This window comes from Capra hircus, chromosome 15 (assembly GCF_001704415.2).
Source record: "Capra hircus breed San Clemente chromosome 15, ASM170441v1, whole genome shotgun sequence".
Lineage (NCBI taxonomy): Eukaryota > Metazoa > Chordata > Mammalia > Artiodactyla > Bovidae > Capra > Capra hircus.
This window is the reverse complement of record NC_030822.1, coordinates 33,231,007-33,303,095: the sequence shown is the minus strand read 5'-3', so window position 1 is coordinate 33,303,095 and position 72,089 is coordinate 33,231,007. Positions and strand designations below refer to the sequence as shown.

The 72,089-nt window shown below is 38.0% G+C and overlaps 5 protein-coding genes and 2 pseudogenes across 5 annotated transcripts; 6 read left to right on the top strand and 1 right to left on the bottom strand.

The window, feature by feature from the left end:
• Positions 1,660–2,619, top strand: LOC102169201 (olfactory receptor 51A4-like). The gene has a single exon (XM_005689930.2). It carries the CDS (start codon positions 1,678–1,680, stop codon positions 2,617–2,619), a length of 942 nt encoding a protein of 313 aa, XP_005689987.2. The 5' UTR covers positions 1,660–1,677.
• On the top strand, positions 12,204–13,225 carry LOC102169496 (annotated as a pseudogene).
• On the top strand, positions 22,994–23,940 carry LOC102179497 (olfactory receptor 51A4). Its single transcript, XM_005689824.2, is given in 2 exon segments — positions 22,994–23,647; positions 23,650–23,940. Coding segments are annotated over 2 exon segments (945 nt in total).
• LOC102169780 lies at positions 38,824–39,750 on the top strand (annotated as a pseudogene).
• LOC102179792 (olfactory receptor 51G1) lies at positions 49,942–50,934 on the top strand. The gene has a single exon (XM_005689825.2). It carries the CDS (start codon positions 49,942–49,944, stop codon positions 50,932–50,934), a length of 993 nt encoding a protein of 330 aa, XP_005689882.2.
• On the top strand, positions 62,933–63,933 carry LOC102180061 (olfactory receptor 51G2). The gene has a single exon (XM_005689826.2). The coding sequence runs from the start codon at positions 62,955–62,957 to the stop codon at positions 63,894–63,896; it is 942 nt and encodes a 313-aa protein (XP_005689883.1). The 5' UTR covers positions 62,933–62,954; the 3' UTR covers positions 63,897–63,933.
• LOC102180331 (olfactory receptor 51A7) lies at positions 67,985–68,957 on the bottom strand. Its single transcript, XM_005689827.2, has one exon. It carries the CDS (start codon positions 68,923–68,925, stop codon positions 67,987–67,989), a length of 939 nt encoding a protein of 312 aa, XP_005689884.2. The 5' UTR covers positions 68,926–68,957; the 3' UTR covers positions 67,985–67,986.

Here is a 72,089-nt window from a genome sequence, read left to right as displayed (position 1 = left end):
TTATAATTTATAAAATATATTATATTTTATGGAATAGAAAATATTTAAATTATTAACTATTTATTTAATATTATTATTACTACTATTATTATCACTAAGGATTATTAAAATAACTTTTATTTTAAAAGAAAAATAGAATAAATGAAATAAAACTCAATAGTTGTTAGAGACCAGACACAGATAAAGACAGAATTAATAAATTAGAAGGTAGTACTAAAGAATGTACCTAAATGCAACATAAATAAAGGAAGAGTTTGAAAATATGAAACAATCTAATTAGTAAGTTAGCTGGAAAATGTTGAACTTTTTCAATCTAACAAGAAGTTATTACTAAATAGACAATGTTGAAATTTATAATGTCAGAGGACATTCAAAACTGAAAAATCAAATTAGAAATATCAGTCTCCAAGTAGAAGATATTAACTGTAAATCTCTACCTATGTGCTTCAAATTGCACTGCAGAACATCAATGATAAAGAGAACATTGTAAGGACTAAAAAGAGGAAGAACACTTCAGCTAAAAGGAACAAAAGACTATGTGCCAGCAAGAAATAGATGTCCATAAAGAATCAATTCAGGAATGTTTTTTGAAGGATTTCTTTACAGAGGTGTATACAGTGTATGAGCTTCTTGAGTGGCGCTAGTGGTAAAGAACCCATCTGCCAATGTAGGAGGCTTAGGAGACAGTTTGATCCTTGGGTCAGGAAGATCCCCTGGAGGAGGGCATGGCAACCCACTCCAATATTCTTGCCGGGAAACTTCCATGACAGAGGAGCCTGGCAGGCTACGGTTCATAGGGCTGCAAAAAGTCAGACACGGCTGAAGTAACTTAGCCTGCACACTCACATAAAGGATCAAGGGGAAGAAAGATGATGAAGGAACATTCAGAACTGTGGTAGGAGGAGAATATGCAAAAATAAAATAAACAATATAGTCTGATCACAGGCTTCTATGACAACAATTTATGGTATTTTTCTATATGACTGGTGTGTGTGTTAGTTGTTTAGTCATGTCCAACTCTTTGCAACCCCATAGACCACAGCCCACCACGCCCCTTTGTCCATGGGATTCTCCAGGCAAGAACACTGGAGTGGGTTGCCATGTCCTTCTCCAATGCATGAAAGTGAAAAGCGAAGGTGAAGTCGCTCAGTCATGTCCGACTCTTTGCAACCCCATGGACTGCAGCCTACCAGGCTCCCCTGTCCATGGGAATTCCCAGGCAAGAGTACTGGAGTGGAGTGCCATCACCTTCTCTGCCTGAACAATGGAGTGTTATATTTACATAAGAAAAGCAAAAGTCTCAAATTCTTTATTTGGAAAATAGATAATTATATGTAACTATATTCATTTGTATAAGATATTGTCTGTATGACTATTTAGTTGAACCATCAGTCCTTGTGTTGAATGTATGTCTGTTATAAACTATATCTCTTGTAGGTTTCAATTTGTTTTCCTTTTCTTTCAGTTTTCATCTTTAGTTGGATGTTGACATCTAACTCTATATGTATCTATTTTTATCCATTTAGGTTTATACTTGAGAACTATATGAATAGCCGTTGGATTGACAGGACCTTAAATGATTGCAATAGGCTAGAGTCAGGCATTTGAGCCAATCTGTTTTCATCGCTGCAGAAAGTGTTTCCTGGGCCTCTCATCTTGATTTCCTCATATTCTGGCATGTCCATCTTCAACACCTCTGAAACTGATATCGCTACCTTCTTCCTCATTGGAATCCCAGGGCTGGAGTCTGCCAACATTTGGGTCTCCATTCCCATTTGTCTCATGTACATTGTTGCCATCATGGGGAACTGCACTATCCTCATTTTCATAAAAATGGAGCCTTCTCTGCATGAACCCATGTATTATTTTCTATCCATGTTGGCTGTCTCTGACCTGGGACTGTCCTTCTCCTCTCTCCCTACCATGCTAAGAATATGTTTGTTCAATGCTCCAAGAATTTCCCCCAATGCCTGTATTGCTCAAGAGTTTTTCATTCATGGATTTTCAGCTATGGAATCATCAGTACTTCTCATTATGTCTTTTGATCGCTTTATTGCCATCTGCAATCCTCTGAGATATGCTTCTATCCTAACCAGTACCAGAGTCATAAAAATAGGTCTTGTCTTTTCTCTCAAAAATGTTTTGTTGATCCTTCCTTTCCCTTTCACCCTGAAACATCTAAGATACTGTAAGAAGAACCTCCTTTCCCATTCTTTCTGCCTCCATCAGGATATCATGAAGCTGGCCTGCTCTGACAACAAGATTAATGTCATTTATGGCTTGTTTGTGGCTCTCACAGGCATCCTAGACATAACGTGTATTTTCATGTCCTACATTCTGATACTTAAAGCAGTGTTGAGCATAGCATCACAGAATGAAAGGCTCAAAATCCTCAATACATGTGTTTCCCACATCATTGCTGTGCTCATCTTCTATGTTCCCATTATCTCCCTAGCTGTCATCTACCGGTTTGCCAAATACAGCTCCCCAGTTGTTAAAATCCTCATGGCTGATGTATTCCTGCTGGTACCTCCATTGATGAACCCCACTATATACTGTGTGAAGAACCAGAAGATAAGAAATTTGATTTTAGTGAAACTGTGTCAAAAATACAGCTGACAGGGGTTCTTAACCAAAATGTAAATCCAGTTAGTACAAGACACGGAGCAGCAGAGTTAATCAATCACACCATATATTAACTGCTTTACAATATACAATATCTTCTCTCAATGTGTTTATTAAGGTTGAAAACTCAGCCTTCCTGGTTAAGGATTTAGGATTAGAGTTCTTATGTAAACATAAAATGTTCTAAGCTCTCTTTTCACTCAGCTTTCCTTACCAGCCTTTTGAACACAATAGATACTTTCCATTTTGATCATGTTTAATGTAATATTCTATATGTGCATACAACTGTCTAGTGATTAGAAGTGACAGGGGATTGATTGTTCATTTAGAATATCCCTTTTGAACACATAGTTTCTCACTTAATGATGTATACCTGTGCTCTCAGGAACTGAAATTGAGAAGGGCAATGACAGCACACACATGGAGCCAATCAGACAAGCAAGTATGCATGTACACAGAGTTTACAAAAATACAAGACTAATTTGGTTCATTTATTTTGTTGTACTATTTCTTCCATGAGCATTAAGATATCATTTTCTACGTTACATAAGGCAGAACATTTTCTGTATTCAAAAGGCAAAGCAAGAGAGTTCCAGAAAAACATCAATTTCTGCTTTATTGACTACGCTAAAGCCTTCGAATGTGTGGATCACAATAAACTGTGTAAAATTCTGAAAGACATGGGAATACCAGACCACCTGACCTGCCTCTTGAGAAACCTCCATGCAGGTCAGGAAGCAACAGTTAGAACTGGACATGGAACAACAGACTGGTTCCAAATAGGAAAAGAAGTACGTCAAGGCTGTATATTGTCACCCTGCTTATTTAACTTATATGCCGAGTATATCACGAGAAACGCTGGGCTGGAAGAAGCACAAGCTGGAATCAAGATTGCCGGGAGAAATATCAATAACCTCAGATATGCAGATGACACCACCCTTATGGCAGAAAGTGAAGAGGAACTAAAAAGTCTCTTGATGAAAGTGAAAGAGGAGAGTGAAAAAGTTGGCTTAAAGCTCATCTGGTCCCATCATTTCATGGCAAATAGATGGGCAAACAGTGGAAACAGTGTCAGACTTTATTGTTTTAGGCTCTAAAATCACTGCAGATGGTGACTGCAGCCATGAAATTAAAAGACGCTTACTCCTTGGAAGAAAAGTTAGGACCAACCTAGATAGCATATTCAAAAGCAGAGATATTACTTTGCTAACGAAGGTCCGTCTAGTCCAGGCAATGGTTTTTCCAGTAGTCATGTATGGATGTGAGAGTTGGACTGTGAAGAAAGCTGAGCACCAAAAAATTTATGCTTTTGAACTGTGGTGTTGGAGAAGTCTCCTGAGAGTCCCTTGGACTGCAAGGAGATCCAACCAGTCCATTCTGAAGGAGATCGTCCCTGAGATTTCTTTGGAAGGAATGATGCTAAAGCTGAAACTCCATTACTTTGGCCACCTCATGCGAAAAGTTGACTCATTGGAAAAGACTCTGATGCTGGGAGGGACTGGGGACAGGAGGAGACGGGGATGACAGAGGATGAGATGTCTGTATGCCACCACAGACATATGGACTCACAGACTCAATGGATGTGAGTCAATGGATGTGAGTTTGAGTGAACTCCAGGGATTGGTGATGGACAGGGAGGCCTGGAGTGCTGCAATTCATGGGGTCACAAAGAGTTGGACATGACTGAGCGACTGAACTGAACTGATAGCTCATTTTACATTATATAATTTGTTTTTTCTCTTATGCAAGAATATAAACCTTGGGAAGGATTAATTTTCATAAAATAACAGCTCTCACAAAGAAATAAAATAACATCCATTATATCACTTAACTCATTTTTAATGAAAGACCAGGCAAATGATACACTTAGTACAAAGGAGACCAAATATAAAAGATACATTTATGAAAAAAATTACATTAATTTGCAAATGAGTTGAAATATGACTTCTTCCATCATATAGGACACATGACAATTTACTCTCCGCCAGATAATTTATATGAATGTCTACCAACATGAATTATTTTGACTGCTATTAGTATCTACAACTTGCGGAGTTGGAAAATAGATTAAAGACAATGAAAACTCCATGTCCCCGCATGATGAGAAGTAAATGACCCATCGGAGTGGACTGTGAACAATGAAGAATTTCCATTGAAGAATACCTTTTTTCATATAGCCTTTTCCATTTTCATGAAATATTATTTCAAAGAAAATTCATTCTTGATCCAAGAAAAGGCTCTCCTCATTAGATTTGGATTCATTATTTATACAGATGAAGAAAGAATGTTAATTTATCAGATAGGATTTCCTAAGTCTTCAGTGCTGGAAATTTCCACATAGATTCTCAGATAGGATGTTTTAAAACTGCTATTGTATTCTATCAAAAGAGGAAAGAGAGGAAGCTATAATTTAAAAAAAAATCCTTGATCAGATTACTTCTCAGGTATCCAAACATATGGGTAGTATTTTACTTTCTTGCACTCTCTAACACATCCCACCATTCTGACCTGCCATTCTGATCTCTTTTACCATCTCTATGGCTACCTATAAGTCAAGTAACAGGCTAATTTACCTAGACGGGCTTTGTCAGCATAGACTTTGCAAAGTCAGCCTTTGTTCCCTAAAAATGACTGGTCAGACCTGATTAAATGAGTAACATTTTCAATGTTGCATAATCAACTTTTCAAATTATGTCATGTTTAAAAAGAGGACAGGTTCTTATTATTACCTATAAAAGTAATACATTGTATGGAAAAGTAAAGACCCTCAATAAAAGTTTCTTGAACTCAGAGGATTCAGTGAGAATCAGCTATGACTTCATAATGTTTCATTCAATTCATAAAAGCAGAGTCTATTAGATTATTATAACTTAAGAGAATGAGGTACAGCCTCATTATATATTCAGAAAATAGAACATAAATCACATCAACAGTATTCCAAACAAACACAATAAAATGTTACTCATCAGTTCATCCAGTTCTATGCTATTTATTATTGTTCCACTCGATCTTGTTTTAGCAGTCTCATGAACTTATTTGTCTATTGACTAAAAAGAGTTATGGAAATCGTGATTCAGCCCACTGGAGCAACCTGAAAGTTACCCAGGAGTTGAGTCATAAGAGTTTGAAGTCATTGATTCAGTCCTTTTTCATTTGTTCTGACAGGTTCCTTTTGTGTTGAAGACAAAACTCCAGCCCTATTGCTGAGTACAGAGCTTTCATGAATGCATATCAGAGTTAAACAAAAATTATCTATTATTTTGAGAGAGTTAAGCTAACTTAACATGGTTAAGTTTATCTTTAAGTGGTCATTGTTAATTTATTACTTATGCTTTCAAATGTAAAAAGTCAGATGAGAATTGAGAACACAAATAATGCAACTGACAAGTAGAACTGGGTGTTTCCATGGCATGCAAAACAAGATAATAAAGCTACTACCAAAAAAAAAAAAAAAAAAAAGATTTCAAGCAAAATGTCTCTAAGGGTAATTATATACGCTATCTAAGTGCAGTAATGTTATATATGATATACAAAAATAATTGGCATAGTTTTTACCATGGAAACAACATTGATACATGACATAATAATCATGGGAAATTATATACATAATATACAGAGAAAATACCAAATAAAGAGATTAAGTGAATCTAGAGTAAGCCTAGATAACTGCATTTTTATAAAACTCCATAAGGAATTCTTATGTACATCCCAGGTTGAAAACTGCCCTTGACGCTGGATGAAAATTAAAGTTTCAAGGCCTTCTGAATTTCTAGACGACATATAACTTCACGAGATTAAATTCTAGTGGAGGAGACAGAAACTTAAAGTCATGCATACACTTATATTTTCTTTTTTAAAATTTTTACTGAAGATAGTTGATAGACAATGTTGTGTTACTCTCTGCTGCACCACAAAGTGGTTCCATTATAAACATGTATATTCTTTTTCATATTCTTTTCCATTATGGTTTATCACAGGATAGTCAATGTAGTTCCCTGTGCTATACAGTAGGACTGTCTAGTTTATCCATTGGATATATATAATATGTTGCGTTTGCTAACCCCACACTCACAATCCTTCCTTCCCCGACCACCTCACCTCTCCCTCTTGGCAATCACAAGTCTGTTCTCTATGTCTGTGAGTCTATTTCAAGTTCATTTGTGTCATATTTTAGATTCTGCATACAAGTGATATGTTATTTGTCTTTCTCTTTCTGACTTACTTCACTTAGAAGGCATGGTTATCATATCCTTTGAAACTGCTCTAAGATTATTCACATGATGCTGTCAATCAAAGTAAAGAGGAATATTCATTCTGCCAGAGGGATCCGAGGAGGCTTAGGAGATGTTTTCCTCAATGAATTAATTCTTCCTACAGGAGGTTGGATGACTCTTCTTGGTTCCAGTCCCACTGAGACTCACCTACCAAGAGTTTTCTTTTTCTCTGAGTGTGGCCTGCTGATCTGCAATCCCCGAAGTATTCTTGGTCAATAAGAAAGCACCAGGGAGGCTGTCTTTCCACCTTGCTTATAGCTTCCTTTGTTGTGCAGAAGCTTTTAATTTTAATTAGATCCCATTTGTTTATTTTTGCTTTTATTTCCGGTATTCTGGGAGGTGGATCATAGAGGATCCTGCTATGATTTATGTCTTAGACTGTTTTGCCTATGTTGTCCTCTAGGAGTTTTATAGTTTCTGGTCTTACTTTTAGATCTTTAATCCATTTTGAGTTTATTTTTGTGTATGGTGTTAGAAAATGATCTAGTTTCATTCTTTTACAAGTGGTTGACCAGTTTTCCCAGCACCACTTGTTAAAGAGGTTGTCTTTAATCCATTGTATATTCTTGCCTCCTTTATCAAAGATAAGGTGTAAGAAGACATACGGATGGCTAACAAACACATGAAAAGATGCTCAACATCACTCATTATCAGAGAAATGCAAATAAAAACCACAATGAGGTACCGTTTGACACCAGTCAGAACAGCAGCAATCCAAAAGTCTACAAGCAATAAATGCTGGAGAGGGTTTGGAGAAAAGGGAACCCTCTTACACTGTTGGTGGGAATACAAACTAGGACAGCCACTATGGAGAACAGTGTGGAGATTTCTTTAAAAATTGCAAATAGAACTGCCTTATGACCCAGCAATCCCACTGCTGGAATCCCAAGGAAACCAGAATTAAAAGAGACACCTGTACCCCAAAGTTCATCGCAGCACTGTTTATAATAGCCAGAACATGGAAACAACCTAGATGTCCATCAACAGACGAATGGATAAGAAAGCTGTGGTACATATACACAATGGAGTATTACTCAGCCATTAAAAAGAATACATTTGAATCAGTTCTAATGAGGTGGATGAAACTGGAGCCTATTATACACAGTGAAGTAAGCTAGAAAGAAAAACACCAATACAGTATACTAACACATATATATGGAATTCAGAAAGATGGCAATGATGACCCTGTATGCAAGACAGCAAAAGAGACACAGATGTATAGAATGGACTTTTGGGCTCTGTGGGAAAGGGAGAGAGTAGGATGATTTGGGAGAATGGCATTGAAACATGTATACTATCATGTAAGAAATGAATCACCAGTCTATGTTCAATACAGGGTACAGGATGCTTGGGGTTGGTGCATGGGGATGATCCAGAGAGATGATATGGGGTGGGAGGGGGGAGGGGGGTTCAGGATTGGGAACTCATGTACACCCGTGGCTGATTCATGTCAATGTATGGCAAAACCAATACAGTATTGTAAAGCAAAATAAAGTAAAAATAAAAATTTAAAAAAAAAAAACAGAAAGCACCAGGGAGGCAGGACTAGATTCTGCAGCTCTGGATAAATGGTTCTGACTACAAAGCAGTGAAATTCTGGTGATTGCTTACCACCTCCATTTCACCTTTATGCGGACATGTGGGTCCAAAGACTTAACAACTTACTGTAAGTTCTCTGATGTTCATAGCTACCACATGCCTTTGTACTATCTCAAGCAAAATAATTTACATAGTATTTGACTGATTATAGTCACTAAGTGATTAGAAATGAATGGCATTACCCTGATCTTCTGAGAAGTCCAACAATTCTGTAAATGCACAGTAGAAGGCCAGAGTTAAACAAATCTAGGCCAGAACCACTGAGTGAACACAGAAAGAAATTCAAAGCCAGGTACTCAGACTTGACTCTTGGGTGACACATTTTTAAATGGTAGTTATCAACTTACACATTACTATGCATTGTTTCTGGATGCAGATATATGAGACCACTGAGTTTGCAGTGAACATCAGTGAGAAGGCAAGAGTGACTACTAGGAGATTTTTTTTTTTTTGCCCATTGTTATTGTTCAGTCACTAAGTCATCTCAGACTCTTTGCAACCCCATGAACTGCAGCATGCCAGGCTCCTCTGTCCATCACTATCTCCCGGAGTTTGCTAAGTTCATGTCCACTAAGTGGATGATGCTATCTAAACACCTCATTTTCTGCACCCCCTTCTCCTTTTGCCTTCAACCTTTCCCAGCATCAGGGTCTTTTCCAGTGAGTCAGCTCTTTGCATCAAGTTGCCAAAGAATTGGAGCTTCAGCTTCAGCATCAGTCTTTCCAATGAATATTCAGGGTTGATTTTTAGGATTGACTGATTTGATCTCCTTGCAGTCCAAGGGATTCTCAAGAGTCTTTTCCAGCACCACAATTTGAAAGCATCAGTTCTTTAGCACTCAGTCTTCTTTACGGTCCAACTCTCACATCCATACATGACTACTGGAAAACTCATAGCTTTAATTATATGAACCATTTCCTTCAAAGTGATGTCTCTGCTTTTATATGCTATCTAGATTTGTCATAGCTTTCCTTCCAAGGAGCAAGCATCTTTTAATTTTGTGGCTACAGTCACCATCTGCAGTGTTTTAGGAGCTCAAGAAAATAAAACCTGTCACTGCTTCCAGTTTATTTTGAATGGCAGGTATAAAGAAGTCTCAGAAAAGGATGGCAAAGGACATCATAACTAACCAAGCATTTGAACAAAGAAAAGTCAAGGCAAAGGAGAGCATTTTTACTGTTTGCAAAAGGAAGAGACTTGAAAAAGCATAGTATTGCAGAAATTAAAAGGTAGCTGGAACATAATCAGGGGAGTTGAACACAGAGAGGGAGGAGGATGGTAATTAATGTCCTTTTGTGGCCAGAATTACACTGTGATCACTATTATGAATGATTAATTTCATACTTTATCTGCTTATGTTCACCACATGATAAAAATATTCACATTATGTATTTTCCTACTGGAATTCAACAATTCATTTTAGGAAAAGTAACATTTCTCTTGATCTAGAATGGTAATGCCCTTTCCATATCATAAGGACTATTATATAGTTTGAATATGAATTTTAAGTTTCCATTTGTGACCCCCTTAACAATGGGCTTTCCTGGTGGCTCAGACGGTTAAGCGTCTGCCTGCAATGCAGGAGACCCGGGTTTGATTCCTGGGTCAGGAAGATCCCCTGGAGAAGGAAATGGCAATCCACTCCAGCACTCTTGCCTGGAAAATCCCATGGACGGAGGAGCCTGATAGGCTACAGACCATGGGGTCGCAAAGAGTCAGACACGACTGAGCGACTTCACTTTCACTTTCTCTTAACAATGATTATGGAACACATTGTATTTAGCACTTTGACAGTAAATACAATCAAACAAATATAAAATAACAACTGTGGTTCTGCTATAGCTTAAATTTTTTTTTTTGATCTAGCTGATTCATAAAATTAGTGGAGCCATGAAACTCTTTGACTAGTCTTGTCATAGAGTAGCTTCAGGCTTTTCAGGTTTTGTAGGTGTTTAAAGCTCCTTATTTCTCTTTAGGGTAGCTCTTCAGCCTTTGTTCATTTCCCTGCTGAGTGTTTTCAGTGCTGCCCTCCTGTGACCTGTGTTTCTCTTTCAGTCCTCCTCTCATATCCTCATTGCTTTGACAGGATCTCTTTCAAAATGACCCCAAGTTGGCACTCCTATATTTTACTCCACATTTGGTACCTAAATCCATGTGCCTTTTAGCCTAAAGAGGCTAGCTAGCCATTTCAGTTATCCTCAAAATTTCCTAGGTAGCAGTCAGACAAATGTACGCTGTATTCAGCTATTCAAAAGCTGCATCAAGTATTCCAAGTAGGTTTTCTTGGTAAGAGGAAAAAAAAAAAAAATGTCCACATTTTAGTATGTTATATGAGAGAAACATTAAGGTAAGTATTTGGGATGTAGTTTCATTTTATTATATTAACAGCTCCATTGAGATACTGTTGTTCTATCATAACATTCAAAAACTGTTAAAATGATTTCCAAAGTTGGTGAACCACTTTAAAATCCTTCTAGAAATGTAGGAGAGTTCAGCTTTCTGAGGGGAATCATGGCTTAGGCAGTGAAGAAACTGCTTGCAATGTGGGAGACCCGGGTTTGACCCCTGGGTTGGGAAGAGCTCCTGGAGAAGAGAATGGCAACCCACACCAGCATTCTTGCTTGGAGAACTCCATGGACAGAGGAGCCTGGCAGGCTATAGTCCACGGGGTTGCAAAGAGTCAGACATGACTAAACAGCCAGCAACACTTTTAACTTTCTCCACATTCTTGTCAACAGTTAAAATTGTCTTTTTTATTTTAGTTCATCTGTGTACATGAATCGCTATCTGATTTGATTTTGACTTGCATTTTCCTAATGACTAATGATATTAAAGGATCTTCTTATCTTCATTGTAGAGTTGTAATAGTCCTTCATATATTTTGTATACAAGTCCAGATATATTATTTGCAAACATTTTTATTCTGTGGGTTGTTTTTCTCACTTTCTTGTTGATGTCATTTGAATATTTCTTAATGTTGATGAATTGTTTTTTACATATGTGCATATTTATGTAATGAATTTCATATTTAGCTTTCTGTTTGTGCCTTTGATGTCATATACATTGTTTAATCCCAGGTCACAAAAATTCATTATCTATGTTTCCTTCTAATACCTTTAATGCTTTAGCTCTTGAACTTATGCCTATGATATATTTTAAGAGAATTTTTGTATAAGGTGTGAAATAGGGGTCTAATGTCATTATTTGGGGTGTGGATATCCAGTTGTCCTAGCCCTATTTTTTTTTAAAGAATACTGTTTCTTGAAGTTAAATATTCTTCAGCAACTACAAATGCAATGCAATTGTGGTAAGTCACGCCCTCTATGATCCTATATTTATCCATACATTGTTCCAGCTAAAGGCCATCACTATCTAAAAACCAACGGTATAGGAAATAGACCTTGTGAAATTTACTGCTTCTTTTATGTATGCTAAATCTAAGGGGGAAAAAGATTATAGCTAACTGTTGGTGGTTACTTGTTTATGTTTCTCTTGATATCCTACTTATACGTATGGGTCCTGATACTATTTCTATTTACATATTATGAAATATTATCTTCATACTGTGAATTACAGGAAAATAGCTGAAGTCCCAAGACTTGTACCAAACAGTTGACTGAAGCATGTACATTTGAACTAATCTATTTCTTCCACTGCAGGAAGGCCTTTGCAAGATCTGCATTGTGATTCCTTTATACTCCTGCAATGTCCATCTTTAACATTTCTGAAAGGGAAATCTCTGCCTTCTTCCTGATTGGAATCCCCAGGATGGAGCATGTGCACATTTGGGTCTCAGTCTCCATCTGCCTTATACACCTTGTTGCTATCTTGGGGAGCTGTACCATCCTCTTTCTAATAAAAACAGAGACCTCTCTGCATGAGCCCATGTATTATTTCCTCTCCTTGTTGGCCTTCTCTGATTTAGGATTATCCATCTGCCCTCCTCCTACCATGCTGAGAATCTTCTTGTTCAATGCCACTGGAACTTCCCCTGATGCCTGTTTTGCCCAAGAGTTTTTCATTCATAGATTCTCAGCTATGGAGTCATCAGTTCTTTTTATTATGTCCATAGATCACCTTATGGCCATCCACAACCCTCTGAGATACTTCTCAATTCTGACCAGTGCCAGAGTCATTAAAGTTGGCCTTGTATTCACAGCATTATGCTTCTGTTTGTCGTTGTTTCCCCCTTTATTGTAAAGAGGCTGAAATTCGTAAGAAAAGCCTTCTATCCCACTCCTACTGTGTCCACCAGGGTGTTATGAAACTGACCTGTACTGAGAACAGGGTCAATATCACCTCAGACTGTTTATGGCTCTTACTTCTTTATTATATTTGTTGTGCATTTCTACATCTTACATGCTAATCCTAAAAGATGTTCTGAGCATCACCTCACACAAAGGCAGTCTCAAGGTCCTCAACACTTGCATCTCCCACATCTGTGCTGTGCTCGTCTTCTAGGTGCCTACTGTCACCTTGGCTGCCCTTCACCACTTTGCCAAAAATGCTTCTCCAGTTATTAGGGTCACCATAGCTGGTATCTTCCTCTGGTTCCCCCTCTAATGAATCCCATCGTGTACTCTGTAAAAAGTCAGCAGATTAGAAATCGAATCCTGGTAAAATTATGTGAAACAAAGTTGATGGGCAATTACAGCTGCAGTGGAAGCTCCCCTACTTGGCAATTCCTGAGCAACTGTAGAAATCTGAAGATGGTAATGAAAGAATAGAAACTGAATACAAGGATACACGGTACATACTTAGTGGGCCCATCAAATATCAAGTTGTTTCTTTAACTAAGCATTAACAAACAATCTAGATTAGATGTTTTAGGAGTTAGGTTTGGAATTATAATCTTTTTATAGCTAAGTTTTCCACCTCTTCTCTGGTTTTTATCTCTACAGGCATCCAACTGTATATCAACCTTAACCACAGCAACATAGGCTCAATTAAGACTAAATAGGTTTTCAAAGTATTATTCTAAACAAAAAGACAAAAACAGTAAAATAATATGTTCCTTTGCAGAATAAAAAAGAAGCCAATTATGGCTCTAATGAACTCAAACATGGTTAGCAGTATCTGAAGTGTGCTATGAGATTAACTACATATCCCCACACAAACAAAACATCTCTTACTTGTATGTGTATGCATTCTAGTCATTAGCAATTCAAATAAACTATTAAAAATTCCCCTTTCCTAAAGTACTATGAAATGCGTTTGGAGATAAAAGGCTTATATACATAAAATAATTTAAATGAAATGCAAAAAATTAATAGATAAGCAAATATTTATTTATATTTTCAATTGTTTACAATAGGAGCCTGGTAGGCTGCAGTCCATGGGGTCACTAGGAGTCGGACACGACTGAACGACTTCACTTTCACTTTTCACTTTCATGCATTGGAGAGGGAAATGACAACCCACTCCAGTGTTCTTGCCTAGAGAATCCCAGGGATGGGGGCGCCTGGTGGGCTGCCATCTCTGGGGTCACACAGAGTTGGACACGACTGAAGCGACTTAGCAGCAGCAGCAGCATAAATTATCTCCTTTAAATGTACATTGGGTTATCTATTCTTTATCCAAGTATGTGCAATGCTATTTGTTATTTTTAAGCAGTATGATTTTTTAATTGTATCCTAAATCAGCTAAATCAATGTGCCAGTGACTTAAGAAGCAGATTTTAATCTTTGTCTTTGTCAGTACCCATTACATACCAGTTATTTGTTGGATTTAAAAACCTCATTATTTTAATCAGTTTTAAATACATGAATAAAATACATAATTGTAAAGCCAAAGAATCAAGTAAACTATGTCTGAGAAATCCCATTAATGTAGAGCTCGCTTGTTCTACAAATCAATTTCTTGGGGCAAAAAAGAAAATAAAAGCAAGTGAAAGTAGCACTTGGACATTATTTTAAAATGAAATAATACCATGTATATATAGGATCTAATCAGATCCTCACTGAAAGTTCCTAAATGAATTTAAATCTGCTTGTAATCAGAACTAATATCATTAATTCACACTCTGAAAAAAAAGCCTGCTTTAGTAAATAAGACATATACTCTATTGCAAGTGACAATAAATACTAAATATTATCTTAATAAAATTTTCTTTAGGTAAGATATTACAATGGCTCACAGATGTGAAATTTGTAGGAACCTGGGGAGCCTTAGCATAACTAAGTGCGGGAAAAGGTCATCAGCATCATTAAATTCTCATTCTCTTCCCCCTGTCTTCCTACTTCTATTAGTGTTCTGGATGGAGCTAACCCACATGGTGTGCTAAATAGACAAAAATTGGATAAATAGGCAGTAGGGACACTTTTTACTCCTTGTTTAACTGGGCTTTCCTGATAGCTGAGCTAGTAAAGAATCTGCCTATAATGCAGGAGACCCTGGCTAGATTCTGGGTTGGGAAGATCTGCTGGAGAAGGGATAGGCTACTCACTCCAGTATTCTTGGGCTTCCCTTGTGGCTCAGCTGGTAAAGAATCTGCCAGCAATGCGGGAGACCAGCGTTCAGTCCTTGGGTTGGGAAGATCCCCTGGTGAAGGGAAAGGCTACCCACTCCAGTATTCTGGCCTGGATAATTCCATGGACTTTATAGTCTATGGGGTCACAAAGAGTCAGACCCAACTGAGTGACTTTCACTTCACTTAACAGAGAAAAGAGAACTTTCACTATCAGCTCCATTTAGAGATCTAGGGAAAATATTGAATGTAACTTTGTTAATATCCTGAAGCAGAACTGATCACTATACCCATATAGTGAATATAAATTTAATGTGATTTGGAAAATTGGCCACGTACAAATCTCTATCCCCCATTTCAATCATTGTGATTTAGCATATAAAGTAAGTTTATATATAAGTAACATATAAAATGAAACAAGTGAGTGAGTCTCTCAGTCATGTCCAACTCAGACTGTATAGTCCATGGAATTCTCCAGGCCAGAATACTGGAGTGGGTAGCCTTTCCCTTCTCCAGGGGATCTTCCCATCCCAGGGAATGAACCCAGGTCTCCCATATTGCAGGCAGATTCTTTACCAGTGCTCAGAGGTTAAAGTGTCTGCCTCCAATGCAGGAGACCTGGGTTCGATCCCTGGATTGGGAAGATTGCCTGGAGAAGGAAATGGTAACCCACTCCAGTATTTTTGCCTGAAGAATCCCATGGACAGAGAAGCCTGGTAGGCTAACGTCCACGGGGTCGCAAAGAGTCGGACACGACTGAGCGACTTCACCTTCACCTTCAATATACAAAATAAGGAAATTCTATTTCCAGAAAAGTTGGTGAAATGTTGGATAGGAATAAACCAGACAAAAATAAATAAATTAAAATAGACCAAGAAAACCCAATAATTGTCTACTAAAACTGCCAAATATGGCAGACTGACACCAGTGAGAAATAATGTCAACACCCTTATTTAAGGAAAATGATTAGTAAAAGATACATAAGAAATTAACTCATGCAGTAGCCTATAGGGATTTTATTTTAGATCTTAGAAAATACAGCCATCATGAAGCCACTGATTACAAACCAATGTATTAGTAATAATTTTTGAATCATTATGGAAATAAAGTCATTTTCAGAAGGCTATGCTTAAGTATAGAGACAGGCACCCAAGTATATGTCATCTTAACTCACGGCGCATATACAGTAGCTACTGAAAGCCCTCTTCTCAATCTTGGCAAAGCATAAGAATCACATGGGAAGCTTTTAAAAGCTGGATCATAGTATAACATCACAGGCCAATTAAAACAGAATGCAAAATTGTTTTTAAGCAGTTCTCCTATTGATGAATATTAAAGTTATATCCAAATTGTGGTTATAAAGTTTTAATAAAGATCCTTTAATAATTTCTTTAGAAATGGGGTTTTTACACCACTGAGTTGTATATTTATTTAGCTATGGTAGATAATGCCAAACTCTTTGTTGCCAAATAATTTGTATCAAATTACACTGTCACCAGCAAAGTATGAGTGTCAGTTGTTTCATATTTTTACCAAAATTTGTGATTCTCAATTCTTTTAATGTTAGTTATTCTAGTATGTATATCATAGTGTCTCATTTAATATTAATTTGCATTTTTCTAAATGCAAATTGGAAGTGCCAGTTCAAGTACACTGCCTATTTTTAATGTTCTTTTCCTTATTCATCTGTAGGAATTCTTTATATATTCTTGTCAGATATATGTAATGAGAGTATTTATCCCAGTGGATGGTTTGCCTTTTCAGTCTCATAAAAATGTCTTTCAGTGAATAGTTCTTTATTTTAATTAAATGCAAATTATCAATTATTTTTGCTACAGGATTAATCTTTCTGTGTATTTGGTTTTATCAGGCTCATGAAAATATTATAATTTTTTCTTCTATAATCTTTTTCTTTTTGTATTTAGTACTTAGGTCTATTATCTAACTTAAATTAGTTTTTGATAAAGTTTAAGACTTTTTCTCACAATTTGTCTATACATTATTCGATTTCTTGAATTGAACCTTCCTTTCCCTTTTGAATTATGTCACTGTCATAAATCAAGTGACATTAAGTGCATGTGTCACTATCTGAAATGTTTTATTCCATTACTTTGTCTAATTCTCATATTAATACCCCACTGCTTAATAAATGCAGCTTAAGAGTTAGTCATGAAATGCAATGCTTAATTCATCCCACTTTTTTTTTATATCCTGGCTTATTTTACATATCCTGGCTCTTTGTGATCTCATATAAAATTTGCAATCAACTTGTCAGTCTTCCCAATAAAATCTACTGGAATTGGATTAGAATTTTACTAAATCAACATGTCATTTTGGGAAGAACTGTCATCTTAACATCACAAAGTTTTCCAAAAAATAAGATATATCTATTAATTAGATCTTCTAGAAATTATTTGCATTATTTTGGCTTTCAGTTTAAAATCTTGAAAGTATTTTATTACATTTATTTTTACATATTTGATATTTTGAAGTCTATTGTACATGACTTTTAAAATTTTAATTTCAGGTTTTTTCAATTATGCAGAATTTCAGCTTTGTATATGGTTTTTTTTAATTATTTTATTATTATTATTATTTTTTTTTTTAGTTTTTTATTTTTTAAATTTTAAAATTTTTAATTCTTACATGCGTTCCCAAACATGAATCCCCCTCCCATCTCCCTCCTCACAACATCTCTCTGGGTCATCCCCATGCACCAGCCCCAAGCATGCTGCACCCTGTGTCAGACATAGACTGGCGATTCAATTCTTACATGATAGTATACATGTTAGAATGCCATTCTCCCAAATCATCCCACCCTCTCCCTCTCCCTCTGAGTCCAAAAGTTCGTTATATGCATCTGTGTCTTTTTTCCTGTCTTGCATACAGGGTCGTCATTGCCATCTTCCTAAATTCCATACATATGTGTTAGTATATTGTATTGGTGTTTTTCTTTCTGGCTTACTTCACTCTGTATAATTGGCTCCAGTTTCATCCATTTCATCAGAACTGATTCAAATGAATTCTTTTTAACGGCTGAGTAATACTCCATTGTGTATATGTATATGGTTTTTATATCAGGCAATCTTTTCTAATTTCACTTATGTTTAATGTTTATATATGTTATGTTTACCATTTAACCATTTGCTAACACAGATATTTTTGCTTTATCCTTTAAAACTGTTATACTTTCATTTCTTTTTTGGACATTTCATATAATTTTGGACAAAAATACTGAGAAGCATCTTTGAGTTTTCCTTACATCCGTGGGTAAATGTTCAACATTTTTTTCATTAAAATAATGTCAGTTTTTTGTATTTTTAAATTGTTTAAATAATTTTATCTATGGATTTATTGACTGTACTGGGTCTTCACTACTGTGTGGTCTCTTCTCTAGTTGTGGAGAGTGTGGGCTCTCTCTAGTTGCAGTGCATGGGCTTCTCATTGCAGTGGCTTCTCTTGTTGCTGAGCACAGGCTCCAGGGGACATGGGCTTCAGTAGTTGTGATTCTTGGGCTCTAGATCACAGGTTCAATAGTTGTGGCATGCAGGCTTAGTTGCTCTGTGGCATGTGGGATCTTCTTGGACCAGGGATTGAACTTGTATCTCCTGCATTGGCGTGTGGATTCTTTATCACTGAGCTACCTGGGAAGCCCAGCTTTTCTGTTTTTATATATGTCTTTTTCAAATTAAAGTACTACTCTTCTACTTCTAATTTACTCAGAGTTTTGTAATTAAAAATATTTTAATTTTATTTAATGAGATAATCATTTGGTTTTTATCTCTTTGTCTATTAGAATAAGGCACATTCATAATTTCTTTGAAGTATAATTTCTTGGGATAACCTGTATTTTACCATGACATATTATCTTTTTTATGGGTCACTATATACTATTTACTGTTTGTTAAATGTATGGATCTATGTTCATAGCCATAGTAGCCATTAATTACTTTTTCTTATCTTTGTCTTGTTTAGATGTCACTCATGAAGCCAATTAGATATTGGTGTATTTTCTGAAAGAGCAGGTCCAATATTGATATTATTTCTTTCTTAAATGCATGCAGTGAATTCATATGAAACCCTCTTGACTTTAAGTTTTCTTTGAAACCTTTTTGTTAAAAAAAAGTATTAAAAATTTTTGACAGATATGAAACAATCCAGATTTTCTCTTTCTTGTTTGAGTTCTGGACACTAATGTTTTTCAAAGGCATTTTCCATTTAAATTAACTTATGTACAGTAAAAAGAGTTGTTTATTATATTCATCATATTTATTTTACTTTATATCTGTTAGATCTATGTATTATGTTCCTGTTTTCATTATTAATATGCACTTTGTTTTCTCTCTTGATCAATTTTCCTAAGTTTTTAAATGGATTTTCTTTATTAAACTTTTCAAACTACAAAATTTCTGTTTTGTTGACTTTTTGTATTTTATGATAGATTTCCATTTCATTGACTTCTGACCTTACCTTCTTTTCTCCTTCAGATTTAACATATATTTCTTTTAATATCTTCTTGAAATGGATGTTATATTTTTGTTTTCAACCTATTCTTCTTTCCTAATAAATGAACTTCATCTGTATTTTACCATAGAGGTACTGCTTAAGCTGCATCCCATCTATTTGATATGCATGTCTTTATTAACATTTAGTACATAGGACCAAGAAAAACTTCAACTAGAATGTAATGTTTTGTTTTATCACAAGAAAATAACATCAAAGTTGTATCACAAAACATTTATGATATACTTCATAATGCATATTTATTATAATATAGTTATGATTTAAATATACTTATATACAAGTAAAACTTTGTAATAGTATGTAAATTTAACATGCAAAAATAGGTGTCAGTTTATAAAATAAAAATTCATATGAATAGATGTTACATTTACCAAAGTCTGTGCTTTTACTCTATGACAGACATAGCTATTAATAAATGGAAACCATACTAAAGATAAAAAAGATAAAAATGGTATGTGTTACATGATGCCAGTTTAAAAAATGCAGTCCCCTCATTCATTCAAGAAACATTTACAAGCTACCACAAGCCATTCAATGTGCTATTGACTGGACATATCAAATAAAAAGGACAAACGCCCTAAGTGTCCCGTTGTAGGTTAATTGCATCATCATCAGGACTTCTCTGGTGGCTCAGATGGTAAAATGTCTGTCTACAATACAGGAGACCTGGGTTCGATCCCTGGGTTGGGAAGATTCCCTGGAGAAGGAAATGACAACCTACTCCAGTACTCTTGCCTAGAAAATCCCATGGACGGAGGAGCCTGGTGTCCATGGGGTCACAAAGAGTCACACATGACTGAGCGACTTCACTTGGGACAAATGGGATCAGTCTCCAAAGCTGGACAAAAAGTAAATAAATGCATACAACCATCATCACAATTATTATACACACACACACACACATACACACATACATATGCACACACTAATTACAAGGAACCAAAATTAATCCTTCTATCTCTTATATAAGAAGGACCCAGAGAACATTCAGAGATAAAGAAAGAGTGGAAGTTAGAAAATTCTTGACTATCTGGCCAAGAGGATTTCTTTTGAGGGGATGAAAACAATAGGACATTGGTAAAATAAAATTATTATGATAAAATTTAGAAAGAACTTATTCCAGAAAATTATGGTTATATTTTGTTGTGCTTCCTCTTTTTGGTCAATTCAATATTTGCTCTTATCCAAAAGCTATGTATTAATGGAAGCGAGTATAGATATAATTTCAGGAGCATTTTCCTTAAGATCCTCAAACTACCATTTTGTTTCCTTGCAAAAGTACAACAAAGATAACATCACATGTTCTATATTAGTCCCCAAAATTAACTAGTAGGCAATTTAGGATGCTGAAAATAGTATGAAATTCCAGACAACCATTCAATCCCTAACTTCTTACATATTGACCATTCCAATTGCTTAATATATGTTCAGTTGTCAAGAATCAGACCTCAGCTCCTACCTTACCTCTAATGTACAACCCTGATATGACCTTGGACAGACTACTTGAACTCCTTGAGAAATATTTTCTTGATCAATAAAATAAAGATAATACTTATCATTGTTCAAAAGATTCAAAATCATTATCCAACAATGAATGAAACTCAATAAATGGAACAATTTAGATTCTTAATTTAAATTTTGGCTAATACTAAGTGCAAAATGTGGGAGAGAAGAGTTTAAAGGGCTCAGATTTTGAACTTGTGACATATTAAGTATAAAAGATTAATATGCCCTACATAAAGGACAAATTTGGAAAGGGAGAGATTACATCTAATTTAAATAAGTTGATTTTAAGGGATATTTAGTTAACAGTGTTCAGGAACATTTAGAATCATGGATCTAGAGTTCAAGAGTAAAGGCTAGGCTAAAATATATGTCATAGGATGTTTGTTTCACATCACTTCCATGAATGCCAAGGTTCATCTCATAGCATCTCTGCTTTGACATTGTCCATGGCAGAGAAGCAATATCTGAGTCGAACACCCAACAGAAATATCAGGAGACTTTATTTAAGATTTACCATACCTCTATCATGCTCAGTTATAAAGGACCTACCAACTGAAATAAACCCTAGCTCAAAGTCTAGACCGAGAAGTCAATGGCAACCCACTCCAGTACTCTTGCCTGAAAAATCCCATGGATGGAGGAGCCTGGTAGGCTGCAGTCCATGGGGTCATTAAGAGTTGGACACGACTGAGCGACTTCACTTTCACTTTTCACTTTTATGCACTGGAGAAGGAAATGGCAACCCACTCCAGTGTTCTTGCCTGGAGAATCCCAGGGATGGGGGAGCCTGGTGGGCTGCCGTCTATGGGGTCACACAGAGTAGGACACGACTGAAGCGACTTCGCAGCAGCAGCAGCAGCAAAGTCTAGATCCTCATTTACTTGCTTTACTGTTAACCATCTCTGTGGATTTACCACGTCTGTACATGATTATTTTTAGTCTCAGAATAGATCCAGCTTAGCCGAAATCCCCAGAGAACTCAGTGCCTCTAGAGGAGGTGACTTGGAAAGAAGAGGCAAATCCTCATATATAAGAAGGAGGCTTTGGTAAGAGACAAATGGCTTCTGAGATTTTATGCTAGAATCCTTCAGCTGCTCTCAAGAGTCCTCTGCAAAATATCACATTCTCTGGTAAACTCTCAGATTATCTTTATCTACTTTGTGTTCACTTTACTTCTCTTCTTTGGAAATCAACCATTTAGAACTTTGTATAGAGCAGAATACATCTCCAAATGTCATATATCCAGGAAAATCATTCATTTCAGAAACTATGTAAATAGTTTTTAAGATATCAGTCTTCAACAGAATTCAAATTCTCCTAAATCATGATACTGAGCTCTTCAGATTGTTGTTCTCCTGTGAACATGATACAATTGATCACACATTCCGGGCCAGGAGAAAATGAGATGTAATTTGTCAGTAATCTGTAGTAACTGCTCTTTCAAATATATAAATGATTTGAAAACCATGGGGTTTTTTAAAAGGGTATTTAACAAAAAATCTTCAGATAGCAAGGGATGGAACTAAGGGTAGTTTTGTTTCGAGAAGACCATATTTCTTTGGGAGTTCCAAGAAGTACATAGAAATTAAGTTGTGAGACTCCTTTGCCTTCATGAAATCACATATTCTGCCCAACATCTCATCTAGAATGTGAAAGAAAGAAATTGTAGAGGCTTCTAGATTAATTGACTAAGGTTTACTAATATTTCACATGGAAAAAGAAACCAAGTTTTCATATGAATTCAAAATATATTTCTAGTTTCTCTATTTAGGAAAAACTTGCCCAGAAGTAATTTTGTTAATCTGTGATACAGGTAGATTCTATTCTAAAGTGGACACCACTTCTCACAATATGATAGTCACATAAATGCTTTGTTCTATCAAAAGATAGCTAAACAGTCAGAACTTAAGAGTTGCATTTTTTCAACTAAATTTCCAGATATTCATTTTTTTTTTTACTCAAGACTCTATGTATCATTGCAGAGCCCTCTAAATTTATCATGTCCATTATCAACATATCACATGCTGAAGTCACCACCTTCATCTTGGTTGGGATGCCGGGGCTGGAATATGCACACATCTGGATCTCTATTCCAATATCCAGCATGTATCTTATTGCTCTTCTGGGAAACTGCACCATCCTTTTCATCATTAAGACAGAACCATCCTTGCATGAGCCCATGTACTGTTTCCTTTCCATGTTGACTTTGTCTGACATGGGCCTATCCTTTTCCTCTCTTCCCACTATGTTGAGGATCTTCTTATTTAAAGCTTCTGAAATCTCTGCAAATGCCTGCTTTGCTCAGCAATTCTTCATCCATGGATTCACAGCGCTGGAATCCTCAGTGCTCCTGATCATGTCATTTGATCGCTTCCTAGCCATCCACAACCCTCTGAGATACAGCTCCATTCTTACAACTCTCAGAGTAGCCCAAATTGGAATTGTATGCTTTTTCAAGAGCTTCCTCCTGGTTCTTCCCTTTCCCTTCACTTTGAGAATGTTGAAATATTGTGAGAAACGCCAACTGTCACATTCCTACTGTCTCCACCAGGATGTCATGAAGCTGGCCTGCTCTGACAACCAGATTGATGTCATTTATGGTTTTTTTGGAGCACTCTGCCTTATGGTAGACTTTATGCTCATTGCTGTGTCTTAAACATCCTAATCCTCAAGACTGTGCTTGGAATTGCATCCCAAAAGGAACAGCTCAAGGCCCTCAACACTTGTGTTTCACACATCTGTGCAGTGATCATCTTCTATCTGCCCATCATCAACCTTGCCATTGTTCATCGTTTTGTCCAGCATGTCTCTCCCCTCTTCAATGTCCTTATGGCAAATATTCTTTTACTTGTGCCTCCACTGATGAATCCCATAGTGTACTGTGTGAAAACCAGGCAGATTAGAGTAAAAGTTGTAGCAAAATTATGTCAGAAACAAATATATTAATAACAGTCATAGATAATAGGCAATATATGGTGGAATGTTTTGCATAAAAGATTAAAGATGTGTTTGAGAAACCCTAATGTTTGTCTCAAATAATCATCAATATATTTTTGTTATTATCATCAGATTTCATTCAAACTGATTACTGTCCATGGGCATAAAATAGGAAATGGTGTGTATTTTGAGGGGGTTTCCATCCAAATTAACAAAAAAGAAAATGATGCCTGGTGATATTATCTTTTATAAAAGAGCCGAATTCCAATCAAGACAGACAAATGGTAGCTCCTATCCTTGTAACAAAAATGAATTCCTCATCTTCACATTCAGTTCATCTATACTATATTCTTTTGGTTCTAAACATAACCTATATTTTAATTACATCTCTTCACCATCTCTATTAATCATCTTAGTATGTCACCAGCACTTCTTTAGTGAAATACACCAGTAACCTGTTTAGTTTTTAAATATCTACTTTTTGCTACTTTCTAACTGATTCTCTATGCAAGATAATGGTAATCTTTTAAAAAAGACAAATTTAATGATGTATTTTTTATTTTAAATAAAAACTATTACTTCTTTGGGAATAGAATTAAAGAAATAAAGTACCTACTGTAAGTTGATACATGTTCTTTACCCTCTCTAACTCTCCAGTATTGTCAAATAATGAAATTCTAGTCACATTGGTCTTCTCACAATTTGTTGAATTTGCCAATTTTTCTGTTTTTTATAAATTTTCAGATCTTAACCCTTCCCTTAGGATGCTGTTGGCTTTAGTTTTACTATCTCTATTCAATTTTTAGAAGTTTCAGCTTAACTTTATTATAGATTACCTTAAACCCTCAGTTCAAATCATGGATTCCTCTTTTTAACCTCTTTTATTGCTTATTATTCTTTATTATTATATTATACTTGCTATTATGATTTGTAATTAAATATATTTTTGTTGTTAATTAGCTAAGTTGTGTGTGACCCTGTGCAACCCTATTGACTGCAGCACACCAGGTTCCTCGTTCCTCCACTTTCTTCTGGAGTTTGCTCAGAATCATGTTCATTGAGTTAGTGATACTATCTATCCATCTCATCCTCTGCTTCCCCTTCTCCTTTTTCCTTCACTCTTTCCTACCATCAGGGTCTTTTTCCAATGTGTCAACTCTTCACATCAGGTAATTAAATACATAGTTTATTTCTTTGATTTTTTTTTTTCTATTTAATAGGTTGGCTTAAAGCTCAACATTCAGAAAACGAAGATTATGGCATCTGGTCCCATCACTTCATGGCAAATAGATGGGGAAACAATGGCAACAGTGTCAGACATTTTTTTGGGGGGGGCTCCAACATCACTGCAAATGGTGACTGCAGCCATGAAATTAAAAGACACTGACTCCTTGGAAGGAAAGTTATGATCAACCTAGATAGCATATTCAAAAGCAGAGATATTACTTGCCAACAAAGGTCCATCTAGTCAATGCTATGGTTTTTCCAGTAGTCATGTGTGGATATGAGAGTTGGACTGTGAAGAAAGCTGAGTGCTGAAGAATTGATGCTTTTGAACTGTGGTGTTGGAGAAGACTCTTGAGAGTCCCTTGGACTGCAAGGAGATCCAACCAATCCATTCTAAAGGAGATCAGCCCTGGGTGTTCTTTGGAAGCGAAGTGAAGCTCGCTGTCGTGTCCGACTCTTTGTGACCCCATGGACTGTAGTCTACCATGTTCCTCCATCCGTGGGATTCTCCAGGAAAGAATACTGGAGTGGGTTGCCATTTCCTTCTCCAGGAGATCTTCCCCAACCAGGGATTGAACCCGGGTCTCCCGCATTGCAGGCAGATGCTTAACCATCTGAGCCACCAGGAAAGCTTGGGAAGGAATGATGCTAAAGCTGAAACTCCAGTACTTTGGCCACCTCATGCGAAGAGTTGACTCATTGGAAAAGACTCTGATGGTGGGAGGGATTGGGGGCAGGAGGAAAAGGGGACGACAGAGGATGACATGGCTGGATGGCATCACCGACTAGATGGCCATAAGTCTGAGTGAACTCCGGGAGTTGGTGATGGACAGGGAGGCCTGGCGTGCTGCGATTCATGGGGTTGCAAAGAGTCGGACACCACTGAGAGACAGAACAGAACTGAAAAAGAGTGTGCTATCATTGAAAGGAGAAAGCATGCCTATTTTTTTTTTGTCTGTTTGCCTAATATCTAGGATATTTCTGACACAGAGTAGATCTCCAGTAAATAATTATTAACAAATAATATTATTATTTTCACATAAGACTATGTTTTAGGTAAATGAAATTACAGAAGAGTTCTTCAATACTCCATTCAGATGGAATATAACTTCCTTAAGTCTGTATTTCAAAAATAAGCATATCACACATGCTCAAAGATTTTGAAAGTACAGAAAAATTATATGAGGCTAGGAAGGAATTTACTGTCTTACATTTTATGTGTGACAAATAGTTCAACTTCCCTTCCTAATATGATCTTTGTAGATTGTAGAATAAATTTCTAGCTTTTTTTAAAATTTCAATTCATTGACCTAAGTCCTCACCACAAACCACATCAATTTATTTATTTATTTATTTATGTTTAATTGGAGGACAATCAGTTTACAATATTGTGTTGGTTTCTGCCATACATCACCATGAATCACTCATAGGTATACATATGTCCTCTCCCACTTGAACTGCCTCCCACCTCACATCATCCCAACCCTCTAAGTTGTCACACAGCACAGGTTTGAGCTCCCTGCATCATACAATTAATTTCCACCTACTATCTATTCTACATGTGGTAATGTATGTTTCAATGCTCAATTCAGTTCAGTCGCTCAGTCATGTCTGACTCTTTGCAACCTCATGAATCACATTACACCAGGCCTTCCTGTCCATCATCAACTCCTGGAGTCCACTCAAACCCATGTCCATGCCATGGTCGTCATTTTCTGAATGTTGAGCTTTAAGCCAACTTTTTCGCTCCCCTCTTTCACTTTCATCAAAAGACTCATTAGTTATTCCTCACTTTCTGCCATAACGGTGGTGTCATCTGCATATCTGAGGTTATTGATATATCTCCCGGCAATCTTGATTCCAGCTTGTGCTTCTTCCAGCCCAGCATTTCTCATGATGTACTCTGCATATAAGATAAATAAACAGGGTGACAATATACAGCCTTGACGTACTCCTTTTCCTATTTGGAACCAGTCTGTTGTTCCATGTCCAGTTCTAACTGTTGCTTCTTGACCTGCATACAGGTTTCTCATGAGGCAGGTCAGGTGGTCTGGTATTCCCATCTCTTTCAGAATTTTCCACAGTTTATTGTGATCCACACAGTCAAAGTCTTTGACATAGTCAATAAAGCAGATAGATGTTTTTCTGGAACTCTCTTGCTTTTTTTACGATCCAGCAGATGTTGGCAATTTGGTCTCTGGTTCCTCTGCCTTTTCTAAAACCAGCTTGAACATCAGGAAGTTCATGGTTTATGTATTGCTGAAGCCTGGCTTGGAGAATTGTGAGCATTACTTTACTAGCATGTGAGATGAGTGCAATTGTGCAGTAGTTTGAGCATTCTCTGGCACTGATTTTCTTTGGGATTGGAATGAAAACTGACCTTTTCCAGTACTGTGGCCACTGCTGAGTGTAGGAGATTTCTGGAGATTATGAGTGAAATGACATAGAACAAGATATAAGACATACAAGAGACAGACACACTCTGGCCAGAGGAAAAATAATAACTGTGCAAGCAAGCAAGCTCACGGTTTATTTTTCTATAGCCCCCCTGGGCAGAATTCCAGACTGTATGACCAAACTTGTTCAGTACAGCACATGTGCATAAATGTTATCGTATAGCAAAAGGGAGTGAAATTCCGGCTTACTGCAGAGTCTGTCCAGAGCCCTTATCACAAGAAGGGGATGTTCCCTTATTTGCAAGAGACCTTTAATCTCAAGGCTGTGTCTGTCTCCTTGGCAGAACATCCTGTTTGCAAGCAGCACATCTCCACTTTCCCTATTGTGGCCGCATTAACCCTTCAGCTGAGTTTTCCAAATTTGCTGGCATATTGAGTGCAGCACTTTCACAGCATCATCTTTCAGGATTTGAAATAGCTCAAGTGGAATTCCATCACCTCCACTAGCTTTGTTCATAGTGATGCTTTCTAAGGCCCACTTGACTTCACATTCCAGGATGTCTGGCTCTAGCTGAGTGATCACACCATTGTGATTATCCAGGTCGTGAAGATCTTTTTTGTACAGTTCTTCCGTGTATTCTTGCCACCTCTTCTTAATATCTTCTGCTTCTGTTAGGTCCATACCATTTCTGTCCTTTATCGAGCCCATCTTTGCATGAAATGTTCCCTTGGTATCTCTCATTTTCTTGAAGAGATCTCTAGTCTTTCCCATTCTGTTCTTCTCCTCTATTTCTTTGCATTGATCGCTGAAGAAGGCTTTCTTATCTCTTCTTGCTATTCTTTGGAACTCTGCATTCAGATGCTTTTATCATTCCTTTTCTCCTTTGCTTTTCGCTTCTCTTCTTTACACAGCTATTTGTAAGGCCTCCCCAGACAGCCATTTTGCTTTTTTGCATTTCTTTTCCATGGGGATGGTCTTGATCCCTGTCTCCTGTACAATGTCACGAACCTCCATCCATAGTTCATCAGGCACTCTATCTATCAGATCTAGGCCCTTAAATCTATTTATCACTTCCACTGTATAATCATAAGGGATTTGATTTAGGTCATACTTGAATGGTCTAGCGGTTTTCCCTACTTTCTTCAATTTAAGTCTGAATTTGGTAATAAGGAGTTCATGATCTGAGCCACAGTCAGCTCCTGGTCTTGTTTTTGGTGTCTGTATAGAGCTTCTCCATCTTTGGCTACAAATAATATAATCAATCTGATTTCAGTGTTGACCATCTGGTGATCTCCATGTGTAGAGTAAAAATAAGTTTTACAGCAAAATATCAGTAATTCCAAGGACTGGAAATGCTAATCTGAATGTAGTAGTCAAACATGAATGATTAACCCCCATGGTTACTCACTGCCTGGAGAAAAAGACTGTCCATCACCCAGGAATAATCTACTATCCAGAAATCCCTCAGAAAAAGACCCAGTGGAAGACTGGTAGAACCCTTTGAAAAATCAAAATATTTCAGTTAAAATGTATTTTAAAAATAATTTTTATTGTAAGTGAAAAGCAACAAAATCATATTGGAATGCATATAATCCTTATTAGGAGACAATAATTTTTTAATTATTGTTTTCTTTTTCTGTTGCCATTGTTTTACTTTTAAACATTGCCATTTGTGGGAATTTTATGGAAACAATATCACAAAGGATGGTACACTGTGTAAAATTAAAGGGGCAAAAAATACCATTATTTCCTAGATGTAGAATGGTGAGAATTATAGGGCATATACCCTTATGGCATAGGAGTTACATGAATTCATCTCTTGAGCATAATTTTCAAAGTAGAAGGACATCTTAGTGTACTGGGGCCCTTTCTTTAGTATCATCCCATAGAAATGATCTCCTAAGCATAAGGCCTCAAGTAAGTTGGAAATCTGCTGATTTCTAAATTTCTATCCAATCCTAATGTGCAATATGTAAATGCCATGTTGCATCAAATCAAAGATCAAAGATAACATTGATTATAACCCGCATGCCATTTTCAGAGATATTGAAATGTGAAAAAAAAGTGCATCTTAGAACACATAAGACACAGTATTATTTATGTATGGAAGTCACTTCTGGTCATTTTGGCCAAGGACAGTTTCATAAATATGAGAGCCCTATGAATCTTGAGTTCATCAATGTCAAGAGACAGAAATAAATGCCTCCATTTTTTTAGCACACATTTACAAAACATTTTCTTTGCATTGTTCTTTCACCTTTTTCTATCTTTTGTGCCCCACACACATGCTATTTCTATTTATGTATGACTGTTGCTCAGTTTTTCCCTGATGTTCTTAATTTTCAGTTGGAAATATTTTCCTTCAGTTTCCAATTTACCTCTCAAGCTGTTTGGCAAATTGTTGAACCCAGAAACTGCAGAGATTCTCATAAGCACCTGTTAGAGTGCCCATTTAAAGCATGAGTATTTAATGCCACATATTTAATTTTGTGGCATTAGTTTCTTTAGATGCTCTTTGTTAAATGCCTACTTTACTCTAGCCACTTTACTACATGTTTATGAAAAAATGATTGACCCCATGAGAAGATCTTGTGTAACACATTTTAACTGAGTACAATCAACCCAGTTAATTTAACTGTAGAGTAAGCTCTGACAGTTGTTTTTTCTTTATGTAATGGCAGTGCCTGACTTTTATCTTTGATTGCCAAGAGACATTTTCAAAGAAGGATGTCCCTTCTTTGAAGGACACATTTGCCACATAACTAGAAAAAGAGCCAGGCCAAACCCCTACCATCTCCCTACCCCCCATCTGGCTCCTCTGTTTTAGAGATCTTGGTTGATTTCCATAATTATCCATTTTGAGTCCTTGTTTTGTTTTTTTTTTTTGCTTTTCCAGCAATTTAATTTCTGTGCTCTCTGTTTAAATTCACCAATAAAAAGTGAGTGTAAAAAGTTGTTGGCCAATCCCCAATCCCAATAAAAGCAGAACTCCAGATCTGTGTCTCTCTCTCCTCCCTCCTTCCCAGTGCCCTCAGTGTGTGGCTCCAGGTATACTATGCAATTCCAAGGGCTTGTAAATATTAAAACTTTTATTTTTTTCCAAAGTTTCCTATTGCTGAGTACATTTAGCAATCATAATAAGAACCACAAGAGCCAGTCCAGCCACAAACGTTGGTTACAGGTAGGCTGAGACAATCAAAACATAATAATTGAATGCATTATTATTTCTTAGTAATTTGAAATCCTACACATACCATATATCAAACGTGTAATGTATCTGTATATGTGCTTCTATGTGTCTGTGCATGAGCTTCCCCAGTGTGATTCTGAAACATACAGGCCTGAATTCTTCTCCTTTCAATTTTCTTAGATAATTATCAGAATTTAAAAATATATATACATGTAAATAATTTACAATATGAATAAACTAAAAAGATATTGTTGCAACAAAAGTTTTTTAAAAATCAATAAAATGCAATAGCGTGATTTTAGAAGATTCTTAAAAGGTAAGGAGTAGAAGATAGCTGATTCACTGTTAAAATTAATCACTTTCTCAAAATAAATAGTAAATCTAAAAATCAATGACAAAATGTTTAAGAATCCCTTCAAAACTGAATGACAGGACAAGATATCCCATATCATCGTCTATATTCAATTTGGATTCAGGTCTTAGAACACTAAGATTACTGAGAATATAATAAAAATGGAAGGTAGAACAGACATACAAAAATTCCTGAAAATAATCCAGGATTTTAAAAAAAGGATAGATAAATAGAAGAATGAATAAATATAGCATAACTCAAAAGGAAAATAATAATACATTTTAAAATGTAAGACTAGCCTATTGATTTTGATACAATAGAAATGCTAGTCAACCTAATTGAAGATAGACAATTTTCATCAATCACATTTACTTATTATCTTTAGACAAAATTAATCACTCAGAAGCAAATCCAACATGATGGACAGAGTTTCTTCCATCTACCAAAATCATGTGCTAGGAAAATTAAGTTGCATTTCTCAAAGTGTGGTCCTTGGACCACTAATGAAATCATCACCTAGGAGTTTATTAAATGTACAGGAACTTATGATCCACTCAAAATATATTGAATCAAAATATTCATTTTAACAAAATCTTCAGGTGATTGATCTTCACGTTAAAGTTTAAGAGGCACTTTAGTAAAGCACTTCTTTATTGACAAAAGTGTGAGAATTTAGTGTGTGTGTATTAGTGGGGTTTGAGGCTTGCAAGGATTTTAAACAAGAAGTGTAAAGCCACTGAGAATTCATTTCTCTCTAATTTCCACATTTCTAATTATGTCATAAGATTATGATATTTGAAAAAGTAGATATGATTTATGCAGCAAAGACAGGCTGGCTACATTTGATTGCTGACCTATATTTTACTCATATTTGTTCCAAAGAGTATCCCCTGTATCTGCCTACAAGTAAGTATACTATAAATCTACACGGCATAACATGACTAACTCCACCAACTGAATAAATAGGATTGAGTAAGAAACTAAAGAGGCAAGCAGTAAAGGGAGAAGATATATGCTATACATCACCAAAAAAGGGCTTAGACTATATTATTTAAACACTTTGGCAAATCAATTAGAGAAAGACAGGTAATCCAATAGAAAATGGACAAAAGGATTCAGTAGATGCTTCAAAAAGAGGAATTAAAAATGAGCAGTAAACATATTAATAGAGAAGTATACTTTCATGTTAAAAGAAAATTAATATATAAAATTGATAGTATGATCTTTTCCAGAACTTGATATTCTAAACACCTAGTTAATTTATCCTGAAATATCTTGGCAGATGAGTCAAGAGCCAGAGTTGATGAATGGCTATTGGGTTTTAATATGGTCTCCAAGATCTTGTTTTACTTAATTTCCTTAGTCTGAGCCTGTGTTATAAGGTGTTAGATTCATCTCCCTTCAGTCAACCCCTACGATTTCCCATGAAATATGGTGTTAGCGCTTGCTTATAGTCAACTCCAAGGGTCCTCTAGGCTTTATAAGACAGGGCTTACAAAGCAAAAAAGGGGAGTCTAAGGATGCTTCCCAGATTCTAATATCACATTGGTAAAAAAATAATCTCAAAGAAGGTAAGATATAATTCTATTCATTCAGGATATTTGACATAATTTTCATTCCATTTTCTATCTATTTGTATTCTCAATAGATATGCTTGATGTTAAAAGCAAATCAGGAGATGCCCATGGAGATAGAAAATCTTATAGAACAACCAAGGAGAAATGGAATGTATGTGTTGATAGGGGTATGTGTCCAGAGATGTCTTAGAAATGCCCAGTATGGATGATATGTGTGAGAAGGGTGAAAGAGAATATGTTAGTCGCTCAGTCATGTCCAACTCTTTGTAGCTCCATGAACTGTAACCTACCAGGCTCCTCTGTCCTTGGAATTTTCCAGGCAAGAATACTGAAATGGGTAGCCATTTCCTCCTCCAGAGGATCTTTCCTACCGGGAGATTGAACGCAGGTCTGCTACATTGCAGGCAGATTCTTTACAGTCTGAGTCCCTGGGGAAGCCTGTATGTCTCAAAAACCACAGGATTCATTTTCTCTATGTCTCATAGGTAGATTCATGGCCTTATCAATAACCTCAGATATGCAGATGACACCACCCTTATGGCAGAAAGTGAAGAGGAGCTAAAAAGCCTCTTGATGAAAGTGAAAGAGGAGAGCGAAAAAGTTGGCTTAAAGCTCAACATTCAGAAAACGAAGACCATGGCATCTGGTCCCATCACTTCATGGGAAATAGATGGGGAGACAGTGGAAACAGTGTCAGACTTTATTTTTGGGGGCTCCAAAATCACAGCAGATGGTGACTGCAGCCATGAAATTAAAAGACGCTTACTCCTTGGAAGAAAAGTTATGACCAACCTAGATAGTATATTCAAAAGCAGAGACATTACTTTGCCAACTAAGGTCTGTCTAGTCAAGGTTATGGTTTTTCCTGTGGTCATGTATGGATGTGAGAGTTGGACTGTGAAGAAGGCTGAGCGCCGAAGAATTGATGCTTTTGAACTGTGGTGTTGGAGAAGACTCTTGAGAGTCCCTTGGACTGCAAGAAGATCCAACCAGTCCATTCTGAAGGAGATCAACCCTGGGATTTCTTTGGAAGGAATGATGCTAAAGCTGAAACTCCAGTACTTTGGCCACCTCATGCGAAGAGTTGACTCATTGGAAAAGACTTAGATGCTAGGAGGGATTGGGGGCAGGAGGAGAAGGGGATGACAGAAGATGAGATGGCTGGATGGCATCACGGACTCGATGGACGTGAGTCTGAGTGAACTCCAGGAGATGGTGATGAACAGGGAGGCCTGGCGTGCTGCGATTCACGGGGTCACAAAGAGTCGGACACAACTGAGTGAATGAACTGAACTGAACTGAGACAAATTATTGTACCTCTCTAAGACCTGTTTATTAATTATAAGGTGGACAAAATAATCATATATAACATAAATTAGGAAAAATATATAAACCATTTAGCAGGGTGTCATATTACTATATAGGGGCTTCCTGGTGGCCCAGTGGTAAAGTATCCACCTTCTAGGCAGGAGTCACAGGAGACATGAGTTCAATCCAGAGTCAGGAAGTTTCCTTAGAGGAGGAAATAGCAACCCACTCCAGTATTCTTACCAGGAAAATTGAATGGATAGAGGAACCTGGCAGGCTAAAGTCCATGGGATCTTAAAGAGTTGGACATGACTGAACAGACACAAAATGCATGCATATTATTGTATAAAATTTAAAATAAGAATAAATAATAAAATAATTAAATCTATGTGTGCTTATTCTATGCATTTAAATTAAATCTAATAGTGACTATCTCTAAAAATAATGCAGTCTTCAGGCAGTAGTGATAAAAAAGCCAGAATGCAAATGGCTACAGTCTATTGACATAAGATAATTTTAGCCATGTCTAGTATATATGGGCTTCCCTTGTGGCTCAGCAGATAAAGAATCCACCTGCAATGCAGGAGACCTGGGTTTGACCCCTGGATTGGGAAGATCCCCTGGAGAAGAGAACCTACCTACTCTAGTCTTCTGGCCTGGAGAATTCCATGGGCTGTATAGTACAAGGGGTTGCAGACAGTCGGACAGGACTGAGCAGCTTTCACTTTCACTTTTACTTTTCACCTTCATAAAGAAGCTATTTTGTATAAATGAGACTAGATTCTGTACCTGCAGAGAAAAGGAATGAAAAATTTTAGAAAAATTTATCAGTTTAATTCAATGAAGGAAAACTGACTATTTAACTGTATGAAGCAGAAAGCTTTAGGCAGTTGTTAATATACTAATACTGGGAATAAGCTAGGACATGTTCATTGATGGTGACCTATGGTATGGACCTAACAGAAGCAGAAGTTATTAAGAAGAGGTGGCAAAAATACACAGAACTATACAAAAAAGATCTTCATGACTCAGACAACCACAATGGTGTGATCACTTGCCTAGAGCCAGACATCTTGGAATGTGAAGTCAAGTGGGCTTTAGAAAGCATCACTACAAACAAAGCTAGTGGAGGTGATGGAATTCCAGTTGAGCTATTTCAAATCCTGAAAGATGATGCTGTGAAAGCACTGCACTCAGTATGCCAGAAAATTTTGAAAACTCAGCAGTGGCCACAGGACTGGAAAAGGTCAGTTTCATTCCAATCCCAAAGACAGGCAATGCCAAAGAATGCTCAGACTACCACACAATTGCACTCATCTCACATGCTAGTAAAGTAATGCTCACAATTCTCCAAGCCAGGCTTCAGCAATACATGAACTATGAACTTCCAGATGTTCAAGCTGGTTTTAGAAAAGGCAGAGGAACCAGAGATCAAATTGCCAACATCCACTGGATCATGGAAAAAGCAAGAGAGTCCCAGAAAAACATCAATTTCTGCTTTATTGATTATGCCAAAGCCTTTGACTGTGTGGATCACAATAAACTGTGGAAAATTCTGAAAAAGATGGGACTACGAGACCACCTGACCTGCCTCTTGAGAAACCAATATGCAGCTCAGGAAGCAACAGTTAGAACTGGACATGGAACAACTGACTGGTTCCAAATAGGAAAAGGAGTACATTAAGGCTGTATATTGCCACCCTGCTTATTTAACTACTATGCAGTGTACATCAGGAGAAACGCTGGACTGGAAGAAGCCCAAGCTGGAATCAAGATTGCCGGGAGAAATATCAATAACCTCAGATATGCAGATGACACCACCTTTATGGAAGAAAGTGAAGAGGAACTAAAAAACCTCTTGATGAAAGTGAAAGAGGGGAGTGAAAAAGTTGGCTTAAAGCTCAACATTCAGAAAATGAAGATCATGGCACCTGGTCCCATCACTTCATGGGAAATAGATGGGGAAACAGTAGAAATAGTGTCAGACTTTATTTTGGGGGCTCCAAAATCACTGTGGATAGTGATTGCAGCCGTGAAATTAAAAGACGCTTACTCCTTGGAAGGAAAGTTATGACCAACCTAGATAACATATTAAAAAACAGAGACATCACTTTGCCAACAAAGGTCCGTCTAGTCAAGTTATGGTTTTTCCAGTGGTCATGTATGGATGTGAGATCTGGACTGTGAAGAAAGCTGAGCACTGAAGAATTGATGCTTTCGAACTGTGGTGTTGGAGAAGACTCTTGAGAGTGCCTTGGACTGCAAGGAGATCCAACCAGTCCATTCTAAAGGAGATCAGTCCTGGGTGTTCATTGGAAGGACTGATGCTGAACCTGAAACTCCAATACTTTGGCCACCTCATGTGAAGAGTTGACTCATTGGAAAAGACTCTGATGCTGGAAGGGATTGAGGGCAGGAGGAGAAGGGGATGACAGAGGATGAGGTGGCTGGATGGCATCACCTACTCGATGGACATGAGTTTGAGTGAACTCTGGGAGTTGATGATGGACAGGGAGGCCTGGCGTGCTGCGACTCATGGGGTCGCAAAGTGTTGGACATGACTGAGCAACTGAACTGAACTGACTAAATGTATCCTGTTGAGAACAGTTTCTGGAAAAAACCTTCTGGCTAATCCTGTTATCTTAAAATGTAAATTATGGGAGTGAATCTAGTAAAGTCTTTACAATCTCCAGACATTCTTTTGATTCATTGTAATAACATTAAAAAGCATATAACTCCATTGCTAACACTAGTGAGGGTACACTCTTTCTGCCCCCTTCTGATGTCCCTGTCAGAAGCTTTCTCTTCTTGTTTTATATCTTAATAAAACTTTAATACACAAAAACTCTGAGCAATCAAGCCTCATCTCTGGCCCCAGATTGAATTCTTCTCCTTTGGAGGCCAAGAATCCTGGCGTTTTTGTGGTTCAGCAACAACCTTTCAAAAGGAAATGCCAAAAAATGCTCAAATTACCACACAATTGCATTCATCTCATATGCTAGCAAAGTAATGTTCACAATTCTCCAAACCAGGCTCAACAATACATGAACTGTGAACTTCCAGATGTTCAAGATGGATTTAGAAAAGGCAGAGGAACCAGAGATCAAATTGCCAACACCCACTGGATCATCAAAAGAACAAGAGAGTTCCAGAAAAATATCTACTTCTGCTTTATTGACTATGCCAAAGCCTTTGACTGTGTGTATCACAACACACTGTGGAAAATTCTTCAAGAGATGGGAATACCAGACCATCTGACCTGTCTCCCGAGAAATCTTTATGAAGGTCAAGAAGCAACAGTTAGAACTTGACATGGAACAACAGACTGGTTCCAAATAGGGAAAGGACTATGTCAAGGCTGTATTTTTTTCACCCTGCTCATTTCACTTATATGCAGAGTACATCATGCAAAATGCCAGGCTGGATGAAGCACAGGCTGGAATCAAGATTGCTGTCAGAAATATCAGTAACCTCAGATATGCAGATGACACCACCCTTATGGCAGAAAGCAAAGAACTAAAGAGCCTCTTATGAAAGTGAAAGAGAGTGAAAAAGTTGGCTTAAACTCAACATTCAGAAAAGTAAATCATGGCATCAGGTCCCGTTACTTCATGGAAAGTGAGAGACTTTTATTTGGGGGGGCTCCAAAATCACTGCAGATGGTGAAATTGAAAGACGTTTGTTCCTTGGAAGAAAAGCTATGACCAACCTAGACAGCATATTATAAAGCAGAGATATTACTTTACTAACAAAGATCAATCTAGTCAAAGCTATGTTTTCTCCAGTAGTCATGTATGGATGTGAGAGTTGAGCTATAAAGAAAGCTGAATGCCAAAGAATTGATGCCCCTCAACTGTGGTGTTGGAGAAGACTCTTGAGAGTTCTTGGACAGCAAGGAGATCCAACCAGTGCATCCTAAAGGAAATCAATCCTGAATATTCATTGGAAGGACTGATGTTGAAGCAGAAACCCCAATACTTTGGCCACCTGATGCAAAGAACTGACTCATTTGAAAGACCTTGATGCTAGGAAAGACTGAAGGCAGGAGGAGAAGGGGATGACAGAGGATGAGATGGCTGGATGGCATCACTGACTCAATGGACATGAGTTTGATTATACTCCAGGAGTTGGTGATGAATAGGGAAGCCTAGCTTGCTGCAGTCCATGGGGTCACGAAGAGTTGGATCTGACTGAGTGACTATTGAACTGAACTAAACTGAACTGAACTGATGGTTAAAGCGGTCCGTATAGTCAGGAAAATACAACTATATATTTTCTAAAGGAAATTTTTAACTTTAAAACTATATAATTATGAATTTTCAGTTCTGCCATTACTTCAAGTCTATATCCTATCAGAGATATGCAGATTTGATTTTATATATATATGAGTTAATTTATGAATCCCCCTACTCATAGTAAAGTTTGCTTTTCCCTTCAAGATTTTGTTTTTATAAAACTAAGTTAGGAAAACCATAAAATTGGAGATCTGATTTTATGAAATTCAGCCATGAGTAGCTTCATGTGGTCAAAAGGTTGTTTGGAATTTTTAGTTATATAAAGTCCAAATTGACTGAGGCTTTCACAAAATGAAACAAATAGCTGGATGAAGAAGCAAGTCAGATTCTTCTCATTTTTTTTTTAGTTGTTGTTGTTGTTTGTTTGTTTGTTTGACTTTTCTTACAACCTGAACTGACAGTTTAAATAGACTATTTACCTTAAGAAGTTCCTGAGTTGTCTTAGTTCTATGACCTACATTTTATAAAAAAGAAATATCTTCTTTATTTAGGAAATTTCCATCTCCACTGAGGCAAGCACCTGGTTAAGTATCTTTTTTACGCGTCATGGCTCCTCTTAACGACACCAACATTGAAGTTGTTAGATTCTTCCTTACTGGGATCCCTGGACTGGAAAAGAGTCACTTCTGGATATCCATCTCTCCTGGGTAACTTCACCATCCTTTTCTTTATTAAGACAGAGCCAAGCCTCCATGAACCCATGTACTATTTCCTTTCCATGCTATCCATCTCTGACCTAGTGTTGTCCCTGTCGTCCTTACCCACCACTTTGGGACTGTTCCTGTTTGGTGTCCATGGAATTCATGCAGCTGCATGCTTTGCCCAGGAATTCTTTATCCATCTATTCACAGTCACTGAAGCCTCTGTGCTATTGGTAATGGCATTTGACCAGTATGTGGCTATCCACAACCCTCCTAGATACAGCACAATCTTAACCAGCTCCTGAATCATCAAAACAGGGGTCTTGGTGACTTCCAAGAATATTATATTGATTATTCCACTGCCCTTTCTGTTGCAAAGGCTGACATACTGTCATCAAAACCTGCTCTTACACTCCACTGTCTCCACCAGGGTGTCATGAAGGTGGCCTGCTCTGACAACAGAGTCAATGTTGTCTATGGACTCTGTGCTGCCCTTTCTACTATTTTGGATTTTCTGTTTATTACTTTCTCCTACATGATGATCTTAAAGACAATACTGGGCATTGCAACCTCCAGAGAGCAGCCTAAGGCCCTCAACACCCACATCTCTCATATCTGTGCTGTGCTTATCTTCTATGTGCCCATGCTGAGTGCAGCCATGCTCCACCAATTTGCCAGTGATGTGTCTCCTATGATCCACATTCTCATGGCTGATGTTTTCCTACTGGTGCCTTTCCTGATGAATCCCGCTGTGTCCTGTGTGAAGACCCATCAAATCTGTGAAAAGGTTAAGGGGAAATTTTGTTCAAAAAGAAGTTTATCAATGCAATAAGAAAGGGAGTAAACTTATAAGTGGTAAGTAAATAAACTGTATAGCCAGGGGAAAGCATGATCTAGAGGAATCATCTTGTGTTTTATGGTTAGAACTCATAGAGTAAATGGCTTTAATACTGAGTATACTTAGTACCCTCAGTGTCCCTGAGATCTTGAGAAAATTACTTCCATTCTTTTTCTCAGATTGAACATCTAAAAATTCAAGACTTCAATGATGACTAGAAGCCTCTACTTCTTGAATTTTAAAATGCATGCCAATAAAGTAGGAGAACTTACCTATAACAATGCCTATGTTAAAAGAAAAATATATAGTTTCCATACTTTCACTTTCCTAGCTAATAAAAGTATACTAGAGGAAAGACTGAGTGTTTCTTCCTTTTTTAATTCATAATAATGCAGTTTATATATCTAATTCCTGAACTCCAAAGCTCCGTATACATGTTCTCTGATTTAAGAATCTGTGTGCATGTATAGTTAAATGCATGCAACTTTTTTTTGTTTGTTTCTTAGCTCTTCTTTTCCTCTTCTCTTCTATCTATCAGACATGTGTAAATCACTCTAGTCCTTCAGGCAACTAGTATTAGTAGGTAAACGTATTTCTGTAAAGACTGTACTACCTACATTTGAGTCAGGAAAATGCCAAATGGGAATGCTGTGCTTACTGAAGGACATTTAAAAACTCAGGAACTAACTGCCAATAGTTCACTCAGACCTTTAGCAATGGTTGTGAATCCTTTCTTTCATACAACATAAACTGACATGTACGTTGATGGGATTACCACTATTAAACATGATTTGCATTTCTCAAATAACTATTTGCAATAGTCTATTTTTTTGGTATTTATGTAATATGTATGCATTTACCTTTCTGGGGCATATTTTTCTAAATAATATTAATCACCTTCAACTTTATCAGATAATTACCTCTAATTTTGTCTGCACATATTTTCTGTTAGTTTTTTAAACTTTCTTGAAACATATTTTGTTTAATAACTAAAACATTTAGAGTTAATGATCAGACACTTTTGAGAATAAACAAAAATGGAATTGTACGTAAAATGTCATATATACATATTTTGTATTGTTTATAATTTTATATACATATTTCATATGAATTCTCATACATAATACACATTGAAATATATTCATTAGCAAATATTTTTAAAATATTGGTTGGCCAATCAAATCATTTTAAACAAAAATGATTTCAAACATGAAATTTTCTCTGAAAGTAAATAAATTTCTATCCTTGTACAAGCTTTGTTTACAAGTTTTGAATTAGACAATGGTTTATGGTTGCTAAAGGAAACCAAAAATAAAATTTTGATACTCTAATTTTTCAATGCTTTGGTTAAAGATGTCTAACCGACTTTGAACAAAAATATAAAAATTGTTTAAAGGATGAGTTCTCTGGGAAGATCAACCTAGACAGCATATTAAAAAGCTGAGACATTATTTTGTCAACAAAGGCCTGTCTAGTCAAAGCTATGGTTTCTCCAGTAGTCATGTATGGGTGTGCAGCTGATCTATAAAGAAAGCTGAGTACTGACAAATTTAGGCTTTTGAACTGTGGTGTTGGAGAAGACTCTTAAGAGTTGCTTGGACTACAAGGAGATTAAACCAGTCCATCCTACAGGATTAGAAGGACTGATATTGAAGCTGAAACTCCAGTACTTTGGCCACCTGATGCGAACTGACTCATTTGAAAAGACCCTGATGCTGGAAAAGATTGAAGGCAGGAGGAGAAGGGGATGACAGAGGATGAGATGGTTCGATGGCATCACCGATGCATGAGTTTAGTAGGCTCTGGGAGTTGGTGATGGACAGGGAAGCCTGGTGTGCTGCAGTCCATGGGGTCACAAAGAGTTGGACACGACTGAGCAACTGAACTGAACTCAACACCAAATTATTCCGGTTTACCAGACACTCCTTCAGAGGCTCACCTAGCTTTAAAATCTGATTGAAAGTGATTAGTCAGTAAAAGAGAATCCTGATTATTCTTTCACTATAATGCTAAAGATTTTCTTTCTTTTTAAATTAAACATCAGATTTGCCTTAAAATTTTGTTACTTCAGTTATTCTAAACGTATACGTAAAAAGAAAATAGGCTGGAAGAATTGTCTGGATGTAGTCATGAATTATGTCTGCACCACAACTATCCCAAGAACATTGTGAACAGTTTCCTAATTTCTCAAGAGCATTGTTTTTTACCACACTATTGTCCTAACAAATATGAACTTATATCTAAATTTTTTTAATGTATATCTAATGTTGAGCTCCTTAATTGAATTCAAAATAGCATTTGCAATAGGACCACATGTTTTATAGAATAAAATGTGAACCCAAAACATGTTCAAAATCTTTGAATCATGACTTGGAATAACATTATTTAAACAACTTGTATACCTGATTGATTTTTAGAGTGACTTTAGCATCAACTTATATAACTGATTGATTTTTAGAGTGACTTTAAAATCATGGTGGGTAAGGCATCTCTTATTTGTCCTCCCTCCAGCAACAAAAACAAAAATTAACCACCCATCCATGAACAGCAAAGTGCTTCTGCGGAATCCAGTACCACATTTCAAGGAACCTAGATAGGTCACACACAGCCATGCATTCGTAATAGGCAGACAGACCTTGCTATATGGTGTGGTCTCCTAGAGAGCTATGAACTAGTTCCAGTCTCTCTGGGCCTAGGTCCTTTAGCACTTGGAAAATACTGATTGGGGTAGACACCCCATGAGTGAGAGAGCTTTGTGGAAGTCCAGATTTCCAGAAAAATTCCAGCATGCCATTGGAGCAAAAAATATATGAGTTTCAATGTCCTAGAGTGTATGAGAAGAACAGTTAGACTTTCTATGAATCACTCCTTCCTAAGACAGCTAAGTTTAGAGAGAAGTGAGACCTTCTCAGTCCCTTGATTTCCCCTGCAGGGGAAAGGGAGCATGGTTGACTTGACACCCAGCTTCCCCAGCTGTGCAGGAAACTACAAAAGTGACTTATTTCTCATGTAGCATCCAAAGCACCAAATCATAAGCTCCATAACTGAAAAGAGGAAAAATATCAGGAGAAGGGCAGATAAAATTCTCAGAGGTTATTAAAGGGCAGTGGTCCCTGATGACTATGTAGCGATGACTATGTAGCGAACTCCATTAGGAAGTCTGTCTATGAGCCAATGGGAAAGTATCACCTGAAGATCTTCCCAACTGGTAAAAAAAGAAAAATCAAGAGGTGGAAGGACAGGTTAAAACACTTTTGCACAGCAAAATAAACAATCAACAAAATGAAAAAGCAGCCTACATAGTGGGAGAATATATTTGCAAAACATTTATCTAATAAGTGATAATCTCCAAAATATATAAGGAACATACAACTCAATAATAATAATAAAACAATCAACCTGATTAAAAAATGAGCAGAGGAACTAAATAAATAATTCTCCGAGAAAATATGCAAATGGCCAGAGGATATAGGAAAGAATGTTCAACATCACTAATCATCAGGGAATCGCAAATCCAAATTGGTTGAGAAATAAAGATAATAACTATACAACAGGCCCATTTTTGGCAAACTAGAATCACTCTACCAGTTGTTTTAATAATGATGCTTACCGAGAATCCATTGTGTAAGCCATCCTGTTGAGGTCTTTCCTCCAATTGTTTAAATCAGTCTAAAAGAAGCTGTTCAATCATGATTAAGAAACCCATAGTTTAAGAGTGAAGACTGGGGACTTCACTGGTGGCTCAGTGGTAAAGAATCCACCGGCCAATGTAACGGACACAGACTCAATCCCTGATCTGGGAAGATCCCACGTGCCTGGAGCCACTAAGCCTGTGGGCCGCAACTGCTGAGGCTGTGCTTCACAGCCCGGGAGCCACAACTACTGAGAATACATGCTGCAGATACTCAAGTCCCAGTGCCTAGAGCTCATGCTCCACAACAAAAGAAGCCACTGCAATGAGAAGCCCCGCCCACCGCAACTAGAAAGTAGCCTCCGCTTGCTGTAACTAGAGAAAGCCCGCACAGCAACAAAGATCCAGCACAGCCAAAATTAAATAAATAGATAATTTTTAAAAAGAAGTGGATGTAGGCAGATCTTTAAAAAAACTGAAGAAAAAAAAGACTGAAAGCTGTTATTTAATATCATACAACAACCTAAATGGGAAAAGAATTTGAAAAGACTAGATACATGTATGTGTGTCTTAGTCGCAGTCGTGTCTGACTCTTTGTGACCCCATGGACTGTAGCCTGCCAGGTTCCTTGTCCGTGGGATTCACCAGGCAAGAACACTGGAGTGGGTTGCCATGCCCTTCTCCAGGGGATTTTCCCAACCCAGGGATTGAACCTAGGTCTCCTGCATTGCAGGTGGATTCTTTACCATCTGAGTCACCAGGGAAGCCCAGATACATATATATGTATAACTAAATCACTTTGCTATACACCTGAAACTAACAAAAAATTGTTAAATCTACTGTACTTCAATATAAATTTTTTTAAAAAATGTTAAAAAGACTGAAGGCTGATAAGGACTATCCTTTTCCCTAAATGCAAACCAAAGTACGTTAGCAGTTGACTCTAAAACATGTCAGAATACTTAATAGTATCAGGGTCTGTGTTTTAAAAAAAGAGAGAGAAGAGGTTCCTTTTCTTAGATATCAGTTCAATTCAGTTCATTTCAGTCGCTCAATCATGCCTGACTCTTTGCAACCCCATGAATTGCAGCACGCTGGGCCTCCCTGTCCATCACCAACTCCCGGAGTTCACTCAGACTCACATCCATCGAGTCAGTGATGCCATCCAGCCATCTCATCCTCTGTCATCCCTTTCTCCTCCTGCCCCCAATCCCTCCCAGCATCAGAGTCTTTTCCAATGAGTCAGCTCTTTGCATGAGGTGGCCAAAGTACTGGAGTTTCAGCTTTAGCATCATTCCTTCCAAAGAAATCCCAGGGTTGATCTCCTTCAGAATGGACTGATTGGATCTCCTTGCAGTCCAAGGCACTCTCAAAAGTCTTCTCCAACACCACAGTTCAAAAGCATCAATTCTTCAGCGCTCAGCCTTCTTCACAGTCCAACTCTCACATCCATACACGACCACAGGAAAAACCATAGCTTTGACTAGACGGACCTTATTCGGCAAAGTAATGTCTGCTTTTGAATATACTATCTAGGTTGGTCATAACTTTCCTTCCAAGGAGCAAGCGTCTTTTAATTTCATGGCTGCAGTCACCATCTGCAGTGATTCTGGAGCCCCCCAAAATAAAGCCTGACACTATTTCCACTGTTTCCCCATCTATTTCCCATGAAGTGATGGGACCAGATGCCATGATCTTTATTTTCTGAATGTTGAGCTTTAAGCCAACTTTTTCTCTCTCCACTTTCACTTTGATCAAGAGGCTTTTTAGTTCCTCTTCACTTTCTGCCATAAGCGTGGTGTCATCTGCATATCTGAGGTTATTGATATTTCTCCTGGCAATCTTGATTCCAGCTTGTGTTTCTTCCAGTCCAGCGTTTCTCATGATGTACTCTGCATAGAAGTTAAATAAGCAGGGTGACAGTATACAGCCTTGACGTAGTCCTTTTCCTATATGGAACCAGTCTGTTTTTCCATGTCCAGTTCTAACTGTTGCTTCCTAACCTAAGGACATAATTTCTCTGGACATTAAGTCATATGTCCTAGGTTGCTGGATATAAAGTATCAGAGATAAGGTTAGGATCAACTATATGTTTTATCTGAATCTGAATCAAAACATTTTCTTGTGTAATACTTCTCTTCAATCTGAGCTAGTGCTTTCTTACACAATTTCAGAAAATGAAATCTGTTAGTACAAACATCCTTTTGAATATATCCCTTGCCTACATACAAGATTAGGGTTTCTCAGCCTCTCACAGCCTCCTTCTCTAGCCAAGTGCTTTGAGAATTCTTCAGGGAATTTTCAACCTCAGCTGAGGCCCCAAGGGAGAAGCTGCTGGGCTCTTTAAAAGAACCCTGTGTTTCAAGCAGGAAATCTTATAGTTGAGCTATCATTTTTCCTGAGTTCTGACTGGAAGTAATGCACCCAACTCACTTTTCTCTCCAGCTGTTGCTGCTCAGGTATGTAATAAAAAAAAAAAAGAAAAAGAAAAATTACTGGGGCACATAGAATCAGACACTGAACTCTCAATCTTGGTTACTTCTGAATCTCCAAATCAAATCATAGAATTAGTCAAGGAAGTTTTGAGAAGCAGATGGCCTGGGGATAGTCAGTCCTCACTTTGTCATTGTCTGTGACCCTGTAAAAGTCATCTTCATCGTCCATTTTAATTCTTGCTGCCTTTCATCTCTTTCCTCCTCATTAGGAATATTATTAATAGTTCCTCTACCTTTAAAACTAAAATTGTGATCTCTACTTTGCTTACCTTAAAACTGTATTATGATAATGAAATATTAAAATGAATTTGATCATACTCTGTAACACCAATATTTAGTGTAACACTTTACACTAATATGAGGTCATAATTGTCCTTCAGAGTAACTTTGCAGACAGTCACCAACATAGATGTTGATCATTGTAAATACCATTGTGTGCAATTAACACATATATATGGAATTTAGAAAGATGGCAATGACGACCCTGTATGCAGGACAGCAAAGGAGACACAGATGTGTATAATGGACTTTTGGACTCAGAGGGAGAGGAAGAGGGTGGGATGATTTGGGAGAATGGCATTGTAACATGTATACTATCATGTAAGAATCGAATCACCAGTCTATGTCCGACGCAGGATACAGCATGCTTGGGGCTGGTGCATGGTGATGACCCAGAGAGATGTTATGGGGAGGGAGGTGGGAGGGGGGTTCAAGTTTGGGAACGCATGTACACCCGTGGTGGATTCATGTCAATGTATGGCAAAACCAATACAGTATTGTAAAGTAAAATAAAGTAAAAATAAAAATTAAAAGAAAAAAAAAGAATAAGAGACAGAGGGAGTCAGATGTCATTGAAATCTGTTTAGCCCATCTCTTCTCTATTTCTGCTGCAGACTCTAGGACAACATCCCTTTACACCAATAAAGTAGAGCTTAAGGGTAGTTCAAGGGTGTATGATGTTGTCTAGTGTCAGCTGACACTTCTCTGATCCATTAATCTGGAGGAAGTGGAGATAATAATTGGTGTGGGATACTATGGATGCAACTTTTCATTAAGCAGGCAGAGTGAAGCTTCTCTGTCTGGAGATATATGATGAAATAGATGGTTTCTACCTCTTCTATTTCTCAAACTCTCTGAAATCTCTCCATGTGGAATGGATGGAAACCAGCTTGACTGAGTCTGCTGGCTGAAAAGTCACATGTTTAAACTCTTATTTGTATCTCCACTTAACATACGGAAAATTTTTCCTTCTTTATTATCATTCATTTTTAAGGTTTTGTTGAAACTATTTTTCTTCCATCAATGTTCACAGTGTTGGACTCAGATTGCATTGTTGTCTGTGCCACCAACAGCATGCTATTCAAATCTTATGATATTCCCTTCTTCCTTCACAGCCCGTCTTCTCTCCAAGTCTCCACTTTTCTCCTGCTTTTCTCTTGTTTGCTAGAAGTGCCTCTTTATATTTGTTTGTTTGTTTGTTTCTCCTTTGGGATCATAAAACAACATTAATTTCAGTATTATATTAATTATTGCATTATTATCTGTTTTACTACTTGTTTTGATTTGTAGTTTGAATGGCAAAATCTTGGCATGGACATTTTGTCTTTCTTTATTCTCAGCCATTCAATGCTTCTTCACTTTATTGATTAATAAAAGAAGCTTTTTTGAAAGAGTACCCTCAACTTTCCATCTCTCTTCCTTAAAATATCCCATTTTCACCTATCATGTAGATTTTTTCCTGGAGGAAAATTACAAGTAACATACACTTCTTACATATTTCTGCCCATTCACTGATAGTGTAAGCCTCTATGGTCTTTCTCCAATCTATGGAAATATTCTCTGAAAAATCAATAATGAACTCACCATCATAAGTGCAATGCCTTTTAAAAAACCCACATCTTACACCATCTCTTTTTCTTAGTCAACAGTAGTGATTTGACTTCAGTAACATTATACACTACTATTTTTATCCTATTTCTTTTCTCCAATCTCTGTCTCTTTTCTAGTTCTAATTTTATGTTCTACTCTCCTGTAAAATAGTTTCCAGTATTATGAACAGAGCCTTGTCTTTTCTTCCACACTGCATCTCCTAGCAATTTTCTGCATATTCTTGGGAGATATCCTATAACTCAAGCCTCCACTCAACGCAAAAATCACTACCTATAATACCCTCTAGACAATCTCCCCCAAAATTTCTTTTTAAGTTAACATTCAGCATGTCCCAACTGAGCTTAGTCCCCAGAACACATCTCCTCTCATCTGTCATGTACATAGTTGAAATGGTTGTAGATACATATATCTTGGTATAGTTTTGTTTTGTTTTTTGATGTTTTTAAAAATTATCTGACTTTTGTAAGACCTAAAGTGCCATGTAGTAGTAGGCTACAGTACTAGCAGAACAGTAATAGGAAATATAATGTAAGACAATAATGTAGACTCTGGAATACCCTATCAGAGTTTGAATTCCATACTCAACCCTTACTTGCTCCGTAAATTTACCCAGGTCATTTCATCTTTCTGGGCTATGGTTTTCTCACCTGTAATATGCTGCTTAAAATAGAATCTATCTATTGATAATGTGATCATTGTGAGAGTTGAATGGCATAATAAACTCTAAGCACTTAGGAAGGTGACAGAAAGATAACATATTAAACATTAGCTATTTTAAGCTTTTTATGCATGTGATGGAGAAGGCAATGGCACCCCACTCCAGTACTCTTGCCTGGAAAATCCCACGGACAAAGGAGCCTGGTAGGCTGCAGTCCATGGGGTTGCTACTAGTTGGACACAACTGAGCGACTTCACTTTCACTTTTCACTTTCATGCATTGGAGAAGGACATGGCAACCCACTCCAGTGTTCTTGCCTGGAGAATCCCAGGGATAGGGGAGCCTGGTGGGCTGCCGTCCATGGGGTCGCACAGAGTCGGACACGACTGAAGCGACTTAGCAGCAGCAGCAGCATACATGTGATAAATAATATACTAGTCACACTACATTAATATACATAGAACCCATTAGAGTGTGGCTTACAATAAACAGAACTGAATAAAAGTTCAGAAGGCAGAGGTAAGGGAGAGCCTGGTTTCAGATATTATAGGACAGACATATACCTCTGTGTCATATTATCCAAACCCCAGAGGCACAGCTTACTCTGAGAGCCTTAAGATAGACTTTCCTTAGGCTAGAGATTAGAGGCTTTTCCTGACTATTTCAGGTTTGTCTTTGGTATCACTGTTTTAGAGTTAATGTTTCCCACCTCCTTATCTCCATTTCTACATCTAGCCTCAGCTTAACCACCGTGATGACAGAAACACACATCTCTCCTAATGTCTCTCAGAACTAAGCCCTGAAGCACCCTGTCCTAGAAGTTTTTTTTTTTTTTTTTTTTGAAAACTGCCTTTTCAGACATTTCTCAGTTCCAGACTTCAAATTTGCACATCGACATTTGCCTCCTCAGCCATCAAAGGTTTTATGTAAATTCAGGAAAGTGATCACTCTGGTCACGAGTTACAAGCTTAAGTAGTCCAACAAATATTTACTCAATGCTTCCCCTGCATTCCCCTGAGGGCCAGGCACTGTGGAATGAAAGACAGTCCCCAGCCAGGTTACAAATACGTTTGAAGGCTCTTGATATGCAGCTGATTCTAGAAGACAGTTATGCAGAATGGTGTGTATAGTACCAGTTCCACATATAGATGGTGCCGCTTTAAGCGCTTTGCTGATTGAATTGGAGATTTTTTTTTTTTCAGGGAGGAACATATGGAAAAGGTGACATCTGAGGTGACCTCATTAAACTACTGAGAGTCCAATACAGAGGGACATATCACCATAAGCCTAAATCACACAGCATCCATGAGCTATAGAAATCACCTATGACAATCACCTTCCTAGACCTTCCAGAAAAGGCTAATAGATAGGTGCCCCAATTCTTTGCCAATTCATCTGTAGATCCTTCCTGGATCACTGACCCCCAAGATAGGTGAGTGAGCATTCAGCCCTGTCATTCTTCAGAAATCCCATTCTATATTGCAGGTTGGTGAATTCAAGGTTATGAAGTCATGAGAATCCTATATAATAGCAGCCTCCAGAAAGCTACTTTCTTCCTGACGGGCTTCCAAGGTCTGGAAGATCTCCACAGCTGGATCTCTATTCCCTTCTGCTTCATCTATTTGACAGTTATCATAGGCAACCTTACCATCATCCATGTCATCCGTACTGATGTCACCATCCATGTCATCCGTACTGATGTCACCCTCCATGAACCCATGTACTATTTCTTGGCCATGCTTGCCCTCACAGACCTGGGCCTTTGCCTTTCTACACTGCCCACTGTGATGGGCATCTTCTGGTTTGATGCCAGAGAAATTGGTATCCCTGCCTGCTTCACTCAGCTCTTCTTCATCCATACTTTGTCCCTGGTGGAGTCTTCAGTCCTGTTATCCATGTCCATTGACCGCTGTGTAGCCATCTGCAACCCACTGCATTATTCCACAGTCTTGACACCTGCACGTGTCATCAGGATGGGGCTGAGCTCAGTGTTCAGAAGTGCGCTGCTCATCCTTCCCCTGCCATTCCTCCTGAAGCGCTTCCAGTACTGCCACTCCCATGTGCTGGCCCACGCCTACTGTCTACACCTAGAGATCGTGAAGCTGGCCTGCTCTAGCATTATCGTCAATCACATCTATGGGCTCTTTGTCGTGGCCTGCACTGTTGGTGTGGACTCACTGCTCATCTTCCTCTCTTATGCCCTTATCCTCCGTACTGTGTTAAGCATTGCCTCCCACCATGAGCGACTTCGGGCCCTTAACACCTGTGTCTCGCATATCTGTGCTGTGCTCCCCTTCTACATCCCCATGATTGGCTTGTCTCTTGTGCACCGCTTCGGCGAACATCTGCCCCGCACTGTACACCTCCTCATGTCATATGTGTATCTGCTGGTCCCACCGCTCATGAACCCCATTGTCTACAGCATCAAGACCAAGCAAATCCGCCAACGCATTGTTAAGAAGTTTGAGTTTATAAAATCACTCAGGGGTTTTCAGCGGGATTAGTTTAGAGAAAGAGAAGTTTGGGGCATAAAACCCATAGATATTTTTTATTTTAGCTGTCCCTATTGCTCAGACAGTAAAGGATCTGCCTGCAACGCAGGAGACCTGAGTTTGATACCTGAGTCAGGAAGATCCCCTGGAGAAGGGAATGACAATCCACTCTAGTATTCTTGCCTGGAGAATCCCATGGACTGAGGATCCTGGCAGGCTACAGTCCATGGGGTCGCAAAGGGTTGGACACGACTGAGTGGCTAACACTACTACTACTAGGGAAAAGTAGCAATCTCCCAATTATCAATAAAAAGGAAATATGCAATATACAGCATGCGTGACCTTGGGAAAATTACTCAATTTCTCTCTATTTTAGTTTCCTCAATTGCAGAATGAAAATGTAAATTATTATATTACCTTCCTTATAGAAATATTGTAAAGATTAAATGAGATCATTCACGTAACTCTGTAACACAGTGCCTGAAGTGTTATCAAGTCTCAACAAATATTGCCTATTATTACTTGGAAAAAATCCAAAAGAGTACACAAATTTCATCTTTTACTCCTCTAGTCAGTGGAATTTGATCAGAGATTTATATATTTAAATTTGCATTTTGGTTAATTGCTTTATCATAAGTATCACTTTTATTCGTTTGCAACAGACTTGCAGATACACATACCTATGCCTCAGTTAATAACTTTTCATGAGGCTTCTTGCTAAGTTAAGAAAAAGAAGACACTCTAGGAGCTTGAGGTAAGTTCTCCAGTTAGAACAACAGCAAAGCAATAATCATAGTTGAGCCTTTTAGAAGGTAGTTAAGGTTTAGGGTAATCATCCATCATCTGAATAACTAGTCAAGGGATTTAATTTCTTTCTTCCATTATCCTGTTATTACAGGGGTGAAAAGTGAGAGAAACACATGCATATTTTGTTTTTTGCAAGATGTTTTTCTCATGTCGATGTCTAGCCTTAATAAACAACACACACACACACACATACACACAATATACACAGAACTGCAAAAAAGGTTTAATATATATGGATTGAATAAATCAACACATGAAGGAACCAATGAGTGAATTAATCAAAACAGCTTCATCTTTCTAGATAAGACTATTTCTTAAAGAGATTGTTTTTCTTCATTTTGTATGCTTCAGTTCAATTTTTATCTGTCTCCTGCAATATCAGGAAAGATGTAAGACAATCAACTGTCAGAAAACAGAAGAAAATTCAGGTTGATGTATGGCAGAAACCTACACAATATTGTAAAGCAATTATCCTCCAACTAAAAAGAAATAATTCAAAAAAAGTCTGTGCTGTGAACTTAATATTTGTGCTCCCATGCGTGCATGCTAAGTCACACTTTTTGCAACCCATGGACTGTAGCTCTCCAGGCTCCTCTGTCCATGGGATTCTCTAGACAAGAATACTGGAGTGGGTTGCCATGCCCTCCCTCAGATGATCTTCCCAACCCAGGAACTGAACCCGTGTCTCTTATGTCTCCTGCATTGGCAAGCAGGTTCTTTACCACTAGTGCTACCTTGGAGGCCCCTTTTGTGATCCCACCCCCCACCCTCAAAATACATATTTTGAAGGTTAATCTCCAATGTGATGGTATTTTGAGATGGGGTCTTTGGAAGGAAGTTTGCTCATGAGAGTGGAGCTCTCATGAATAAGATCAGCGCCCTTATAAGAAGAGACATAAGAGAGATGATCTCTCTCCACCATGTGAGGACACAGAGGGAAGAAAGCTGTCTGCACACCCAGAACAAGGACCCTTAGCAAGAACCCAGTCAGCCCACACCTTGGTCTTGGACTTCTCAGCCTCCTGAATTTTGAAAAATAAATGTTTTTCAAACCCAGTCTGTTACAACAGCCCAAATAGACTGAGTCCAAATTCTAGGACTACAAAGGAGATAATAATCACATAGTAATACACACCAAGAAATAATGAGAAAAACAAACATCAGAGTAATTAGGGTGGTCAGAATTGGGCAGAAAATGTGTTCTGAAGGAGCATCTAATAATGTTCATGATAGTAATGACAGAATATTGCATATGTATATAAGCTAATGGATCTGAGATTTCTCTCTAGAGCCAAAACCATGGAGTCCTCCATGACTGGCAGCACATACCCATAGCCTCTATTTTAATGGTCATTCCACAGAAATTATATGCCTGGACATGAACTTGAGCAAACTCCAGGAGATAGTGAAGGACAGAGGAACCCAGCATGCTGCAGTCCATGCAGTGTCAGAGGCAGACTTGACTTAGTAACTGAATAACACCAGCAACTTGTCATCCCCATCTTTTCTTTTCCCTAAGCAATTCAATGATGCTATGCATTTTTAAGTACGACTATCACTTTTGTGAACCCATGTATAAATTATTGACTCTCTTGGCATTCCCGGAATTTGGTTTGGCCTTTTCTACCCTCCTTAGTGCCCTGGCTATTATGGTTTAATCTCTGTTATGTTGTTATAGATGCCCACTTCACTCAGCAATTCTTGATTTATAGTTTCTCCTTCTGGGAGTCTTCAGTTCTTACCACAACCTTAGCTACCAGATGTCATTTCTCATTCACTGAGATAGACCTCTTTGTTTACTGTTTCCAGAGTCCAATAGGTAGACTCTGGGGCCAGGAACCTGACTCTCATCCTTTCCCTGCCCTTCTTCCTAAGATGCTGTATCCACCAGGATAACACAAACCTGACCTGTTCTGGTATAACTGTCACCTACATTTATGGTCTAAAGGCATTGGATTCAGGTTTGAGCATGGATATTGTCCGCTTCTCACCTCCTACACCCTCATCTTGCATATGGTGGTCATCATGATGGTACCTCAGTGATCACTCTTGGTGTTGCACATTCTGTGCTTTAGACAAGTGTATAATGACATGTATCCATTATTATTGTATCATACAAAGTATTTTCACTGTTCAAAAATTCCCTTGTACTCTGCCTATTCATCCGTCTCCCCAACCCATCCTCTGGAAACCACTGACCTTTTTACTGTCTCTAGGTTTGCCTTACCCAGAACATTATATATTTGGAATCATATAGCATGTAGCCTTTCCAGATTGACTTCTTTCACATAATATTTTGCATTTAAATATTCTACATGTTTTCATGATTTGACAGGTCTTTTCCTGTTTGTTTTTTTTTTTTGGAGTTATACTTTTTATTTTTTTAATTAGAGTATAGTTACTTTACAATGCTGTGTTGGTTTCTGCTGTACAATAGAGAATCAGCTATATGTATACATATATCCCCTCCTTCTTGGACCTCCTTCCTCCCCCATCCCCTCCATCTTGGTCACCACAGAGCCCAGAGCTGAGTCCCCTGTGTTATGCTCAGGTTCCTGCTCACTGTCTATTTTACCCATAGTAGTGTATATATGCCAATCTCCCAATTCACCTCACTCCCCTCCCCCACCCCTGCTGTATTCGCGTGTCTGTTCTCTGTATCTGCATAACTATTCCTACATTGTCTGCATGTACCACAGTTTATCCATTTACCTCCTCAGCAACATTTTTATTGCTTTCAAGTTTTGGATCTTATGCTAAGAGCAGTTTAGTCAAACTATATTCTGAAGTCACTGTACCATTTTTGCATTCCCACCAATGATATATGAAAGTTCTTGTTGCTCTGCATCCTTACCAGCATTTAGTGTTGTCACTGTTTCTGATCTGGCCATTGAAATAGGTACCCAGTGGTGTATCATCGTTTTAATTTGAATTTCCCTGATAACATATGATATGGAGAACCTTATCATATGCTAATTTGCTTTCTAAATGTTTTCTTTAGTGAAGTGCCTATTAAGATCTTTGACCCATTTTTTAATCTCATTGTTTATTTTCTCATTGTTCAATAACAACTAAAAAAATTATTTTAAAAAGCACTCATTTAGCATGAGTTTGTCTCAGTCCGATAATATTCCCTTTGCTGTTGCTGCTGCTCCTGTCGCTTCAGTCATGTCCGATTCTGTGCGACCCCATAGATGGCAGCCAACCAGGCTCTGCCATCCCTGGGATTCTCCAGGCAAGAACACTGGAATGGGTTGCCATTTCCTTCTCCAGTGCATGAAAGTGAAAGTGAAGTCACTCAGTCGTGTCCAGCTCTCTGCGACCCTACCAGGCTCCTCCGTCCATGGGATTTTCCAGGCAAGAGTACTGGAGTGGGGTGCCATTGCCTTCTTTAGGTACCCTGAAATCTCTCTAAGTTCTGTCTCTCCTCAAGATAGATCTTTGGATAAAAAATGTTCACCTGACTCTTCTCTTTTCTCTCTACCTCCCCCAAATCCACACACTTTTCTGGGCTAGAAAATATGAGCTTTTGTCTCTCAACACATCATGTCCTGTGTTTCCTTTGCAGAAGCTGAATAACTGAGATTTTACAGCAGACAGTATTGTCTTCCCTATACTATAATCAAACTCTATGTTCCTTCTAATCAAAGCTATTGAAAGATTAATCTAGTCCTTCTCTCTCCCTATCTTTCCCTTTATCTCTGTCTTTCTTTCTCTCCATAACTCCTGAGATGCAGACCAATTTTATGCCAATATACATCCATTAATAATACTATCTCTCTCTTCTCAGTGCTTGGACTCAGAGGCTATAAACAAATATTACTTGTGTATAGGGGAGCATTATCTCTGTTCTAAAATATTTATTAACTAGATGAAAAAAATGAGTGGTGGGATGTATGCCCAAACAAGTACTATGGAATTAATTGTATCCTCTACCCATAACTTACATATGGAAGTCCCAATCCCCGGTACCTCAAAATGTAATTGTGTTCAAGGGCAAGGTCTTTAAAGAAGTAATTAAGTTAAAATGAGACCTTCATGGTCATCCTTAACCCAATACACCTGGTGCCCTTACAAGAAAAGGAAGAGACACAAAGGATTTTCATGTCCACAGGAGAAGTCAAGTGAGGACACAGAGAGAAATGTCACTTGCCAATGGAAAGAATTAGAAGAAACCAGATCTGCTGCCACCTTGATCTTGGATTTTTAACCTCCAGAATTGTGACAATATGAATTGCTGATTTTAAAACCACTCAGTCTGGTCTTTTCATAAGGCAGTTTGTAAAACTAAAACAAGAGGTATAACTGTGTTTTGGAATAAATTCAATGTTAAAAGTGAAGATGGATTTTGAACTACAGAAAGAATAGAAAAATTTGGAATCAGTATTGAAATCAAATCATTAAGACAAGGATATATGAAATTCCTAAACCTCTCTGGTTATCATAAATGTCCGTTTCTAACTGTAAAACAGAGAGGAGGCCCAGAAATCTGAATTTTAGCAAGCATCACATGTAATTAAGATTCTGATTATCTGGAGATTATAATTTGAAAAACACTGCTTCATGACACTCAAAATGTGTCAACAATGTAGTTGATGAAAAGTTAATGGAATGTGGCCACAAGAAAAATCTCATCATATTCCAAGAGGACCTGACAGGCCAATGAATTGGAATAATGTGCTATGATTGGTTTGGGGATTCTGGGGCAATCCTTAATGTTTATGCCTTTGTAGTCCCCAAAGAGATACAATGTGGTGGATGCTAATTAGGTGGGTAATAAAAACACTGAAATGACCTCCATTCTTCTCTCTAAATGTCTTCTCTATCAGCTTTTAAGAGTCCCAAATAGATGATTAACTCTTTACAATCCTACGCTAACACATAAAACTCCTCTTTAAGCTTAACCACCCTTTGCAGAAACTCATGTTCCCACAAAGGTACCAGAATGGACTAGTTTCTCCAGTTAGCTCCTTGAAGTCTAGGAACAAGAGAGAACTGAGGATGATTCAGAGGCAGGAAGAGGAAATGGAGTCCCTGAGTGTGGGCAGGAGTCAGGAGCATATGCGGTTACCTGGGACCGCAAGAATAAGCATCAACACAAAATATTTCCAAGAACTTGCTTTCCCAGACTTCTTTCTTCCCCTTTGGTGATAGGAAAATCATCAATTGAAAGATACATGCACCCACATATCCACTGCAGCACTATTTACAATATCAGCACATGGAAGCAACATAATGTCCATCAACAGAAGAATGGATAAAATACATGTGATACATATATACAATGGAATATTACTGAACAATAAAAGGGATGAAATAGTGTTATTTGCATAGACATGGATGACCTAGGGACTGACACAGAGTAGAGTAAAGTCAGTCAGAAGGAGAAAAACAGATATTGTATATTATCACTTATATGAGGAATCTAGAAAAATGATACAGATGAACTTATTTGCAAAGAAGAAATAGAGACGCAGACATAGAAAAAAAGCATATGGATACCAATGAGGGGAAGGAGAAGGTGGGATGAAATGGGAAATTGGAATTGATAACTCTACACTGCTCTGTATAAAATAGATACCTAGTGAAAAACCACTGTTTAGCACAGGGGACTCTACTCAATGCTCTGTGGTGACTTAAATAGGAACAAAATTTAAAAAAAAATAGTGGGATGTGTGTGTGTGTGTGTGCAGCTGATTCACTGTGCTGTACATCAGAAACTAACACAATACTCCAATAAAAATTAACTAAAAAATAGAATAAATAAAAATAAAAAGCCCCATTTAATGTTACATATGGTTTTACATTTACCCACATGCACACACATATACAAAAAAATTTTCATGACCCAGATAACCACGATATGTGTGATCACTCACCTAGAGCCAGACATCCTGAAATGCAAAGTCAAGTGGGCCTTAGGAAGCATCACTAGGAACAAAGCTAGCAGAGGTGATGGAACTCTACTTGAACTATTTCAAGAGTTGGTGATGGACAGGGAAGCCTGGTGTGCTGCCCTTGGGGTTACAAAGAGTCGGACACAACTGAGTGACTGAACTGAATTATCTCAGGGCAATAGAAACAAATTCTATCATGAATATAATTCACAGTTCAATAGTATTCTTAAAAAATGTTTTCATAAGATGTTTAAAAATAAAAGAACTGGATATTCATATTAAGGGTGATTATATGTATATTATATGCATATTTAATTTGGGGAAGTTTTGAATCTTAAGATCAGTGTTATCTTTCTATATAACACACAATTCAGGGGAATATAGATATATTTCATTTAAATTGGATGACATGGAACTTCCCTGGGTAAATGTAGAACTGTTACCATAGGTTAGTGTTGTGACTCTAACCTTGCTCCACTATGTTCATCAGTCCTTTTTCTGTAACTTTCTCTATATTATTTACATGTAGTTGTAAAATACATCGAACTGTATAATACATAATCACTGTATAATTAACCTGATGTTCACATTCACACACCAAGTCCACCAATAAATTATGAGATGATGAAATAAAAAAGAAAAGAAAAGAAAAGATGATGCTGTGAAAGTACTACACTCAATATGCCAGTAAATTTGGAAAACTCAGCAGTGGCCACAGGACTGGAAAAGGTCGGTTTTCATTCCAACCCCAAAGAATGGCAATGCCAAAGAATGCTCAAACTACTGCATAATTGCAATACTCCCATGCTAGCAAAGTAATGCTCAAAATCCTCTAAGCCAGGCTTCAACAGTATGTGAACTGTAAACTTCCAGATATTCAAGCTGAATTTAGAAAATGCAGAGGAACCAGAGATCAAATTGCCAACATCTGTTGGATCATCGAAAAAACAAGAGAGTTCCAGAAAAACATCTACTTCTGATTTATTGACTATGCCAAAGCCTTTGACTGCGTGGATCACAACATACTGTGGAAAATTCTGAAAGAGATGAGAATACAAGATCACCTCACCTGCCTCTTGAGAAATCTGTAGGCAGATCAGGAAGCAATAGTTTAGAACTGAACATGGAACAATAGACTGGTTCCAAATAGGGAAAGGAGTATTTCAAGGCTGTATATAGTCACCCTGCTTATTTAACTTGTATGCAGAGTACACCATGCAAAACGCCAGGCTGGATGAAACACAAGCTGGAATCAAGATTGCTGGGAGAAATAGCAATAACCTCAGATATGCAGATGACACCACCCTTATAGCATAAATTTAAGAACTAAAGATCCTCTTGATGAAAGTGAAAGAGGAGAGTGAAAAAGTTGGCTTAAAGCTCAACATTCAGAAAACGAAGATCATGGCATCTGGTCCCATCACTTCATGGCATATAGATGGGTAAACAATGGAAACAGTGAGAGACTTTATTTTCTTGAGCTCCAAAATCACTGCAGATGGTGATTGCAGCCATGAAATTAAAAGACTCTTGCTCATTGAAAGAAAAGCTATGACCAACCTAGACAGCATATTAAAAAGCAGAGCCATTACTTTCCCAACAAAGGTCCATCTAGTCAAAGCTATGGTTTTTCCAGTAGTCATGTATGGATGTGAGAGTTGAACTATAAAGAAAGCTGAGTGCTGAAGAATTGATGCTTTTGAACTGTGGTGTTGGAGAAGACTCTTGAGAGTCCCTTTGACTGCAAGGAAATCCAACCAGTCCATCCTAAAGGAAACCTACTCTGAATATTCATTGGAAGGACTGATGCTGAAGCTCCAACACTTTGGCCACCTGATGCGAAGAACTGACTCATTGGAAAAGACCCAGATCTGGGAAAGATTGAAAGCAGGAGGAGAAGGGGATGACAGAGGATGAGACAGTTGGATGGAATCACCAACTGGATGGACATGAGTTTGAGTAAGCTCTGGGAGTTGGTGATGGACAGGGAGGTCTGGTGTGCTGCAGTCCATGACATGACTGAGTGACTGAGATAAACTAAAGATGCACCCTTCACATTTGTTGTGCATAAACTATAGTTAGGATATGTCATTAACAAGGCACCATCACCTACACACACTGTGCTTCTGTGAAGTTGTGAGGGTTGTTCGAAATTTTCACCAGGTCTTTAAAATTAGTTACAGTGCATTAGATCCTCTGGGCTTCCCATCCAGATAGCTCAAGGGGACATACTCTTCTCTCTTTCTCTATCTCCAGGGTATGTGATAATGAGGGCTAGGGAACCAGTCCTAGTAGGAAATAGATTAAATATCCTTAAAAAGTTTGCAACGAGTCTCTCAGGCAGTTTCATAAAAATCAGGAAGTTAAGCATCCACCTTCCAGTGTCACCATGTCCTCAGAGCTTTGTGCTCTTTTGTAAGACCTGGAGTTTCTGGTATGTAAGGAGTCGTCACAATGAGCAGGTGTTTGGTGCCGAACTGTAGAACCAAGAAGAGGCCACCAAAGTCTCAGCCTGAGCTTTGGAGATAGAGAGGAGAGAAGGGACTGAAAGTGACAGGAATGGCTGTCAAGGGTGCCTGCCCAAGGGGGGTGACTGCTGCCATCAGATCTTGCTGATTTAGTAGGCAACATCAGGTCTGTGTTTAAGTTACTATAGATTCCATATCTACCTCTTAGCCTCAACACAAGGTTACAAGAGTCAGAGGTTATTTCCAAGAAGCAAAGAGTGGTAGGAAGTAATGTGATCCTCTGGAGAAAAGCTAGACTGTGATATAAAAGGACATTTCCTGGAATGACCACAGTGTATGACTAATGGAATTAGAAGCAATCACTGCAATTGTTTAAGTCCCTCTAGGAGTGATCTCCAAGCAGAGCAACTGGGGCAGAAAGGCCATCTGCTGAATCTGCCACCCACCTCTACCCTGGACAAATGACTTTTGTCCTGTCAGGAACAATGAAATTCTCAGCAAACCTGAGGATGAATACTCTAAAGATACTTTAAGAAGAACTTAGCATAGTCATCTTATTGAAATCTCTTCAGCCAATCTTTTCCAAGCAGAGATCTCCCGGCTTCACTATTCTGAATTTTGTTTTATGTCCAAGTTCCCTGCTCCCTTTTTTCCTCGTAAATCCTCTTTCTGATTCCTGTTCTGCTCTGCTTCCTTAAATTCTGAAGTACAAGCATTGATTCCAGAGTCGGTCTTGACTAAATGGAGGTAGGCACCCAGACCTTTGATATTTGTCTTTCTCATTTTTAATTTAATCTCTACCCGTTCCAAGCTGTCTCAGGCTGGATTTGTTAACCTAAACACTTCTGAATTTTCAGACTGTGCCTTGGAGTTCCAGAGATTTAAGCTTGAATCCCATTTCTGCTGCTGATTGGCTGTAAGACTTGAGACACATTACAAATTCTCTAAGCTTCTCTTGCCTTATTTGCCAATTGAGGTGACAATATTAACTTGCAAAGCTTTTTTAAGGTCTAAATGCTATTTCACTTGCCATGTTCTTTGTGCAGTGGCTGGCATATAGCAGATGTCCAAAAAAAGTGTTCTTTCTTCTTCACCATCCTACCTCATTTTCATGTTAAAATATTTTCTGCATTAGCTTTTATGAATTTCATTGTTAGCCACCATGTAAGTTACCTGTTACCACATAGCTTACTTGATATGTAAGTTTACCACAGCTCTTCTGAATTTACTTTGATAAATAATGTGCTGGGCACTGATCATAGCCAAAGAAGAAACTGAGGAACACTGAAAGTCAACCTGATCTTCAAGTGAACAGTGAGTTCATGGCACTGACTATTCATTTCATTGGTATTTGAAGCAAGAAAGAAAATGTCTGTGTATACAATTGTGTGTATTTCTCCAGGAAGTTTATTTATTAATTCAACTAAAGAGTCAGAACTTTTTTTTGAAGGTCCATTAAGCCTTGATTTCATGCTAGTTGCTGATAGTTGACAGTGTTGTATATAGCCATCATTTAGAGCTTGAAATCTAGAGAAAAATCAGATCTTGATTCAAATCCCATTTTGGCCATTTTACTTTTAGTTTGATCTTAGAAATGTCAGATTTTTCTAAGCCTCTGTTTCTTCATCCATAACATGGTACTGTTAATAGAACTTTATTCACAGATTTTTTTAAGGAGATAAAACATGCATGAAGTTAGTAACAGCTAGCTAAATAAAATTAAACTCTTATTCTTTCATAAAAAAAATTGCTGGGCACTTTCTGTGTACTAAGGTACCTTCTAAGCACTGTCTTGACGGAAGTCAACAAAGCAAAACCCTCACCCATTTTGAGTTCACATTGTAGTGGGATTAGTAGTGGAAAGATCAATGCCCTGGAAGTCGGGAGGCTAAAATTAACACACGGTTTCCACCCAGTAATATCCTCTTCTAAGTCTTCATCTTCTCATCGACAGAATAAGCCCTAGCATTGTTGCCTCTTGTTCTCTGGATGCACTTGGACTCTGCTTTGTGATTGGGGTCATGACCATGGTTGATGGTGTGCCAGGGTCTCCTCCCACCTAGGTTCACAGTAGTTGAATTCATAGACTTAGAAGGAATGGCAGTTTCTGACTATTTTGAGCATCAGAGCTTTGATTTCTTATCCCAGCAGCCAAGAGTAACTTTACAGACAGCCATTCCTGTACCCTCCAGTTCTCTCTGGAATTCTGTGAGCTGAGTATCATTTATGTGTTTTCTGGATCAAGCTAGGCTTCCAAAGTAGGAAGATCAAAGGAGAAAGTGAGAAGGTATCTAAGTTTACCAATTATACACAACTGGAAATAAAACAGAAAGAAGGCAGGAAAAAAGAGGGAAGGAAGGGAAGAGAAAAGGAAGGAAGGAGGAAGGGAGGGAAGAAAGGAAGAAAAAAGATAATGCAATAGGAAAGGAACTAAGAAGGAAAAGAAGAGAAGCTGGAAGAAAGGTTGAAATATTAGCGAGAGCCCCAGCAGGAAAGAGGCATATGAGGAAGTGTTTCTTTAAAGACCTACTCATAAGATGTAAATGAAATTAAGTGTAACAAATTTAGATATCTGCTACGGTGAATTATATGCACTGTAGTGAAGGTGTTTCACAACTCTTAGCCTGAAGAAGCAAGGCAAAACAATTTCAAAGAAAAGATTTTCTCTTCAAAACAAAAAAAAAAATGTTGAGAGGAAACCAGGGACCAGAAGGAAATGACCTCTGGAGGAGTTAAATCTATTTGATTCTAACCTTTCTCTTTAAAAAAAAAATATCTTCCCAGGTGCAGTCACTAGCTTTTCCTCAGTTCATTTCAGCAATTTGAAGGAACCCCAACCTTCCCCTTCCCTCCACACACAATGCCATTGAGGTCCCTGGAGAACAGCAGCAGCATGTCCTCTACCTTCCTGCTGAGTGGCATTCCTGGCCTGGAGCACATGCACACCTGGATCTCCATCCCACTGTGCTTCGTATACACAGTCTCCATCCTGGGAAACTGCACTATCATCTTTATCATTAAAACAGAGCCCTCGCTCCATGAGCCCATGTACCTCTTCCTGTCCATGCTGGCTCTGACTGACCTGGGGCTGTCTCTTTGCACCCTCCCTACAGTGCTGGGCATCTTTTGGGTTGGGGCACGAGACATTGGCCATGATGCCTGTTTTGCCCAGCTCTTTTTCATTCACTGCTTGTCCTTCCTGGAGTCCTCTGTACTCCTGTCTATGGCCTTTGACCGCTTTGTGGCCATTTGCCGCCCCTTGCACTATGCTTCTATTCTCACCAACACAGTCATTGGCAGGATCGGCCTGGCTTCTTTGGGTCGCAGTGTAGCACTCATTATTCCTTTACCTTTTATGCTCAAAAGATTCCCATATTGCGGCTCCCCAGTCCTCTCACATTCCTACTGCCTCCACCAGGAAGTGATGAAGTTGGCCTGTGCAGACATCAGAGCCAACAGCATTTACGGCATGTTTGTCATCGTTTCTACAGTGGGTATAGACTCACTGCTCATTCTCTTCTCCTATGCCCTGATCCTGCGCACTGTGCTGTCCATTGCATCCAGGGCCGAGAGGCTCAAAGCTCTTAACACCTGTGTTTCCCACATCTGTGCTGTGCTCCTTTTCTACACTCCCATGATTGGCCTGTCAGTCATCCACCGCTTTGGGAAGCAGGCACCTCATCTGGTCCAGGTGATTCTGGGCTTTGTGTATCTTCTCTTCCCTCCTCTGATGAATCCCATCGTCTACAGTGTGAAGACCAAACAGATCCGCGATCGTGTGACCCACGCCTTTTGTTTCTAGCTGGGTCTAATCTTGGAGGCACTGTTTTTGTAAATGTACCCTTACTCTTCTATTCTTTATAATATCTAATGTGCATGAAGTGGAATAGATTGTTATTTATTTACTGAACAAATAAGAAGTCACAGCTGTCATGGAACCCTCACTGTGTCATCAAGGAAATACATGGCAATATGACATGGTGGCTTGTACTTTCCAAAGAAGGCCACAGGGTTACATCTATCCCCAATTCTCTTCCAGAAATGCCTGAGTCCTCCATCAGGGGATGGAGTATGTAGCTTCTCCCCTTGTAACTAGGTCAAACTCAGCAGCTCAATGGATTGGCTGTTGAGGTAGCAATGCTATAAGACTTCTGAGGCTGAGTCATAAGAGGTGACATGTTACTCATTGATATTCACTCTCTTTCTCTCTCCCTCTTTTTCTGTCTCTCTTTCAATATGTATCTATAGCTCTCACTCAGTGCTTGCTTTTGAAACCTGGCCATCATACTGAGCAGAAGCTCAAACCACATGGAGAGGTCACATTTAGGTGTTTTAGCCAATAGACCCAGCTGAGGCCTCAGACTTGGTTGGATCATTATCAACTACTAGTGTCAATGAATCTTCAAATTATTCTAACACCAAACCTTCCTGTCTTTCCCACTTGCACCTGGTAAAACAACCAATGTTTTACCCAGCCCAAGTTGCAGATTTGTAAGTCAAATGAATATCTGTTTTTTTTTGTTTGTTGGTTTGTTTGTATGTATGTTTTTAAGACACTACCTTTTGGGATTCTTTGTTAACGATACGTTAACTGTGTTCCATATGTTAACTGTGTTAAAGTGAAAAATGTTTATATAGAAGCTAAAAGAAAGATATCTTCCTCCAGCTAGGGAAACAAGTGGAATGAAAGGTTTCCTTGAGTTGGCATAGGAGGCAGCCTTCGGGGATGTATTGAAGTTAGACAGGCAAACTGAAAAGTGATGGTCCAGCCTGAGAGAACAGCATTTGCTAACCTGACACAGAGATGAGAGAGAGGACACTGTCTTCAGGAAAATATCTGAAGTTGTTCTTATTGCCATTGTTCTTCCCTAGCAAGTCAGAGAAGAGTAGATAATGTGGGGGTGGGTGGTGGTAAGTGGACTGAGGTGGAGGCACTGACCCTATCGTGATGACCCAATGAACTAAAAGGAGAGAATTAGTTACACCCTCCTATTTGTGCACTGCAGCGCTACTACATTGCTCCATATTTTTTTTAATTGATCTTTTAAATAATACTTGTCAGAACAGTATTTGTAATTTTGACTTGGAGATATTTGCAAGGAAAGCAGGCCTGGATAAGATACAACCAAGGGTAGTTTTGAACATCTAGAGGGAAGCATGAGGATGTTGTGTTCCTGCATAGTTTTAGTTCAGAGTCTAGAAAGAGAGTGACAGAGGGCCAAGGACAGAATTCTCTACTAGGACCTCACGTGGAGCCTGTTCTCTCTCACTGGAAGTTAGTCTCATTCAAGGCTACCTATCCCATTTGGCATTTAACATTGGATGCATCATGTCCCACTGCCAACCAGTGCTTCATCCAGTCTGGCTTAAGAAAACTGTTTTCAGTGACAGCTATGTGGGAACCTTAGATGATATCACTTGAAAGATCCAAGATTTCTTATAGACAGCAAATAGAATATGTCCTTGAGTATCATGAGTGGTTTATGGATTGAACCCATTGCTCATGTGTTTCTCTCATTGTCAGGCAGGTTCTTTATCACTAGTTTCACTTAGGAAGCCCCCACAAAACTTCAAAACAACCACAAAGCCACTGCAAATACTGAAGCATACGTTACAACTCCACATCTGGAAACAATATGTATGTCATCTACAGGCAATTTCAGTCCTTCAGTGGGAGTCATGTTCTCTTCTATCTTATAATGAATTAAAGAGTTACTGTGATATACTAGTCAGTAAACTTGGAGTCAGTTTTGAGAAAGTTCTGGATTCTAACTGTGAACTTAGGAACTATTTCTATTAAAATGGATCTAACAATGTCTATCCCACAAGGCTTTTTACATAGTCCAAGTATTATATATATATATATATATATATATATATACACACACACATATATGTATATATATATATATATATGAAAGTTTCAAAACAAATCTTAGCATGTTTTTTAGCTTCAAATAAATTTTAGTTACTTTCATTCCTAAAACAAAGCCTAATGACACAGAATAAAACATACCATGGAGAATGTGTAATCAGTCAGAGAAGAAGCTCTGAAACAGCCCTGAGGTGAAGGAGAACCACTTCCTTCCAAAAAAACTGGAAAATTTCCCAAGGGGAATGTCCTAGCTGCTTCTTAAAGAACAAGCAGAATTTAAATAGACAAGACTCTGTGCTTTACTGTGCTTTGCTTAGTCATTCAGTCGGGTCCAACTCTTCACGACTGCATGGTCTGTACCCCACCAGGCTCCTCTGTCCATGGGATTTCCCAAGCAAGAATACTGGAGTGGGTTTCCATTTCCTTCTCCAGAGGATCTTCCCGACCGGGGAATTGAATGGGGCTCTCCTGCATTGCAGGCGGATTCTTTACCAGCTGAGCTACCAGGGAAGCCCAAACTGTGTGTGAAGGAATATTCCCTCAGTCCACAAGTATTTTTTGAGTGTGGGTTTTTTGTTTGTTTGTTTGTTTGTTTGTTTTTTTCCTAGGCAGAGTCTGCATCCTAGAAACACAGTGGGCAAAATATTAAAGAAAGACTTTGTTCTTGGTTTATTTATTTTTTTGTTTTATTTTTAATTGGAGGATAATTGCTTTATAGCATTGTGTTGGTTTCTGCCAAACATCATCATGAATCAGCCACAGGTATACCTATGTCCCCTCCCTCTTCACTATCCCTCCACCTCCTTCCCCATCACTCCCCTCTAGGTTGTTACGGAGCTGAGAGACACAGATAATAGAAAAATCAAAGGGTAACCATTTCAGACAGCACTCTGAAGGAAACCAAATGGGGGGGGGGGGTGTTCAATAAAATTCTAAATTATGTGAGACATGAAATTATTGAAAGGAAAAGCATTCCAAAAATGCAGAATAAATGTCAATGGTCTGGGGTGGGGAAAAAAACAAAGACAAGGAAAAAAAAAAAAAAACCCAAACGGAAAGGTTGTAGGAAAAACAAAAAGACCAGTGCCAGTATGGCTAAAGCTAAGTGAGTAAACATTAACCAGTGGAAAATTAGAAAGCAATAATTTGATATTGAATACAGGGGACAGGAATGCTAGGCAAAGCTGATGTTTTAAGGTCACTGTCAGAAAAGATTCCTTGATTTAGGCAACTGTGAGAGTTAAAAATGCTCTGAGGGACCTAAGATGAAGTCCTTTGTATCTACTATTGTAATTGTTAAACTTTGCAACGTATGTAACCCAGAAATGATGGGAAAAGGGAAGAAATGGACTGCACCTTTCTGTGAGAATTCTGAGGCTCAGACTCCTCTGAAAACATTTAAAAGTACCAAAATCTGGTTCACTCATACTATTTATAAATATTCCATCACTATTTGTCAAATTAAGTGCTCTATTCATGATGTATTCTTGACTTTATAACAAGTTCCATACTGCACAGCTTTTCACTCTGCCCCCAGTCTTCCATTAAAGAGTAATTGCTGTGGCATTGAATGCACTGTGCGTGCTTAGTTGTTCATCCATGTCCAACTCTTTGTACGCCATAACTACCCTGCCAGGCTCCTCTGTCCGTGGGATTTTTCAGGCAAGAATACTGGAGTGGATTGCCATTTTCTTCTCCAGGGGATCTTCCTGACCCAGGGACTGAACTTGCATCTCCTGTGTCTCCTGCATTGAAGGTGAATTCTTTTACCTGTTGAGCCATCGGGGAAATTCCTGAATATATCATAGATGCCAATAAATACTGGTCAACAGTTTATTGTCTAAATATTCAGTTCTTGTCTCTTCTTGTTGTCGGTCAGTCGCTAAATTGTGTCCGACTCTTTGCAACCACACGGACTGCAGCACACCAGGCCTCCCTGTCCCTCACTATCTCCGGGAGTTTGCCTAAGTTCATGTCCATTGAATTGGTGATGCCATCCAACCGTCTCATCCTCATCTTATCTCCTACATATGTTAGATATCTTCCCCAAGACCTTCTCCCGGATTTGTTGAGTCTTTACACAATACACAATGGGATTCATCAGGGGTGGCAACAACAAGAATATGTCTGCAATAAGGATTATAGCAAGGGGGCTTTTGTGCTTGGCAAAGCGGTGCATGGCAGCCAGTGTAATAATGGGCACATAGAAAATGAGTACAGCACAGAAATGGGAGACACAAGTGTTAAGGGTCTTAAGTCTCTCTGCCAAAGATGCAATGCTGAGTACAGTCTTCAGAATCAGTGTATAAGAGAGAACAATGAGAGCCAAGTCCAGCATAGTACAGAGAGCAACAAAGAAACCATAGATAACATTGATCTTATTGTCAGAGCAGGCCAGCTTCATGGTATCCTGATGAAGACAGTATGAGTGAGAAAGGACATTCTTCTGACAATATTTCAATCTCCTTAGCATGAAAGGAAATGGAAGCACTAAGAGAAGGCTCCTGGTGGCTAAAATCGGTCCCATTTTAGCAACTCTGTTGTTAGTGAGGAGAGAATGATATCTCAGGGGATTGTGAATGGCAAGAAAGCGATCCAAAGACATGACCAGCAGTACTGAGGACTCCATGACTGTGAATCCATGGATGAAAAATTCTTGAGCAAAGCAGGCATTGGGTGAAATTTCCATGGCATTGAGCAAGAAGATTCTCAGCATGGTAGGGAGAGAGGAGAAGGACAGGCCCAGGTCAGAGATAGCCAAAATGGCAAGAAAATAATACATGGGTTCATGAAGTGAGGGCTCTGTCTTTATGATAAAGAGAATGGTACTGTTGCCCATGATGGCAACCAGATATAGGAGGCATATGGGAATGGAGATCCACTCGTGGGCATGTTCCAATCCTGGAATTCCAATCAGAAGGAAAAGCTGGACCTCAGAGTTATTGAGAACAGCCATGAGAAGTAAAAATATGAACTCTTTAGCCAGATCTGAAATCACATAAACAAAAAGCAGTAACGCTTTTCAATAAAGATTGGTGCCGGACAGGGGTGGGGAGGAGCAGGGGAAGATGAGCAGTTTTTCTTATACTATATACAGGAGCACATATTTGACATAATATTAATAAAAAGGAACTGCCAACATTTATCAAAAAGCCTTAAACATGTTCATGTTTTCTAACAAAGGAATTTTACTTACAGTAAATTATCCTAAGGTGGTCATTTTCCAACATTTCTAGCCAAATATGAAACTCATGTCAAAGCTGCTTTGACTGAGTTACTGACAGAGACTCAGAATCTTTTCTGCAGCTTTTCCACGTGATCTTCAGTAGCTCTCCTACACAGAGATCCCTGTAGATATCTACACTATGGTGAATATCAAGTGCTAGAAAGTAAATTTATAAACTAATTTATTTCTTAAATTTGTGATCTTGGTATTTATTACTCTATTTTATACATGAGCATAAACACCACTCTAGGCTCAAAAAATCATGAACAAGTACCTGTAATATATTAATATTGATGATATAGTGGTTTTCAAATGAAAAGCTAGGAGAAATGGAACATGGATACTCCCTTGGGAGTTATGTATCCATAATGCCTTCATTTTCCTACACAAAATATGATAGTTTCTAGCTCAAACACCTTTGGGCCACACTTCAAGTTATTATTATTTCAAGAGAAAATGTTGAAGCCATACATTAGTATCATATTCATCTTGTTTCTCTTGATCAATTATCTTATATTTTTATCTATGACTGAATTAGTCAAAGAAATTCTATGACTGAATTAGTCAAAGAAATTCAAAATGAAAAATATCCCAAACATTCCATTTACCTTTGTAAGTTAAAAATTTTAACTCCACCTATGCATTAAACTAAATACAATATTATAAAGTAATTAGCCTCCAATTAAAATAAATAAATTTAAATTTTAAAAAAGAAAAAAAGAAAAAAAATTTGATTTTATTGTTAATGTCTCCTACATGAATCTGAACAAACTGGGAGACAGTGATTAACGGGAGCCTAACTGCAAAGAATCGGACCCAATTTATCAACTGAACAATGTCATTAAAGAGTTCACAGATTATGTTTTCAAAGGTAAAATATACAGTCTTGCAGCTTATGAAATTTTTGAGCTTTAAGATATCCCAGTGTTGGATAATTGATATAAATTACCAGAGAAATGCACATATTTAAGCTAACCATCATAAATCCCATTTGTATTTGGTAAACATAAAGAATACATGCATATGTAAATACAACTTATTAAAGTAATAATTTCAATTGCACAAAAATAATGGCAAAACACAAAAATAAAGGGAGAGACAAAGGAAGTCAAGAGTTCATGTGATGCATTAACCTCATTAGAGAATTTATAAGTTCAAATTGCAAGAGATGAAAAATCATCAGTCTCCAAGGGAAAACATAGGGGACATTGGAAATAATTTGGCTAAATTGAAGTTTGATTGTGAATTGATATTTTATTTTATAATTCTTTAGAGGATAACCAAGAAAATGTAATAAATAGCCAGCAGCCCTTGGTTCATATTATATATCAACATTTTGGGGAATTTTCTATGCAGTTCTGTTTTGTCAGCTTGTAAACAAGCCTCACCTGCTGACTTGGAGCCCCTAAGCAGTCGGACAGATCTTATTTATCTCCCACCATGGCAGCAAGCCTCCTGCCAAGTCCAAAGAAAGTGCATGTTGGAGATGGTAGTAGATTTTCAAATGCTGTAAACCTTATTCTGTATGTAATCTGTCAAACTTTGCCTATTTAGCAAATTTTATGCTGATCCTTCCACCCCAGGAGGAAGTCCTCATTTCCCAAAAGCACATAACCCTTTCCTTTTTTGCTGTTTTTGGCTAAGAGGTGTTGCTTTTGGTCTTCCAGGGAATATTTCTGCTGTGCAGTTTTTACTCTAGTCTCTTCTATACTTTTATAATGTACTATTTTCATGTATACCTACCCAGCCAAACCCCCATCATATACACAGACTGCTACATAGTGTATAGATGGGATTTTATTTGTCTTCATGTATCTGCCATCAAAGTAGTTTCTAGATTATGAAAGTTTCTTGGGAGGCATGCGAAGAGTGAATGTGAGTGGAACAAATATAAGACATAGAAGCATTTCTCAGTGCCATCTCCCTTTCTTTTGTAGTGGTAAACAAGGGATATTTATGCTCAGTCCATTCATGTACACTTTCAGTGGTAAACTTGTTCTTATACACCATGCTTTTGAATACAGAGTCTGAATGTCAGGAAAAACAGCTCAACATAAATATTGGTCATCAATTCTGAAATATTGAACTGATAGTTGATATCTATGGTCATTGGAGTAGATGAGATCCCCTAGGAAACTATGCAAAATACAAAATTGAAATCTCAGATTGAACCCTGAAGAGTAGCAAGATTGTTGCGAGCATCTTGCTCAAGAATATCTGGACATCAGGAAGAAAAATTAAGAGAGTGAGATATAGTATATTCCCATGGAATATTTCAAGGAGATAGTCATCAATTCAAACATTGCCTAGATTTCTTAGAATTTCCATTCTTTAAGGTAAAAAATAAACCCTCAAATCTGATACAGAAACATCTGGATATATGTCTCATCTTTGCAGATTACCAGCTGTGTGAACTTGGGTAAGCTTCTGGTGTCTACTCTGCTGTTAAATATTATAAACAATAATATCTATCTAACATAGTTATCTTAGAAAGTCTGATATAGTTTTTGCATACTGAATATATTAGTAAGTATCAGCTACTATTATATATTTCAACAAAAATTTCCTAACATTTCTTCTTCACATCAAGTCCTAGACTGGCCAAAGAAGGTTTTTCATTTTTTCAGTTGACATTAAGGCTTGTTATTACTTTTTATATTATCCAATAAATGGGATCCTGCTAATATCAGATTTAATAAAATTATTTTTAACCTTCAGACCACACAACCCCATCCATACTCCTTTAACACACATACACACACACACACACACAGTCTCTCTCTCTCTCTCTCAAGCTACTTCTTCCTCCCCATAGTCAATTCTTCAGATATGAATTGTTTCACAAAGCCTTAGCTTAGGGTTTTCAAGCAGAGTTTTAACTACTTGCACATACC

Bases quoted from the DNA above. Each gene is read 5' to 3' on its own strand.
- LOC102180061 (XM_005689826.2), top strand. From the start codon at position 62,955: ATGCCATTGAGGTCCCTGGAGAACAGCAGCAGCATGTCCTCTACCTTC.
- LOC102180331 (XM_005689827.2), bottom strand. From the start codon at position 68,925: ATGGCTGTTCTCAATAACTCTGAGGTCCAGCTTTTCCTTCTGATTGGA.
- LOC102169201 (XM_005689930.2), top strand. From the start codon at position 1,678: ATGTCCATCTTCAACACCTCTGAAACTGATATCGCTACCTTCTTCCTC.
- LOC102179792 (XM_005689825.2), top strand. From the start codon at position 49,942: ATGAGAATCCTATATAATAGCAGCCTCCAGAAAGCTACTTTCTTCCTG.